The sequence below is a fragment of the Scleropages formosus genome, chromosome 11 (genome assembly GCF_900964775.1).
Source record: "Scleropages formosus chromosome 11, fSclFor1.1, whole genome shotgun sequence".
In the NCBI taxonomy this organism is placed as follows: Eukaryota; Metazoa; Chordata; class Actinopteri; order Osteoglossiformes; family Osteoglossidae; genus Scleropages; species Scleropages formosus.
Genome location: NC_041816.1, coordinates 31,007,711 through 31,079,799, shown reverse-complemented (window position 1 = coordinate 31,079,799; position 72,089 = coordinate 31,007,711). Strand labels below are relative to the sequence as shown.

The 72,089-nt window shown below is 44.9% G+C and overlaps 2 protein-coding genes and 2 non-coding genes across 5 annotated transcripts; 2 read left to right on the top strand and 2 right to left on the bottom strand.

Moving 5' to 3' along the window:
• Nucleotides 1-17,401: 17,401 nt before the first annotated feature.
• Nucleotides 17,402-38,381, bottom strand: gba2 (glucosidase, beta (bile acid) 2). The gene is made up of 17 exons (XM_018735369.2): nt 37,104-38,381; nt 33,401-33,492; nt 33,142-33,257; nt 32,139-32,357; nt 31,285-31,524; nt 30,944-31,046; nt 30,539-30,692; nt 29,322-29,447; nt 28,960-29,144; nt 28,395-28,499; nt 28,039-28,146; nt 25,559-25,710; nt 25,187-25,293; nt 24,576-24,718; nt 21,560-21,675; nt 21,262-21,453; nt 17,402-18,273 (listed from the first exon to the last, which is right to left on the bottom strand). Exons 1-17 carry the CDS (start codon nt 37,304-37,306, stop codon nt 18,034-18,036), a joined length of 2,601 nt encoding a protein of 866 aa, XP_018590885.1. The 5' UTR covers nt 37,307-38,381; the 3' UTR covers nt 17,402-18,033.
• A 372-nt stretch (nt 38,382-38,753) lies between these two features.
• rgp1 (GP1 homolog, RAB6A GEF complex partner 1) lies at nt 38,754-47,370 on the top strand. 2 transcript variants are annotated; one of them, XM_018735381.2, is made up of 9 exons: nt 38,754-39,109; nt 39,358-39,478; nt 40,603-40,736; nt 41,331-41,414; nt 41,595-41,744; nt 42,080-42,226; nt 42,694-42,821; nt 46,624-46,801; nt 46,909-47,370. In XM_018735381.2, exons 2-9 carry the CDS (start codon nt 39,363-39,365, stop codon nt 47,130-47,132), a joined length of 1,161 nt encoding a protein of 386 aa, XP_018590897.2. In that variant the 5' UTR covers nt 38,754-39,109; nt 39,358-39,362; the 3' UTR covers nt 47,133-47,370. The 2 variants fall into 2 exon arrangements, with proteins under 2 accessions (XP_018590897.2, XP_018590898.1); XM_018735382.2 differs by having other exon boundaries at nt 38,755-39,109; nt 39,363-39,478.
• Nucleotides 47,371-49,434: 2,064 nt separating this feature from the next.
• Nucleotides 49,435-49,508, top strand: trnan-guu (transfer RNA asparagine (anticodon GUU)). Its single transcript has one exon. It is a non-coding gene; the product is annotated as a tRNA-Asn (tRNA).
• An 814-nt stretch (nt 49,509-50,322) lies between these two features.
• On the bottom strand, nt 50,323-50,396 carry trnan-guu (transfer RNA asparagine (anticodon GUU)). Its single transcript has one exon. It is a non-coding gene; the product is annotated as a tRNA-Asn (tRNA).
• Nucleotides 50,397-72,089: the final 21,693 nt, after the last annotated feature.

The following is a 72,089-nucleotide window of genomic DNA, read 5'->3' as shown; positions in this document are numbered from 1 at the left end:
CAATAAGCTGAAACCCTTAGCCGGGCTCCAGCACTTGCCCTAGCCCGAACCCTAACCCTAGCTCCGGCCAAAACCCTACCTCCAGCCATAGGCCAGGCTCCGGCCCCGACCCTATCTCCAGCCCTAACCCTAGCTCCCAGCTGAACTCTGGCTGCTGTGCAAGCCACAGCGCCGGCCCCGCAATAAGCTGAAACCCTTAGCCGGGCTCCAGCACTTGCCCTAGCCCGAACCCTAACCCTAGCTCCGGCCAAAACCCTACCTCCAGCCATAGGCCAGGCTCCGGGCCCCGACCCTATCTCCAGCCCTAACCCTAGGCTCCCAGCTGAACTCTGGCTGCTGTGCAAGCCACAGCGCCGGCCCCGCAATAAGCTGAAACCCTTAGCCGGGCTCCAGCACTTGCCCTAGCCCGAACCCTAACCCTAGCTCCGGCCAAAACCCTACCTCCAGCCATAGGCCAGGCTCGGGCCCCGACCCTATCTCCAGCCCTAACCCTAGCTCCCAGCTGAACTCTGGCTGCTGTGCAAGCCACAGCGCCGGCCCCGCAATAAGCTGAAACCCTTAGCCGGGCTCCAGCACTTGCCCTAGCCCGAACCCTAACCCTAGCTCCGGCCAAAACCCTACCTCCAGCCATAGGCCAGGCTCCGGCCCCGACCCTATCTCCAGCCCTAACCCTAGGTCCCAGCTGAACTCTGGCTGCTGTGCAAGCCACAGCGCCGGCCCCGCAATAAGCTGAAACCCTTAGCCGGGCTCCAGCACTTGCCCTAGCCCGAACCCTAACCCTAGCTCCGGCCAAAACCCTACCTCCAGCCATAGGCCAGGCTCGGGCCCCGACCCTATCTCCAGCCCTAACCCTAGCTCCCAGCTGAACTCTGGCTGCTGTGCAAGCCACAGCGCCGGCCCCGCAATAAGCTGAAACCCTTAGCCGGGCTCCAGCACTTGCCCTAGCCCGAACCCTAACCCTAGCTCCGGCCAAAACCCTACCTCCAGCCATAGGCCAGGCTCGGGCCCCGACCCTATCTCCAGCCCTAACCCTAGGCTCCCAGCTGAACTCTGGCTGCTGTGCAAGCCACAGCGCCGGCCCCGCAATAAGCTGAAACCCTTAGCCGGGCTCCAGCACTTGCCCTAGCCCGAACCCTAACCCTAGCTCCGGCCAAAACCCTACCTCCAGCCATAGGCCAGGCTCGGGCCCCGACCCTATCTCCAGCCCTAACCCTAGGCTCCCAGCTGAACTCTGGCTGCTGTGCAAGCCACAGCGCCGGCCCCGCAATAAGCTGAAACCCTTAGCCGGGCTCCAGCACTTGCCCTAGCCCGAACCCTAACCCTAGCTCCGGCCAAAACCCTACCTCCAGCCATAGGCCAGGCTCGGGCCCCGACCCTATCTCCAGCCCTAACCCTAGCTCCCAGCTGAACTCTGGCTGCTGTGCAAGCCACAGCGCCGGCCCCGCAATAAGCTGAAACCCTTAGCCGGGCTCCAGCACTTGCCCTAGCCCGAACCCTAACCCTAGCTCCGGCCAAAACCCTACCTCCAGCCATAGGCCAGGCTCCGGCCCCGACCCTATCTCCAGCCCTAACCCTAGGCTCCCAGCTGAACTCTGGCTGCTGTGCAAGCCACAGCGCCGGCCCCGCAATAAGCTGAAACCCTTAGCCGGGCTCCAGCACTTGCCCTAGCCCGAACCCTAACCCTAGCTCCGGCCAAAACCCTACCTCCAGCCATAGGCCAGGCTCCGGCCCCGACCCTATCTCCAGCCCTAACCCTAGGTCCCAGCTGAACTCTGGCTGCTGTGCAAGCCACAGCGCCGGCCCCGCAATAAGCTGAAACCCTTAGCCGGGCTCCAGCACTTGCCCTAGCCCGAACCCTAACCCTAGCTCCGGCCAAAACCCTACCTCCAGCCATAGGCCAGGCTCCGGCCCCGACCCTATCTCCAGCCCTAACCCTAGCTCCCAGCTGAACTCTGGCTGCTGTGCAAGCCACAGCGCCGGCCCCGCAATAAGCTGAAACCCTTAGCCGGGCTCCAGCACTTGCCCTAGCCCGAACCCTAACCCTAGCTCCGGCCAAAACCCTACCTCCAGCCATAGGCCAGGCTCGGGCCCCGACCCTATCTCCAGCCCTAACCCTAGGTCCCAGCTGAACTCTGGCTGCTGTGCAAGCCACAGCGCCGGCCCCGCAATAAGCTGAAACCCTTAGCCGGGCTCCAGCACTTGCCCTAGCCCGAACCCTAACCCTAGCTCCGGCCAAAACCCTACCTCCAGCCATAGGCCAGGCTCCGGCCCCGACCCTATCTCCAGCCCTAACCCTAGGTCCCAGCTGAACTCTGGCTGCTGTGCAAGCCACAGCGCCGGCCCCGCAATAAGCTGAAACCCTTAGCCGGGCTCCAGCACTTGCCCTAGCCCGAACCCTAACCCTAGCTCCGGCCAAAACCCTACCTCCAGCCATAGGCCAGGCTCGGGCCCCGACCCTATCTCCAGCCCTAACCCTAGGTCCCAGCTGAACTCTGGCTGCTGTGCAAGCCACAGCGCCGGCCCCGCAATAAGCTGAAACCCTTAGCCGGGCTCCAGCACTTGCCCTAGCCCGAACCCTAACCCTAGCTCCGGCCAAAACCCTACCTCCAGCCATAGGCCAGGCTCGGGCCCCGACCCTATCTCCAGCCCTAACCCTAGGTCCCAGCTGAACTCTGGCTGCTGTGCAAGCCACAGCGCCGGCCCCGCAATAAGCTGAAACCCTTAGCCGGGCTCCAGCACTTGCCCTAGCCCGAACCCTAACCCTAGCTCCGGCCAAAACCCTACCTCCAGCCATAGGCCAGGCTCCGGCCCCGACCCTATCTCCAGCCCTAACCCTAGGTCCCAGCTGAACTCTGGCTGCTGTGCAAGCCACAGCGCCGGCCCCGCAATAAGCTGAAACCCTTAGCCGGGCTCCAGCACTTGCCCTAGCCCGAACCCTAACCCTAGCTCCGGCCAAAACCCTACCTCCAGCCATAGGCCAGGCTCCGGCCCCGACCCTATCTCCAGCCCTAACCCTAGGTCCCAGCTGAACTCTGGCTGCTGTGCAAGCCACAGCGCCGGCCCCGCAATAAGCTGAAACCCTTAGCCGGGCTCCAGCACTTGCCCTAGCCCGAACCCTAACCCTAGCTCCGGCCAAAACCCTACCTCCAGCCATAGGCCAGGCTCCGGCCCCGACCCTATCTCCAGCCCTAACCCTAGGTCCCAGCTGAACTCTGGCTGCTGTGCAAGCCACAGCGCCGGCCCCGCAATAAGCTGAAACCCTTAGCCGGGCTCCAGCACTTGCCCTAGCCCGAACCCTAACCCTAGCTCCGGCCAAAACCCTACCTCCAGCCATAGGCCAGGCTCCGGCCCCGACCCTATCTCCAGCCCTAACCCTAGCTCCCAGCTGAACTCTGGCTGCTGTGCAAGCCACAGCGCCGGCCCCGCAATAAGCTGAAACCCTTAGCCGGGCTCCAGCACTTGCCCTAGCCCGAACCCTAACCCTAGCTCCGGCCAAAACCCTACCTCCAGCCATAGGCCAGGCTCCGGCCCCGACCCTATCTCCAGCCCTAACCCTAGGTCCCAGCTGAACTCTGGCTGCTGTGCAAGCCACAGCGCCGGCCCCGCAATAAGCTGAAACCCTTAGCCGGGCTCCAGCACTTGCCCTAGCCCGAACCCTAACCCTAGCTCCGGCCAAAACCCTACCTCCAGCCATAGGCCAGGCTCGGGCCCCGACCCTATCTCCAGCCCTAACCCTAGCTCCCAGCTGAACTCTGGCTGCTGTGCAAGCCACAGCGCCGGCCCCGCAATAAGCTGAAACCCTTAGCCGGGCTCCAGCACTTGCCCTAGCCCGAACCCTAACCCTAGCTCCGGCCTTAACCCTACCTCCAGCCATAGGCCAGGCTCCGGCCCCGACCCTATCTCCAGCCCTAACCCTAGGTCCCAGCTGAACTCTGGCTGCTGTGCAAGCCACAGCGCCGGCCCCGCAAAAAGCTGAAACCCTTAGCCGGGCTCCAGCACTTGCCCTAGCCCGAACCCTAACCCTAGCTCCGGCCAAAAGCCTACCTCCAGCCATAGGCCAGGCTCGGGCCCCGACCCTATCTCCAAGCCCTAACCCTAGGTCCCAGCTGAACTCTGGCTGCTGTGCAAGCCACAGCGCCGGCCCCGCAAAAGCTGAAACCCTTAGCCGGGCTCCAGCACTTGCCCTAGCCCGAACCCTAACCCTAGCTCCGGCCTAACCCTACCTCCAGCCATAGGCCAGGCTCGGGCCCCGACCCTATCTCCAGCCCTAACCCGAGCTCCCAGCTGAACTCTGGCTGCTGTGCAAGCCACAGCGCCGGCCCCGCAATAAGCTGAAACCCTTAGCCGGGCTCCAGCACTTGCCCTAGCCCGAACCCTAACCCTAGCTCCGGCCAAAACCCTACCTCCAGCCATAGGCCAGGCTCCGGCCCCGACCCTATCTCCAGCCCTAACCCTAGGTCCCAGCTGAACTCTGGCTGCTGTGCAAGCCACAGCGCCGGCCCCGCAAAAATCCGAAACCCTTAGCCGGGCTCCAGCACTTGCCCAAGCCCGAACCCTAACCCTAGCTCCGGCCAAAACCCTACCTCCAGCCATACCCCAGGCTCCGGGCCCGACCCCGTCTCCAGCCCTAACCCTAGCTCCCAGCTGAACTCTGGCTGCTGCGCAAGCCACAGCGCCGGCCCCGCAAAAAGCCGAAATCCTTTGTCGGGCTCCAGCACTTGCCCTAGCCCGAGCCCTAACCCCAACCCCTCACCTCTCCTTATCATACCACCCTCCACTTGAGCCCTCCCTACCACCCCCTTCTTCCCCTCACTAATTTTCTCCTAGGCCATTCTGACACCCACCATCAACCTTTTCTTCCCCCTGACCAAAGCCTTGAACCCAAACTACTGCTCCAAAGCACCCACCCCATTCCAGTACTTATCCCTTACACCAACCACTTACCTGGCCACAGCCCTTGCCCAACCACCCTATGTCTATTTTCAACCCTAGACCAAACACAGTAACTCCATTCCTAACTCTAACTCTTAGAACCACTGTTCCCGAACCCAGATATGGGGTTTTAATCCTCACCATATGCTGCAACATCTTTGAATCAGGGATATGGTCCAAAGCCAATCACACACACACACACACACACACACACACACACACACACACACAAACGTCTGTAACTGCATTATTTCTTAAGTGCAATAACTGTTTCTAAGCGTAAACAAATATTTTAGGAAATCATAGAGAAATATACACACACCACAAACTCAGTACAACAAAAGTGAACATTGCTGTGATCGCTAACACACGTTAGAGAGCCTGTGATCTTCTAACTTACGGTAGAACTTTTGCAGACACAAAGACAGAAGAACCCCTGCAATGAACAGAATAACCTTACCACCATTCATAGAGAGAACAATGCACACTCAGAGAGTGTCACACTGTCTCCCCAACTAACTCTGCCATTCTCTTTCATTTGTTCAAACTCACACGTAGCAAGACATGTTTCCGATAGGTATCATTGCTCATTCTTCACTCTGGCCTTTGTCTTATGCCGTACCTGCAGAATAGTGCACTCCCACAGCTGCTTTGACAATCCTACCTTTTGCATTTCCCTCATGAAGCACATAATATACACTAGTTTATGACATAATACCACATTTACACTTTGGAGCCCATGACCCTGTCCTCATCCTCCTACATATCATTACATAAGAAGAAGTGCCATTCACACCAGCCCATAATACATGTAGACATAAACAAAGAAATCATAATTGCAATCATAGCTTCCATACAACAATGCCAGAAAATATTCAGTCCATGAAGTCCCTCCTCATGCGGGTCGGTCCAGAACACGAGTGGCCGATCGCCAAGTTACCGTGCTTAGCTTGGATCGTGTCCCGCATCTGTTTCCCTGGACGACTGTCCCGCCATCCTTGCAGCACGAGGCGATGCTTGAGAGGACAGGTAAGGAGGCACTACTGCGCAATTAAAACCCAGTTGAGTGGGAACATCTCCTTCACTGCACAAACTCTGAAACTTGTGCGGTAGGTAACAGGTGAGTATTTTCTGTCCCCGGTCACCTGTGAGTGTTCTCCGCTGCACGGCTGGACCGCATGTTCCTTTCTAGGGAGGTGAGATAGTGAGTAAATGCATCATCTTCTTCACATTGAAAAGAAAACAATCAAATTTAATGAACATCCACAATCATTCCCACACCAGATAGACCAGACTTGGGGGAACTCCTCAGGGACATCCATTAATGCAACAGAAAATTAAAACTATTAGACTACTTCAATTTCCAACAAAAGAAACAGTTAACCCCATTTACCAAATCTTCTAAATGGGAACCAAATTTGAAACAAGTCAGGCCTAATATTCGGAAATTAATCAAATACAACAATAAAATAATACGATCCATCACACACACACACACACACACAACCAAAAACGTAACTTCAGCCCACCCTTAAGAGCAGCAATACAGACACTAAGGAAAAAAAACACATAGTCATTAAACCGGCAGACAAAGGTTCTGCAGTCGTAATAATGGATGCGCCGCGGTACAAATACAAGGCCACACGACAACTACGTAATACGGAACATTACACTCTGCTCCCGCATCCACTAGGACCGGAAACAAGTCAATGAAATTTTAACAGGGCCCGAAATTTCTACCTCCTCCCAAAAATACACGCAGACCCCGAAACATGGATGATCCCTGGAGAGATCCCCAAAGGAAGACCTACAGTGTCAGACTGCAATAGTGAAACGTACCATATAGTAGAGTACATTGACAGCTACCTGAACCCTCTGTCCCAGCTACATCCCAGCTACCTGAAGGACACATACGACTTCATTAGCAAGCTGGAGAACGTTTCCATTCCAGAGGATGCAATTTTATTCACTATTGACATCAACAGCCTGTACACAAACATTGCCACAGATCTGGGCCTAGAAGCGGTAAGGAGACTCTTCAACAAGTATCCAGACCCGAATAGACTACACACACACACACACACACACACACACATTTTCAGAACCGCTTGTCCCTTACGGGGTCACGGGGAACCGGAGCCTACCCGGCAACACAGGGCGTAAGGCCGGAGAGGGAAGGGGACACACCCAGGACGGGACGCCAGTCCGTCACAAGGCACCCCAAGCGGGACTTGAACCCCAGACCCACCGGAGAGTAGGACTGCGGTCCAACCCACTGCGCCACCGCACCCCCCGACCCGAATAGACTAGATGTGGAAATACTAAAACTACTGGACATAAGCCTAACCAGAAACGACTTTGTATTCGACTCCAAAAGCTACTTACAGATCCAGCGCAAAGCAATGGGCAAGAAATTTGCAGCAGCCTATGCTAACATATATATGGCAGACTGGGAGCAAACATTATTTGACAAATGCCCAATCAAACCACTTCTCTACTACAGATATTTAGATGACATTTTGGGGCATGGGAGAAGAAAAAAAGAAAACATTTGGCATTGCCATCATACAGCTCCATAACGCAAGACCAAGCGGCTTAATTTCCTCTGCCTCTGCCAACCACAGGGTGTCAACATGGCTATTTCACTGAGGTTGACAAGTGATGCATTTGCATTGCATAAGTACTCTGAAAGAGTACACCGAACTGAAAAGAACAATGAAAGCGACAGAAATAAAAAACAAGGATGAGTTAAAAAAAAAAAATTATTTCCACAATTGTACGCAAAAACATTTTGTCCAACAATTCCGCAGTAACAGACCACAACTAGGAAAACTGGCCACTGAAATGTTTACACAATTTTGGTGTAAATTACATTACAGAAAGTAACCAGGAGACAAAAGCTGTAACCATAAAATAACATCAAGGCTTCCCAGCCTGTCAAAACCCTTCCCAGTATGTTTGGGTCTGTGGCCTGGTCCAGCAGGTAGTCAACCTGGGTTTCCACAGGCAGCCCATCATCTGCCTCGCGGGCTCGAACATTGTGCTCCACCTCTCCTTGTGCCACTGCCAACATACCTTTGCAAGCCAGATCCTTCTCAAAGCCCAGCTGTAGCTCTTCACTTTAAATACAAACACAGAACAATGTTCTTCACAATTTTCATCTACTTCAGGTTCAGATTTCCAGTATTTGCACTTTGGTAATACTAGATGGCCAATTTGTATGTCTAGAGTATTCAGTTATGTAAATATGCTAAGGTTAATGTAAAATTAAAACTGATACACTGTATACTAATGTAACCAAATGCAGAAAACCAGCTTAATGTGCCACTGTAGATATTTGGCGCCCTATGAGTTTGGATAATTTGGGATATACAATGTATTCGGTTAACAGCTCTGATCAGAGTATGGTTGTTCTATGAGTGCAGCCTTTCAATTAAATTCATATGTGACACATTTCAATTCTCAAAGAGACTCAGATGACAGACAGCTACATACTTCTGCCTTTGGACCCAAAGGTCGCAGGTTTGATTCCCACCTCCAGTTGTAGTTCCCTTGAGCAAAGTAGTTAACCTGAATTGCTCTAGTAAAATCACGTAGCTGTATAAATGGGTAAATATTGTAAGTCAGTTTGGAGAAAAGTATCACAAACACACACACACACACACATTCTGAACCGCTTGTCCCATACAGGGTTGCGGGAAACTGAAGCCTACCCGGCAACACAGGGCGTAAGGTCGGATGGGGAGGGGATACACCCAGGGCAGGACGCCAGTCCACCGCAAGGCACCCCAAGCAGGACTCAAACCCCAGACCCACCAGAGAGCAGGACCTGGTCCAACCCACTGTGCCACCGTGCCCCCCCAGAAAAGTATCACACACACACACACACACACACACACACACACACACACACACACACACACACACACACACACACACACACACACTTTCAGAACCGCTCGTCCCAGAGAACCAGAGCCTACCCGGTAACACAGGGTGTAAGGCCGGAGGGGGAGGGGACACACCCAGGACAGGACGCCAGTCTGTTGCAAGGCACCCCAAGCAGGACTCGAACCCCAGACCCACCAGAGAGCAGGACCTGGTCCAACCCACTGCGCCACCGTGCCCCCCCAGAAAAGTATCAATTAAATGTAAATTTAAAAATATATATGTGTGTGTATTATTAAGAAAAGCAACATAATACCATGTGCAAGTGTCCCAACTAGTGATTCAAAAAATGGAACATACCATGTTATGACAGCGGGGTTTACACCCTTCAGCTTCCTGCGGGTGAAGCTTACCTTTTGCACAGGGTACCAATTCACGTCTTTTGTGTTCACGCTCTGTGTCCATGTATCCCCTTTTTTCAGCTGTTTCAGCTCAAAGTTCTAGATATTGCAGAGAATCCTAGAGTACATTTTGAAAGATGTGACATCACAAGGACATCACTATAGAAGACTTAACTTGGTATGGTGTACCTTCCAGTCCAAAGAGGTCTCTTTCACAAAGGTGTCCACTGTATTAAGTAGCAGGTCAGGACTGGCCCAGTAGGCTCTGAGACCGTGGAACATGATGCTTTGGATGAAGCTAGACTCTCGCATGGGCTGCATCAAGCTGAGGAACGGCCTGGTAAGGCGGCATGGCATCATCTCTGGCACCGGGAGAAACTGCTCAGGGAAGAAGAGATTTTGCTTTATTAACTGCATGATATAGATCATAAAAACTATCATTTCTGTTTAATGAGATCAATACACTATTCTAACACACAGGTGCTTAGCGTAACTCTCAATGACTGCATTACAGTGCCGTAGGTGAACTTAAATCCTCTACATAATCATATAGCGTAGTCCCCTTGGAACTCCGCCGAGGGATTCCTTCGGGGTCCCCTGCCGGTCCCAAGCCTGGATAAAGGAGTAGGGTTGGGCATGGGGCTAGCGACCCCATCCCGTAAAAAACCCACACCGCTACAGAAACGCCAACAAGTACTCAAGACATCTCGGCCTTGGGCGAAGATGGACTTCCAGCTGGAAGTCTTATGACGCGGAGTGGTGAAAGCCAGAAGCATCTGGAAGCTGCTCAGCCGATCACCATCCTTTCAACCAAGGCCACCCTTAATATCGGGACGTGGAATGTGAGAACCATGTACGAAGCTGGAAAGGCGGCACAGGTGGCCCCAGAAATGAGGGCCTACAGACTCACCATCTTGGGAATCAGCAAGTCACGGTGGACTGGCTCAGGCCAGAAGAGGCTATCATCGGGAGAGATGCTGCTGTTTTCAGGACATGAAGAAGACAACGCCCCCCACACCCAAGGTGTGGCTCTGATGTTAAATAAGACAGCCCAGAGAGCTCTCACCGGATGGGAGGCCCATGGACCACGATCATCATAGCAACCTTTAGAACTAAGATGAGAAGGATTAGCATGAATGTCGTGCAGTGCTACGCCCCAACTAATGACAGCGATAAAGAGCAGAAGGAAGAATTCTACAACAGACTGCAGACCGTCATCCAGAGTTTGCCAGGAAGACACGTCACCATTGTCATGGGAGACCTCAATGCCAAGATTGGTAGCGACAACAGGGGCTATGAGGAGATTATGGGGCAGCAAGGACTAGATGAGATGAATGACAATGGAGAAAGATTTGTCAGTCTATGTGCCACAAGCAACCTGGTCATTGGCGGAAGCATCTTCCCTCATCGAAGGATTCATAAGGCAACCTGGGTTTCACCAGATCTATCTACAGAGAACCAGATAGACCACGTGTGCATCACAAGGAGGTTCCAGAGATCCCTGCAGGACGTACACGCCAAGCGAGGAGCAGATGTTGCCTCAGACCATCATCTCCTTGTGGCTCACCTCAGGCTCAAGCTAAAGAAGACATGGACAGGAGAGACAAACCAGCGCCAGAGATACAACACCGCCCTTCTCAAGGAGGCGACAAAGTTAAAGGAATACAGATTAACCCTCACCAACAAGTTCCAGGCTCTGCAGGAGCTTCTGGATGAGGAGACTATTGATGTGAAATGGAAGGCAGTGAAGGAGGCAATGATAACAACATGCCAGGAAGTACTAGGCCCCAGGAAATACAGCCACAAGGAGTGGATCTCAGTAGAGACCATGAAGAAGATACAGGAAAGGAAGGAAAAGAGGTTAGCTCTTAACAACAGCCGTACACGAGCTGAGCACAGGAAGCATACAGGGAGGCCAACAAAGGTACAAAGAGGAGCATCAAGATTGACAAAAATAAATACTTTGACTTTCTGGCTATTGAGGCTGAAGAAGCAGCTCGACAAGGGAATATGAAAGATCTATACACCACTACAAAAAAGCTGTCTGGAAAGTTTAACAAACTAGGAAGGCCTGTAAAGGACAAGGAGGGAAGGACCATCACTGGAGATGAGGGACAGAAGAAAAGATGGGTAGAGCACTTTGAAGAGCTGCTTAATAGACCAGCCCCTCAGGACCCACCAGACAACCAGCCAGCTGCTGTAGACCTGCCTATCGATTGCAGGGAGCCCACCAGGGAGGAGATCCGTAAGGCTATCAAACTGCTGAAAATTGGCAAGGCAGCAGGACCTGACAACATTCTAGCAGAGGCATTGAAAGCAGACATCGAAACCACAGTAGAGATGCTATACCCCCTTTTCAAGAAAATCTTGGAGGAAGAACTTGTCCCAACAGAATGGAAGGAGGGATACCTCATCAAGCTACCAAAGAAAGGCAACCTCAGCAGCTGCTCCAACTATAGAGGCATAACACTCTTGTCGGTTCCAGGCAAGGTGTTTAATAGGATCCTCCTCAACAGAATGAAGGGCACAGTTGACCAACAGCTCCGAGACCAGCAGGCAGGATTCCAGAAAGAGCGATCCTGCACAGATCAAATAGCCACGCTGCGTATTATATTGGAGCAGTCAATAGAATGGAACTCACCACTCTACATAAACTTCATTGACTATGAGAAAGCCTTTGACAGTGTAGACAGAGACACCCTGTGGAAGCTGATGAGACATTACAGAATACCAGAAAAGTGTACCAACATCATCAGGAACTCCTACGACGGGATGACCTGCAGGGTGGTGCATGGTCAGCAGTTCACTAGCGCTTTCCAGGTGCGAACAGGAGTTAGACAAGGATGTCACCTGTCACCATTTTTGTTGCTGCTAGTGATTGATTGGGTGATGAAGACCTCCACAGCTGAGAAGCGACTTGGGATCCAATGGACACCTTGGGAACAGTTGGATGACTTGGATTTTGCAGATGACCTCGCCCTTCTCTCACATACCCACCAACAAATGCAGGAGAAGATCAGCACTGTGGCAGAGAACTCAGCATGAGTAGGTCTCATCATCCACAGAGGGAAAAGCGAGATACTGAGGGTCAATGCAGGCAAGGACTCTCCAATCATACTTGATGGTGAAGCGTTAGGAGAGGTGGACAGCTTCTCCTACCTAGGCAGCATAATCGACAAGCAGGGTGGGACAGACGTCGACATCAGAGTCAGAATAGGCAAGGCAAGGGCAGCTTTCCTGCAACTAAAGAACGTGTGGGGGTCCAGAGTTCTGAAAGTTAAGATCAAGACCCGAATTTTCAACTCCAACGTAAAGTCAGTCTTACTTTACAGAGCAGAGACCTGGAGGACCACCGTGACCACCACAAAAAAGATACAGACATTCATTAACAACTGTTTGCGACAGATTCTCAGGATCCACTGGCCCGTGATCATCAGCAACCAAGAGCTATGGCAGAGATCAGGACAACAACCAGTTGAAGATGATATCCTGCAAAGACGCTGGCGATGGATCGGCCATACTCTGCGAAAGCCAGCTTCAAACACTACAAGAAGAGCCCTCACGTGGAACCCCCAAGGCAAGAGGAAGCGAGGCCGGCCAAAAAACACATGGCGACGCCACCTGGATACAGAAACCAACAGGATGGGCCACACCTGGGGAAAACTGGAAAAACTGGCCCAGGACAGAGATGCCTGGAGAGCTCTTGTTGACAGCCTATGCCCCAAGAGGGGTAGTAGGCATTAGTAGTAGTAGTAGTAGTCCCCTTGGATATGTTCCAAGACCCCCAGCGGATGCCTGAAACCGTGGATAGTACCAAACCCTATACGTACTAACCGAGATGCTACTGAGTGATGAAATTCCAGGTAGCAGAAACAGCGCGGATACACTGGACAAAGGGATGATACATGTCCCAGGCAGAACGGTGCAAGATTTCATCACGCTACTCAGACCAGTGTGCCATTTTAAATTTATAAATTCTTTATTTCTGGAATTTTCCGTTTAACATTTTCGGACCACAGTTAACCGCAGGTAACTGGGAACCGCTGTACTGTTTCTTAGTGGTCAACAAACTACTGCATGGGTAGCATATTCACTAAGAGAGAAGAGTTATGGGCTGAAGGTAACTCAATAACTCCCCAGTGTGGCAACACCACGGAAGGATTAAGAGCTGTACATGGAACATCGGTCTTTCCAGTTGGGAAAGAACAATCAGAAGCCCTTTCTAAACTCCATAGCAATTAAAGACAGTAACTGTCAAGTTAATCTTCCAATACTTCAACATGGTTCTATGATTGAATGTTAATAATGCCGGCTCATGAACCAGGTCCCTCTGTGAGACTTCTCTGTCAACAATCCAGATGGTCCACTGCTTTAAGAAACCCTTACGCAGCATTCTGCACACAAAAGAAACGAGTTTATCTGTTTTTCCAGATGTTTCACTGCAAGATTCACTGCCTTCTGCGAATCAGAGAGAACAAGAAAAATGTAGTTTTGCAGCCTTGTATAGCAAAGGAATTTGGACAGAAGGGTCTAATCCCTAAACCTTAAAGGAGGATAACATGACCATTCCAGTGGTATGTTGACCAAAATCCATAAAACTAAGGGTGGGGTCGGAAAGAAACTCCAGAGGCTGGCAATGGAGCAATGAAAGACACGTACCAGTGTGTCAGTTCCGAAGGCATGACCAAAGTCAATTCCGATCATTTCTCCTGTCTCCATGTTGATCAAGAAGTTGGACAAATGGCGGTCTCCGATGCCTAAGAGCCAATGACTCACGCACATGAGGGCACGTGATGCCGTGAACTGGGACCTCAAGAAGAGGAAGGCCTCTGGTGATGTGCTTATCTTGATGAAAGCTCTCCTGAACAATGGAGACACTCAAATCAATGGTCAGAGACTTACAGATCATTCCGGTAAAGCCCAACTTCTATTGTGTATAGAGCTGTAACAGTGTGCCTTTGGTTGGTTAACAGAGTTGGGTTTGGCAAATTGGTGAAGACCAGAAAAAAGAAAAAAGTTTATGGGATAATACTGGGTTAGAATTAGGGTTAGGATAATATTAAATGCTCACCTTAGAAGATCTTGTACAAGATTTTCTATTTTCTTGAAATTGGCTGCAGTCTCATCTCGTTTGGCTTTCCTTTGAGATAGAAGATCATTCGATGAGAATCAAAACCATAGTAAAATGAAGAGAAACGCCAAGTATTGCATTCATGTTCTGTTTGCAAAGCGCACAAAATTTCTTACGCAGTTACTGAGCAGGTAGCAAGATGTCTATGTACAAAAGCAACACCTTTATGTTCCACACACACTTTCTGAACCGCTTGCCCCATACGGGGTTGTGGGGAACCGGAGCCTGCCCAGCAACACAGGGCGCAAGACTGGAGGGGGAGGGGACACACCCAGGACGGGACGCCAGTCCACCGCAAGGCACCCCAAGCAGGACTTGAACCCCAGACCCACCAGAGAGCAGGACCTGGTCCAACCCACTGCGCCACCGCACCCCCCTCCTTTCTGCTCCATTTTTTGTTAAATGTGGAGTTTTTTCACAGATCAATATTGACGTACCAAACAAAAGCACCCGGTATCTCAAAGCCATTCCTTATGTCTGTAATCATCTTTTGCTTTAACATAAAACTTTTCAATAAATAGTTAAATCAATACAGCGAAATGTTCTTTACCTACCTTTTCTTGGTGTTTTTTCGTATCACACATAATACATTGTTACATTAAAAAAGTGCAATTCATTAGAAATTATGCAAAAGAAAAATTTATAAACGTACAATTAAAAAAAGTATCAGCTGTACAGTGTGTTAAACTCTATATCAAACTCCACATTTATGTGACATTTCTCTTCAAAGCAGCTTATGCTGATAAGCTGTCCACAACTGTTTACCCATATATACAGGTGGGTAATCTTACTGTAACAATTTACAGTAAGTACCTTGTTAGATGTGGCATTTAAACCTGCAACCTCTGGTTGCAATGGTAAGAGCTTTAACCACTGTACTACCAGCTATCCTTTGCATTTTTGATCTCTGAATGAAGTTCATAATCTGTGAGTCATATGCAATTTGTGCTTAAGATGTGGAAAGCTGTATTTAGGAAATATCATAAGAACATTAATGATTTTGCTCCAGCAAGTGGCTACAGAGATGAACATATGTGAACAAATTTTAATATTCCTAGAGTTTCTTTTCATTCCAGTTATGAATTTAAAACAGACCCAGACAGCTAGTAACTCCAAACTGAGGGAGGGGAAAATATATTCACAGATTAAAGTATTTGTCAGTAGGATCTTCTTTGTCTGCAGCATTAGAATGAGATGAAGAATCCTGGCTCTCATCAAAGCCTTTAGGATTACTAGTGCAGCAACACATCAGTAGGGTAAAGCTACTTTTTTATTTGGAGATGGTCCAGGGATTCCTGCAGCTGCAGTATTCACTTTTGTTGTACTGAGTTTGTGGTGTGTCTAGATTTCTCTTTGTGTCCCTAAAGTATTTATTTTTGCTTAGTCGGGAACAGAGCTATTGTACATGTCAACTAAGAAATAATGCAATTACAGAGAGGTGATGCAACTGGGATTCATGGTTAGTGTGAGGAGGATGTTCAGATGCGTACCTACCTGTAACAGAGGAGCGTAGGCCCCTTTGTCATTGTACACTGCCCCCTTGTGGGGTTGAGTGAAAATATGGAGCAAGTGCATCAGGAGCACATTTAGATATCAATGATTTATGTGCTTTATTCTGGCGCCACCATGTGGTCATTTACATTTAATTAACCACCCATTTAAACCCTTCGTTAGTTGTACTGCAGTTGTTTTGTGTTGGTACATTGCGGGATACAGCAGCTGGAGGTGGGGGCTTGAACCTGCAACTTTCAGGTGGAAAGGCAGCAGCTCTAAAGAAGTAAAAGAGACAGGGGAGGGGGACTGGGCCTGAGTACAGAGCAAAGGGCAAGGAGAGGTGAGGACACATAAGAGGGGGGAGGGACTATGATATAAAGAGTGGGTATGTAGAGGGGGTTAGGGTTAGATCAGTCGAGGCCAGGTGGGCATTCTGCGTGGGAGCCGGAAGGTGACGTCTCTGCTTTTTGCGGATTATGTTGTCTTTTTGGCACCGTCACATGGTTGCCTCCAATACGCACTGGAATGGTTTGCAGCCAGGTATGAAGCAGTCAGGATGAGGATCAGCACCTCAAAGTCTGAATCCATGGTTCTCTCACAGAAAAGGATTGCATGCCCCCTCCAGGTAAGGGGAGAGAATTTGCCCCAGGTGGAGGAGTTTAAGTATCTTGGGGTCTTGTTCACGAGTGAGGGGAGAAGGGAGCATGAGATGGGCTGCAGACTGGAAGCAGCAGCAGCAGTAATGTGGTCGCTGTACTGGACTGTAGTGGTGAAGAGGGAGCTGAGCCATAAGGCGAAGCTCTCCATTTACCAGTCGATTTACGCCCCTACCCTCACCTATGGCCATGAACCTCGGGTAACGACTGAAAGAATAAGATCATGGATACAAGTGGCTGAAATGAGTTTTCGCCACAGGGTGTTGGGACTCACTCTCCGTGACAGGATGAGGAGTTCAGACATTCGGGAAGAACTCAGAGTAGAGCCGCTACTCCTCCACATTGAGAGGAGCCAGTTGAAGTGGTTCGGGCATCCTACGCCTCCCTTTGGAGGTATACCAGGCACGGCCAACTGGGACAAGGCCCCGAGGTCGGCCCAGGACCTGCTGGAGGGATTATATCTCACAGTTGGCCTGCGAACCGCTGGGGATCCCCCCGACTGCGCTATTTCCATTTCTTATTTGGTTACTTTGCTTCTGGATTTTTTTATGGGACAGTCAGAAGTGTTGTAGTTGGGGTTAGCGACTTTAAACCTAGAGGCTGCTAGTCTGAACCCTGATCCTGAGTTACTTTACCCAGCTTGGAGGTGAGGAGGAGCTTGCCCCGTTTAACCCATTTCCCTGGCAGTGAGGGCCCCAAGAGTGACTTACAAAACCCAGAGATTACACACGCAGGCCAACTGCACCACTACTGACAGCAAGCCACAGTTCCCTGAGAACAAGAAACTACCATGTGTCGACACCCCCTTGACTTGACACGATTTCTTTTCATTGGAAATCATGAATTTTATTTCATTTCTTTTCATGAGTAATATTTGAATAAATGTTACAGTTCCCCTTTAACATCAGGGGATTTTCAAGCATTGATGCATTGAAAACTGCAGATTTTGTCTCCTAAAGCTGTAGTTTATTCTGTTATTAATCCAGGTATTAAACAGAACTTCATCTGATGTGGGTACCATGCTAGATTTATCAGAACTGCACACAGTGAATCACTATACATTTAAGACCTAACCTAGAAAACAAACATCTTTTAGAACCACTACATGAAACTGTAACCATAAGTCACTTTCATAGCCATTTATTGTCAGTTATTACATTGATTGTTACAAAGGTTTACCTTTGGACAATGTATTTTATATTTGTGGTACGGTAAATGAAAATTAGGAATCAACATAAAGCCATTCATAATGCATAATCTTTGCAAAATTTTCCAGATGTAATTTTTTAAAAATGTTTACTTTCAGTCTTAAACTCTTCACCTGTAAGTCAGTGCATGTCACAGACATCTATAACTTATAGCAAGGCAGTACATGACAATAGCAAGTCCATGAATTCCTCCAGTTATCACTCTGATGATAAAACTTTCAGTACACAGAGACTTCACTTATAACAACAGTGAAGTGTTGCTAAGTTCTACTTCTTGTGAAACTAAACAGAGTACACCTGGTATCACCCTAAATGCAGGTCTATCAGTGAGCCTCTGGAGGTGAGGCAGCCTCAACAGGTTCACCCTCTGTAACACTACCATTACACCGTCGCGAGTCCAGTGCAAGCTGCATGGCCCAAATACTTAGGGGACGCATGTATGCCAGGGAACGGAAAATGCCTTTTTCACAGTAGGCCTCAGGAGTCTGGAATGCCATCCCAAGCTGCTCCCAAACTGTGCGGTAACAGCCCTCAGCTGTGCGAAAGCCCTCCTCCAGCATACCCTAGAAAAAAGGGGATGGGATTAGAGCAGAATATAGTAAGAGACACAAATAACTAGATGCTTTCAAACACATCTTCAAACTTCCCCAAACAGTTAGCACTCTTCCACTGTTTTTGTGTTACTTGTGGCAAATATAGATCCATATTAAAATTAAAAGACCACATAGGCATTCCAGAAGTCACTGGTTTATCATAAAACACTTATTATTATAAGGTGTTAGGTTGCCCAAGAGGAACAGTCAAAGAGTTTGATGTCGACCACAACTACATTAGGAGTTCTATTTGTATTTGTATTCTAAGCCCCAAAGACAACTTATAGGGAATGGAACAGTATAAAAAAATGTACCGAATAAAATTATCTTAACAGAGCTTTAGATGAGTTTCCGCAATAATTTTAGCCATACATATTTTTCATGTTAATATAGAACGATACTGTACTATTGCTCTAAAACTGCATTATTTTTACTTGCATTTACACTTATTTAGCAGACTTCTCCAAAGTGACATACAAGTCATAGAAAACTAAAGTGCATTTTATAAATAGCCATATGATAAAGTATCTGTCTGATGTTACTGTTCTAAAACAGCATGCATAACATGCACATGTGCACAGAGAGTTTGCCGATGACCTTGCTTTGTTTTTCAGAGACAAAGTCAATGCAATTACGGACAAGTTCTCACCATCATCCTGCCCAATTCGTGCTCGACCTCCTTGTGAAGTCATGCTCTCCAAATTCAAGCCACTGTCAGAAACTGAATGCATACTGAACTACATATTACATGTGTATTGCATATTATCTGTACATTGAGTCCTACATGTATATTGTACATATGGTACAGGTGTTTATTGTGTATATTTGTGGTGTGTATACTTGCAACTTATGCTGCGCACAGCTGCAGAGAATGCACCAAAGATTTTCACCACCTGTACACTTGTGGTTATGGTGAAGCGACTCCTATATTACAACTGCCTGCAGTTCACAGCCCATGTCTGCACCCATGTCCTGTCCACTTTTTTTTTTTTTTTATACTGTCTTATACTCTATGTTGCACCACCATGGTCTCTGGAGAAACATCATTTCGTTCCACTGTATACAAGCTATATAGAGGAATGACGATTAAAAAAAACAATTTAAACGAAGTATGGGGGGCACAGCGGGCTTGGCTGGGTCTCGCTCTCTGGCGGGTCTGGGGTTCGAGTCCTACTTAGGGTGCCTTGCGTTGGAACAGCGTCCCATCCAGGGTCTGTCCCCTCCTCCTCCAGCCTTGCGCCCTGTGTTGCCGGGTGTCGCCGTGACCCCACTTGGGACAAGCGGTTTCTGACAATGTGTGTGTGAACTTGAAGTGACAAAGTGATTTAATTTGATCTTTCTCTCAGCACCTCAAAGCCACAACCCAGACCTGCAGATACATCCTGCATAACAGCCACAGGATCCGTCCTTACCTCACAACTGACTCTGTTCAACTACTTTTCCAGGCCATGATGAAATCCTGTCTGGATACTGTAACTCTCTCCTGTCTGACCTTCTTGCTACTGCCATCAAACCTTTACAGCTGATACAGAATGCTGTTGCCTGAGCTGTGTGTGACTTGCTGAAGTGATCGCATGCATCTCCTCTACTTGTTTCTCTGCACTGGCTTTCTATAGCTATATTAAATCACTTTGTCACTTCAAGTTCACACACACACACACACACACACACACACACACACACACACACACACACAGAGTCAGAAACTGCTTGTCCCAAGTGCCCAGATCAAATTTAAGATCCTGGTCATTGCCTACAAAAGCATCAAAAGAACTGCCCCCAGCTATTTACAAGACTTGATCAACCGCTACACCCCAACAAGACTGCTATGTCTTCATCTGCCTGCTTGGTGGTCCCATGTACGAAAAGTAAGGCATGGAGGTTTTCTGTTCTGGCTCTGTTGTGGTGGAACTATCTCCTCTCACTCAGAACTGCCAAAACTCTGTCCACATTTAAAAAGGGTCTTAAAACTCACCTCTTCCAGACTCACATTGCCCATCATCTGTTAAGTTCAGATATGGTGTAAGTGTTCATGCACTATAACTTTAAGATCATGCCTAGATAAACCTTTACAAAGCTACTCCTGTAATGTAGTGTAACGTAAACGTGTGTGTGTAATATATATTATATATATATATATATCTATCCAAAAAAATTTACTAGGAAGGTGATTTGAAATTATGGATACTTAGATAAAGTTTTATGCAGCTACTCATGTGATGAACATTGGTTGAAAGAAACTGACTTGACTGCAGGAGTGAAAGGAGGAGGTTGCATGAATGTCAGCATGTAAGCAGAAGTCACCCAAAAGCATCAGAGGACTACTGATCACAGGGAAGGAACTCAAGACATCAAGGTCATCCTGGAAACAGCCAGCCACATGATGGAGAATGACCACTAAGAGTGTCACTGAGGCAGTAATGAAGACAAAGGATAACAGCTTAGCAACATGCAGAAAGAGAACAAAATATTCCCACTGGGGAGGGTTGAGCAGGCGTATGCCTCTACATCTACCACAGAGGCAAAGGGTGTGACAGGAGGGGGTGGTGATGAGGACTGCGGGAGTGGCTGCATTTTCACATTTCATTCAAAGCCAAGAGACTGAGTAAGAGGTGGGAGGGTTAGCCAGGATAAAGTCAGCTTTCTTCACAGCAGACTGACAGTTGCAGACACTCATGGAGAAATTGAAATGGGATGAAGGAGTTGAGAAAAGGATACATCAGATTATGACTGCAGCAGAAATGTTTGGGTCTATGATGAGTGATAATGCTATCATTACATAATAGTTTTACAGAGCTATAAGTATGCCTACTGGCCATGGAGGAGAGGAACAAAAACTCCCAACTGAAAATCGAGGGAGGAGAAAAAACACCTCTGGGCATTTCAGGGCCAGTGGCTACCCACCCCTCCTGGGCATTCTAGATTAAATAAGACTTCTGAATGTCAAAGATCACTCACCTCATGAATCATAGTGGCAGCAAGTCCATACACCACCCCTACCCACACTTCATCTGACTGGACACTGGAACGGTCAGGCACACCCTCTGGGCGCATCCCATTGACAGCCCCCATCTGGCCCCTGGCAAAGCCCTGCACATTCAGTTCAAACACTGACTTCAGGGCACGGCGTACCTTGTCTACTGGGAAAGCCTGGTGGGAGAAAGAAGTGAGGTTTTTACATCATGGCATTCTAATATTCTCTGAAAGTCATGCCAGTGAGTGCAAGAAACTTCACTGTCAATTGTTTGGCACAAACCTGATATTCACCCTCTCCAAGGCCAGATGCACGAAGGAGCCATTGACCTGCACATTGGTCAGACATGACGCTGCTGGACAGTTCCCGTCCACTGCTGTCATAATTATAATACTGACCTATCGCAAGAAAAACAGGGCTTTAGAATAAACGAACTTCAAATCAACCATAGCATTAAGGGAGGGGGGAATCTTATACAGGTGGCCCCCGATTTATGATGGTTTGACTTACAATTTTTTTGACTTTACAATGGTGAGCTAGTGATAGACATTCAGTAGTACTTCGAATTTTTTCCCGGACAAGCGATACTCTCTTCCATTCTGCCACGCAGAGGGGTGTATTAAATGCATTTTTGATTTAGGATATTTGACTTATGATGGGTTTTGCGGAACGTAACCCTGTCGTAAATTAAGGCCAACCTGAATTTACTTTTATTCATTTAGCTGATGCTTTTATCCAAAGTGACTTACAATGTTAAGGTTACAATTATCACAACCTTAAAATTATTTACCCATTTATGCAGCTGAATAATTATATTAGAGCAATTTAGCACAAGTACCTTGCTCAAGGGTACTACATCCAGAGGTGGGGATCAAACCTGTGACCTTTAGAGCCAAAGGCAGCAGCTCTAACCACTACGCTACCAGCTGTCCTTATATCATAGCTCCTTATACTTAAAACATAATATACAGGTCTGAACTCTATGGAGCCAACTCTTAGTGGGACTCTACAAAGTGACACAAATTATGAACTTCAAGGGATTTTCTAATAAAAATTCAGGCAACCAATCTCGTAGGTCCTTTATAAACGCATGTTTAATTTTTCAAGAATTTGTTCAATGATGGAAAAGTATTTATACAGCAACTCGTGTAATGTACATTGGTTCATGTGGTGGAAAGTGAAACTGACTATTCTAAAAGCATGTGTCTGCATCCAAATCTCTCCTTCTGTTAATGAAATGAATGAATGAATAAATGTAAATGCACTCAATTGTTCCCTGAGATGTATTTTGCTTTGGAGAAAAGCACCTGGTAAATGAATAAATATAAATGTTAACCAGTAGGCAGTAAAGTGACAAAGTATGCATTTTTCAGCATTAGAAGCGTTTCATAATTATACATCCAAACTGTGTGAACAAACTTTCACTCTCTGAAGGTTTCTCCCCCCTCATAAACATCAAAGCCATGTGCGCAAAAAACATTTTGTAAGCTTAATCTACTCAGCTGGTCATTGTCCAAACCCAGATTCTTTTTCCCAGCAAAGAGAACAAACAAGACGTCTGGAGGGTCTTAAGTCATATGCACAGCATGCAAATTATCTTGCATTTCTCTAGCAAAGCTTTAAAAAGGACACTGGATTTTAAGCGCCAAGGAATTCACAAGAGGCCCAGCAAGTAGCGCTGTTCTTTCACAGTGCTGGAGCGATGCAAGTGGACATGAGTTCAATTCCTGTTCCGTCTATGTGGAGTTTGCAGGGGTCTCCCTTTGAGAACCCTAACCATAAGGGTTTCCTCCTACAGTCCAAAGACACACTTTAAAGTAAATTTGACACTCAGTCGCCCATTGTGTGTGTGTGCGCGCGCGCGAGACTCGTCTATAATATGTCTAGCATTGTAAGTCACCTTGGGTGAAAGGTGTGGGCTAAATACTAGTACTACCTACTCCTAATCCTTTGGACAAAGGCATATTCTAAATGAATAAAGGTAAATTTATTCATTTAGCAGATGCTTCATAATTTATGAGCGGAACGGTGGCACAGGGAGTAGCGTTGCTATCTCACAGAGCCTGGGTGATGCAAGAGGATATAGGTTTGAGCTCGACTTAGTCTTGTGGAGTTTGCACGTACTCTCTGTGTCTGCATGGGTTTCCTCCCACTGTCCAAAGACATGCTATTCAGGCAGATTGGTGACCCTAAGATCACACACTGTATGTGTGTGAGTGAGAGCGATAGAGAGTGAGCGTGACAGAGAAAGTGTTTCACTGGTAAGTGAGCGAGTGTAAGTAGTGTATCTAGCAGTGTAAGTCACCTTGGTGAATAAGGTGTGGGCTGATAACACTACACAAAGTTCATTGGAAGTCGCTTTGGAGAAAAGGGTCTCTGAAATTTAAATTCAATGCAGCAATAAACATGCCTGCTGATTCTACAGAATGTTAAACTTCTGAATTTTCACTCATGGAACATAAAAATATGATTATATGAATTGCTGCATATTTTAAAATTAAACCAAACAAAGGAAAATATCTGCAAATACTCAAGTGGGATTTAAATAATGCATTGAAGGTAATAGTACGAATTATACGATTTTTGGATATTAACCCATTCCTTCTTATTTAGATTTCTCCAAAGTGACACATCTCAGAGAAATACAATTAGTTCATTTCAACAGAAGGAGAGACTTGGATGCAGACATATGACTCTGAAGTACAGTTAAATTGTCACACCCCGCCATTTGAACCAGTATGTGTCGCATGAATGGCTGCATAAAGATTTAGCTATTATTCTACAATTCTAGACAGCTAGCAAGTTGAGTCACAGCAAAATAGAAAAATTGCACATAAAACTTAAGATCTAATTGTACATCCATTCATTATCTATAACGGCTTGTCCTACACAAAGTTGCATTGGCCCCACCCTAGCAGTACCATCATGCTGTGCCAAAGAGTAATTTTTCCAATGAAAGAACTGGTAATAAAGAGTTTGGTATAGTCATAAGTAAAGGAACTGGGTTACACTTAAATCCTAGGAGGGGGTGACTACTGTTAATAACTATGTGAAAGACACATCCTTGTTCTTTGTATAAATATCCAGCTTGGTAAAGATTGGTGGCAAAACAGCATTAGCTAACCAAATTATGTAGGGTGTGCAATAATGGACAGATTTACAAATGGCATTCATATACATTTTAAAGAAATGAATCCATTCCAACAGTATGCAAGTGCAGCACTGCCTTGCCTTTTCTGCCTCAGAACCACCCGTGTCACTCAGTCCTATTAATTTTCAGACCCCCACCCCATCTCACCGTTCCACAGCAAACTGTCAAATGCAGCACTCCCCCTGTCCAAAATGTCTTTGTAGCGATGATAGACGGAGTTATTATCCATCAGCCGTGCCATCTTGCACATCACGCAAACAGAAGCCAACCACAGCCCCCCACAGTATGCACTGTAAGACAGATGGGGCAGGGTCAAAGGGTAGCTCGTTGGGATTCTGAAATCTTTAAATGTGCTCTTTGATGTTATCATTACAAACAGTGTTTCTGCACATAACTTTAGTTATGAAATTCTATTTTATGTAAATTTTAAGAAAAGCATCAAAATATTAGCTGAGAAAGGGTTAAACTGTTTTGAAAGCACACACTAGCAACTGAAAGGCCATGGAAAGATATGAGGTATAAGTGAGAAGGGTGTTAAAATATTTTTCTTCTTGTGACCTTTGGACACTTTTCACATCTCCATCTTAGGATTAGTATTAACCCTTGAGGAAGACCAGAAACTTCCAGAAAAAGCAACCTGGACTCTGAAAGTACAGTACATGAGAATATAGGTTTCCGTTTCCCTTTTCTGCTCAAGTGTAGGAAAGAGGCCTGCTCTTGAGTTTAACAACTGCCTTACTACTCCCCTAACCTCTCACCTGGGTCCTGTAACAGTCCAGCCATCGTAAGTCTGGTCAGCGAAGCCTGAATTTTCAATCAGCCCATCCCCATCTCGGTCAAATTTCATCTCTGAGTCCATCACAACCTATGAGGAGCACATATTGCTCATCACCTTTGTGTGCTAAATAGATCACAGGAAACAAATGCTGGAGCAGTCAACAGGGGACAGTAATGGTTAAGAACTCAAGCTGAAATGAAAGCAATGAGTATGAACCTTTGTAAAAGCCAAAAGGTCCAAAACACTGGTTTTAGGAAAAATATGTCTTTGAATAAGAGCACTGACTTATAAAGGTTAAACTAATGTTTAAAATGGCTGGCAATAAAAGTGAGGGGGGGGTCATGCAACTCACCTGGCAGATAGGCCACATGTCCTCCAAATACTGCTTGTCCTGCGTCAGGTAGAAGTCCCGGTAGACGTGTAACACAAACTTCAGGTTCAGGTCCTTCCAGTTGGCTGTGTCATGAATCAGGTATGCATTGACACGCAGCCAGGGCTCGTCATCTGAGAGGGAGGGCATCCTGCACATCAACCTTGAGCAGCTTCACTCCACTCTTCACCAGTTTACTGTGCTACCTCTAAAATCATGCTCCATCTTTAACATTACTTTTAGATTAAAAGCTATAGACCTGCACTAAAATATTTTGGCACAAGAAAATTTCTCTAGTCACTGATTTTACTGAATGTAGGTAAACCAATGAGAGCATTTAAATTATATGTAAACACTTGTGGCATTGCATAAACCATCCCAGTACATTGCCTTTGGACAAAAAGGCATCAGCTGAATAAATAAAACTTTATTATAGACTATGAAAAATTTTTCATTAATTATAGGTTTGTTTATTCTGGTAAATCAGGCTAGGGTCTGGGGAAACTGTTTTTGCATTTTGAAAGAATAAACAGTATGCCAAGGAGGACAAACAAGTGTACAGAGAGTACTACAACCCCTGGCAAAAATGATGGAATCACTACACTTTGAGCATGTTTACCCAACTTTTTTTTACTTCATAGCAAACAAACAAATCACAGATACAACACAAAACATTTTTTGTTTAATAGCTGGACATTCTGGCTTTGTTGAACATACCTCAAACAAATTAAATTACTTTAATGGTAATTCCCCCCCCCCCCCCAAATCAAGTAGAGGAAAAAATTATGGAATCATCAACAAAACAAAATCAATACTCTGTCGTTCTTCCTTGGGCTTTCACGATGGCCTGGATTCTCTGAGGCATTGACTTCACTAAGGAAAAACAATATTCTTCATCAATCTGGTTCCAACTTTCTCGAATAGCCGTTAACAGATCAGCTTTGCAGGATGGAGCCTTGTCATCGACCAGTTTTCCCCCCCCCCCCAATTTCCACCATAAATTTTCAATCGGATTGAGATCGGGACTGTTTGCTGGCCATGTCATTGAGTTGATATGCCTTTCCTGAAGAAAAGCTTTAACACTCTGCTCTGTGGTAAGATGCATTATCATCCTGAAAAATTACTTCATCACCAAACCTATTTTCTATTCATGCAATAAGAAAAGTGTCCAAAATTTCAATGAACACCTGGGCATTGACTGTTGAGGTCATGATTGCCATCTCACCTGACATGCAACCCCATATCATAAATGACTAGGGAAATTTGTTTTCTTGAGGCAGTCATCTTTATATGTTTCATTAGAACGGCACCAGACAAAAGTTCCAGCATCATCGCCTCGGCCAATGCAGATTTATGATTCATCACTGAATATCACTTTCATCCAGTCATCCACACTCCATGATTGTTTCTCTTCAGCCCACTGTAACCTTGTTTTCCTCTGTTTAGGTGTTAGTGCTGGTTTTCGTTTGGCTTTTCTACATGCGAGTCCCATTTCTTTCAGCCAATTTCTTACAGTTCTGTCACAAACATTGACTCCAGTTTCCGCCCATTTGTTTTGTTGTGCATTTTCTATTTTCAAGGCATATTGCTTTGAGTTTTCTATCCTGACGCTTTGATGTCTTCCTGTATGTTTTCCTTTTATTACCGTCTCATTTTGTTTATACTTGCACTAAATTTTAGACACAGCTGACTGGGAACAACCAACTTCTTTTGCCACACTCCGTGTTGGATTTCCTTCTTGAAGAAGTTTTATCATCTTTTCCATTGTTTCTATTGAGAACAATCTTGTTGGGGCCATGTTTCCTTTCAATTAGTCAAGTCCAACAGCTCGTTAAGCTCAGTAAGCTCTCTCTTTTAACTGCAGACTAATTTGCATTTTTTGACTTGTGTTAAAAATGCAAATACCAAGTGATTCCATAATTTTTTTTTTTACTTAACATTGAGTGATTTCACAATTTTCTCTTCTACTTGATTGGGGGGGGGGGAAATGAAAAATGCCATCAATCACACACACACACACACACACACACACACACACACACACACACACACTTTCTGAATCGCTTGTCCCATACGGGGTCGCGGGGAACCGAAGCCTAACCCAGCAACAGACGGTGCAAGGCTGGAAGGGGAGGGGACACACCCAGGACGGGATGCCAGTCCGTCACAAGGCACAGACCCACTGGAGAGTAGGACCCGGTCCAACCCACTGCGCCACCACTCCACCCTACCATTAAGTAAAATAATTTAGTTTGATGTATGTTTAATGAACCCAGAATATTCAGCTATTAAAAATTGTTTTGTGTTCTCTCTATGATTTGTTTATTTGCTACAATGTAAAAAAAAAAAAAAAAAAAAGCTGTGTGAACATCCTCAAAGTGTGGTGAGTCCATAATTTTTGCCAGGGGTTGTAGTTTCCCCTAGACTGGTGGAAAAAGACAATGGATGAAAATCAGACCTACCAGGGTCCCCAATGTCATGTGGAACCACATTTCGGGTCTTAACTGGGGAATACTGACCACTCATTAGATTAAGTCTCTCTGTAAGGTCTTGCTGAACCACACAGCCAGCTAAGCAGGTGAGAAAGATTCAGAGCCAAAATTTAGAAACAGCTTGAAGTAGTCCACTGTACATTCATTCAACATCATCCGTTTACTAGTATTTCAGGCATTTGTTTCTTTCTTTTAAAAGATCTTCTATAGTTGCTTTCACTCGTTTAGAGCAACAGTCAAAGATGGAGTACATTAGCTAGAAACTATTCATATACAGATCGCAGTACAGTCTCCCAACAGCCTTTGTGTTACATAGAGTTGCTCACCTATGTCATACTGCAAGCTGAGTGCTAGCTTTGGCCACAGCATGATGAGGGCAAAAGAAGCATAGAAGTGCACGTCGTACGTATTGTACATCCTGTATTCCTGGCCTGGAGACAGAGAAACTCGGCTGCTCATTATGGTGATAAGGACTCATGAACACATGCACTCCACACAGAAAGAGACGGAGAGCTCCTCTCACTGACTTACAGCATTTAGAGCCTCCATATTGCACAGATAAACTGAGTTCAAGTTGGTCATGATACCTTTGTGATCATAACTGAATGAACATAATATTCTATTCAACTCATTTTTTGAGAACACTCAATTTCATAGAATACAGTAAGGCATGTGGGAATGGTGGTGAAGAAAAACAAAATCCCAATCACAAAGGGAGAAAAATAAACCCCTGGTAGTCCAAGTACCAATGACTATCCACCGATCCTGGACATTCTATTGTAGTGACAGAGGATAAGTGTGAATACGCCCAATACAAAAAAAAAAAAAAATCATTTTGACAGAGAGACAGATAAACACAAACATAAAAAGGCGACCCAGTGATGCACTCACCTTCCAGATAGGCAAAGCGTCCGTACTCCTTGATGACGGACGGCTGGGCTGGCAGCCCCCCATACTCACAGCTCTGACTCCCAGTGATATCAGCATCCTCAGCAAGCTCTACCCACACGGTGCCACCATCCACCAGGAAATACAATTCATTGAAGAGTGCCGATTTGTACCAAGAAGGCAGGGAGCTGTGAGAGAGAAAACGGTGCCTGTCCAAAACATCCCAGGTTGTAAAGGATATGCATCAGTGTGTCTGTTACTAAGTATGAATTGCTAGAGGGGACAGTAGAGTACATATTTCCTAAGAGGAGTAACTGTGAATGTCTACCAGGAGTGGTACGGGTTGACAGTGAGTCAATGGATACCTGTCTTCCAGTATGGGTGTTTGCCATGCCTCAATCCTTGTTTCCCAGTCTTGGTAGTGAGTGAGGCCATAATGACAGAGAGAGGATGCAGAGTCACCCTGACTTCCAAAGAAACGTGTGTATCTCCTGTAGCACACATATACATACACTGAATACAAACAAAGTTAACCAATGCAAGCCAATTTGAGAATGCTGAACACTGTACAACATAAGCCTTCTGTAAACATGCTAAATACAAAACACCAGTAGAAATACTGCAGATACCTTGATGCCAAAAACACACCAAAAACACCTTTACGAACAATATTGTGAAACAGCAAAATAGTCACAAGCTACTAATATCAAGGAAGCATGTCACTAAAGAGCTCCAAAAGCAAAGTTCTCTCTAGCCATACAAGCTGTAAATGAACCAACTAGTACTCATTCAAATTCTGTAACTGGGTATAATCCTTCTGGAATGAAGGAACACTTCACACAGAGAAGAACCAGTAACTCAGAACATTCCTGAATTTCAAGATTAACAAGTGAGCTACAGTACATACAAAACTGAATGTCATGCATCCGTAAGCCAAGGAAACCATAGTTTTCCTCACTGCCATCTGTCTGTCAGGAATCTCAGGTCAATAACATTGAATTAGAATGAGCCTGAGGCCTAGCAGGCATAAGTAGCAAAGCAGAAACCCTGCACCACAGCATACCATTAAGAGTCGAGTGAGCGGGCATGTTATGTTTGCAGTAAAGAAGCTCTATGCAACCTTTTAGAATAAAAAGGGGGTTAATAAGATCACAGCTTTCAAGACAATGCAGTTCACACTGGTTACACAACTTTGTCTATGGATGAATCAGTTACCAATTTTAAAGATCATTGTATGATATACTGTAATACTGCTACAGATAAACACAATTATCTATGTTGCCGAAACCCATATTACAAAACTTGAAGTGAGCTCCAATTCACCTAAGATACATTACATGCAATGCAGAAAGTCACACAGATGTCAAATTCATCTGTATTACTTAACAGATTTAGTATGTAACATATAAGGTTGTACATATTTACCTTAAAGCTTTCCCTATACCATTATAGTGTGTGTACACACACACACTCTTATACCATTACTGTCACCATCAAAATCTTTCAGCATCATCAATAACAACAGTAATAAAATAACATTAACAAAGCAATAGTAATAATAGCAGAGGAGAAATGTGTATACCTGATGTGTGCTCTCTCACGCGAACCAAAGGTGATTCTGGGCATGTCCCAGGCAAGGCTGAACTCCATGCTGTTGTGTCCCTGGGCAGGGACTAGGCAGCTTACTGCCAATGCTGCTGCCACCTTCTCTCCCTTCTGAGTGGGGGGGCTAGAGCCTGTGGTGTGCCCACATGTTGGAGGTGGGAGTGATTAGAAAAAGCTGTTCTGTCCATTTCATTACTAGATCATCCTATCTGCACAGATCACAAAATCAGATCAACCAAAGTTTTAATAACTGATGAATCAGTGTAAACTACAGCGTAATGAAATGTAAAACAATAAATGCAAAAGTGAATGTACTTACTAACACCATCACCTCTACAGCATGACATTTTCTAAAGAATGAAAAATTTCTTTAAAATCCTACCTGTAGGGGAATCAAGACGTCCATCAGAGATGAGGTCAGACCAGAGCGTCTCACAGGTTCCTTTGGGGAGGAATGCTGTTTGATAGCTAATCTCTCTGTCAGGCTGAGACACACAGAAAAACCAGAACATAAAAGTTCCGCATTCTACTACATTTTATCACACATTTGCCACTGTCATTACAGTAAGTGGCAAGTCTTACAATAATGTTTGTTATTTGGATGGCTCCACATAGCAAATACCTTATAAACCTGAGACTGTATAATTGACTAAACTGACTGTTAGTGGAAACTACAAATTCACTTAATACAGACACCTCAAGTCATGGCTGCCGGTGTCTCACCTGCTCTCGGGCAGCAATGCATAGAGTGTAAGGGTTGATGGGGGTGCAGTGGTGCAGCAGTACACCTGACACAGATTCCCCCTGTTTCTCCAAATGGAATGGTTCGTTCCAGTGGCCCCCACTTTTGTCATCCTTATGGCCCGAGCCATTGGTCATGGTGAACATGATGGACACGTCTAAAGGATAGTCATTCTTGTTCTCAATGTCCCATATCAGAACTGCCACTGGGAGACAAGAGTCCTAGAGGGAAGATCACAGGAATTGAAAAAAAGTGTGCAATTTACATTATTGTAAGGTAAGGCAAAGTGCCATCAAGTCTAAGTCAACTCTGTGACCACTTGTATGGTTTCCATGGAAAGAGGGTATGGACATAGTTTACCATTGCTGTCTTCCATGCTTTCTATGAAGCACCAACATTACATGGTGCACCAATATACATTACCAGGATATTTAGTATTTTCTGTACAAACCATCTGAGCAGGGAAACTTATACTGTTAAATTACAGATAGATAACTCTTAAATTAAGCCACATACCACAAAGTGAGCACAGCAGATATATTAATTTGGCAACTGGTTAAAATGTTCTATTCAGTAAGTCTCAAAAACCATACATGCGTACTAAAACTTCCTTGCAATTTTCAGTAACACAGGTGTCAAACCAAAAGCTAAAAAATGTTGACATCAACAATATCATCTTTGAAATGCACATGACCCATAATGGATCATGTCATTTCCAATCATCCCCACCAGGGTCAACAGAGTCTCTGCCAATCAGTAGAATCCAACAGACGCATCTCTTTAAAGAAGAGAGAGAGAGACCATCGGTGGAGGGATGAAAGATGTGTCAGATTACCTTGTAGTCATGGGGGATGACAGGAGACACCTGTCGGCATGTGAGTGTAACATTCTGGCCTGGCAGATGGTAGACAGTCCAAGCCCGGGGGTAGAGGGCATGGTAAAAGGCATACTCGCCACAGTAGCCCCAATTCCAACCTTGCAGGGTGGATGGCCGCTCCACTGACAGTACTTGCTGGTACACCGTCTGATGTCCTCGCCGCAGACATACAGTGAACTGGGGGATGGGGAAAAGCAGAAAATACATGAGATTAGTGCGGATGAAGTATTAATCCATTCCATTTCAGAAACGTAGAGCCTAGTAAAGGGTCTCAATGACCTGGAGCCAATCTTAGAAAGCCTGGGGTGTAATGTGAACAATGCTCTGGATGGAATACCAATCCATCAAAAGGAACTCACCAAGGCACATACCAAAGATAATTTTGGATTTGTCAATTCAAATGAAACATGTCTTTGCACTGAAGGAGAAACCTGAGTCACCTGAAGGAAGCTTGTGAACAGGAAGAGAAAATGCTAACAGGCAAAGCTGGGGCTGGATTCAAACCCACAGCCCAAGAGCTGTGAGCTAACACTGCTATTTACTACTCCACAATACCAAATGTAGCAAAAGGGCACTGAACTTGTCAAGTACCCTCCTCCTCCAGCAAACAGCATTCTATTCTACAGTGCCAACCTTCCACACACAGTCACGGTCCCCACATTTTAAAAAAAAAAAAAAACACACACATAATTTTTGGCTCTGCATAATTCAGTGGAGGTATGGATAATGGATGAGGTCAGTCCCAGCCATCAGGTAACCTCAGCCAGCTCAGTCTCAAAAAGAGATCACATTTGTTTGTGAGGACCTATAAAAGTGGTTATCAGTGATATGAGCAATGTCTATGTATCGCAAAAGTGGCCAAAATTAGCATATCCATTCATGACACAGGAAATCAAGGAAGAAAATTTCCGCAAGAATTTATTGAGTGCACACAGTTCCACAGCATCGCTCAGATACATACCTGGTTGGCAATGACAGTTTCATAATGGTACATTCCAGGGTTTAATTGCCACCTACAGAACTCCCCTCTCCATCCACGTGTGATGGTACCTCCCCCAATTCCACCTAAAGGTGCACCTAAGTGAGAATTTTATTCTGAGTCAAGATTCTTTCATGGACACATAGCTCTGATCTCAATGGAAGCTCAGAAATGTTTGAGATATTTCAGTGTTATTCACAGACAAATCTACAGTATAAACAAGTACACAAAATGTCCATACCATAGATCTGCCGAAGAGGTAAGGCACGGAACATGTCAATGAAAGGGGCCTTCTTCTCCACCTGGGTCTTCCTGTACCACCATTTCAGATACCTGCAATTACACAGACCAGGAATGGAGAAGGTTGGTTTACATGGTTAGTCAAGTGAAAAACAGGAAAGGTGGAAAATACATGTGCATTAGCTACTGATTTCATTCACTAATTCACCATTTGTCCAATTCAGGGTCACGGTGGTGTGGAACCTATAATAGAAACATAGGGTAAGAGACAGGGTACACTCTGAACGGGACACCAGTCCATCGACAATGAAAATTTGTGGAAACAATGTATTTTTATGTTCAGTCTTTTCAAACCTGTTTTAATAACTTAAAATGTTTTTAAATGGCTTCACATGTTTGTTTATTACAGTTATATCCTTTTATAATTAAACAGAACCTAACCCACAAATAAATGAATTAAGGTTTTACTGACTGTGCAATGATGAAATTGGCCAGAAACTGACAAACATTGCACATCCTTGCTGGATGAATTTGTCAGCAAAAAGCACTAAGACTGCAGAGACATTTGTTATATTTTCAGTAATTTTAAAATAGTTGTAATGTATTTGAAGTTAAATAAAAACTATAACAAGGGTGTAAATTTTAAATTATGGTTTCTACAGAATCCAGCATGTGAATAAATTCACCTGTACTATGTAGCTTTGATTGTGACTTGTTAAAGTGACTTTGCAGCTACCAAAAATAAAGGTACAAACACACTTCCAGCTACAATTGTGTTCATAAAGTGAGAAGCCAGCAAATTTTGTTATTAAAACAGTTTTGTAGTTGCAGTGACTCAGTCAATGCAGAGTACTGTCCACACTGTCTCTTTCAAACACAGGACACATTCTTCCATAGCTTCAGTAACTGCTGTTTGGATAGGCCCCACCGCTCAACATTGCCCCAGTCGCCATCAAAAGCCAAATCATGTGAACAAAATGAAGAACACAAAAGAGCCTGATCAACAGGGTGAGCAGGAGAGATTAACAGCCAAGTCTAAACCGGAATCACACAATAAAGCCTGGAATTGTCTCCAGCTCAGCTGAGTGACAAACCCCAATTTGGGGGTTAAATAACATTCATTACGAGGTCAACTCATACTTAGAGATAAAAATCATTCTGGGCAGAGTTAACACTATCACTATAAAGTGTTGTAATGTATTTAGTGACACCCTGGTCTTCACGATGTCAAACTTTCTGGACTAAGCTAGCCACAACTATTTACCCCTATACACAGTTGGGTAATTTTTGCTGCAGTAATTCAGGGGAAGTGTCTCACTCAAGCATATTACAGTGGAAATAGGAATTTGAACTTGGGACCTTTAATTACAGAATGACAATTCTAAACACTACATCACCTGCAGTATGACGACAGGTTTAGAGTTTCTGCAGGAGTCAGGAATGGGTTAAAAATAGACATACGCAGAGAAATGCAAACACAGGTGTAGGCAGGCACAGAAAAACATTTCTCTGAAGTACTGCCAGAAACTTCACATCTAGATGCACAGAATAATACTAGAGGCATTGCCAGAAAAACTGAGAGGGCCTCCCCACTTGCCTAAATATCACAAGCTGCAATTTCTTCTTCACACCATGTTAAAAACTCAGCTTAGTCAGTTACCAGAACCACCATGTACTTCATTAGGCGCTATCGCAGGAAATGCATAGAAATTTTACTGGTAGTAGAACTGGTAATATCATGGATATTCTGATAAAGTTTTATACAGCTGCTTGTGTGAACATTGGTTCATATGGTGAAAACAAAACTGCACTTTCGAATCATGCATCTGCAGCTATGTGTCTCTTTCTGCTAATGTAATGAACACATTGTATTCTCTCTGAGATGTACGTCACATTGGAGAAAAGCATCTGCTAAATGAATAGAACGTAAATGTTTTTTCCCTAAAGGCCAAGGGGAGGCCACCATTGCTGCACATGCTCAGGCAGCTCTGTGACCTCCTGCACATGGAAGGCTATGCCAACAGCACCTGTCAACACATCCCACCTTTGCTTTCAGAAACTTATGTTAAACCCCCAATCAAAGCATGTGGCTTAATATTTGCATTTGGTAATTTATATATGTACTTCAGACAGTCACTGGAGTCCTCTGCAAACTCAGATGCATTTGAGGAGCAGAGCAGTTAACTCAGTTCTTTCTCATGTCAAGGTCCACACCTACATACTGTTTAAAGAGGTGGTGACAGCAAGGAGGACTGATCTTTCCATATATTGGTCCAGTAAACTAGTAGACTTTGAACTTTACAAACATTATAACATTGAGTGTTCAAATTAAATAAAAAAAATCATTAAAACAATCTTACAATCACTACTGAGGTGCAAATTTGTGCAGAAAATTTTCTGAAACAAGTCTGTTTACCCCAACAGACATTTAATAATGTGGCTCAGTACAATTAGAAACAAAGTGTTTGTTTTCTTTAAATACAACCCGCTACACTAACAGGTTTCCTTGCACCATTGAACCTGTACACAGAAAGCTGAGTATAAATAATGGGGCTATAACCAAGTGCTCAGGATGTCTAGATATCTTCAAGGGTGGTCTTGATGTTGCAGAAATGTGTCTTCTGGCTGGGTTGAAACAAAGTGTTCCTGGTTACCCAGAGCTGTATGAAAGCTAGGAGTTATGTTGGTGTCACTTCTATTGTTTCTTCAAAGAATTGCTTGCCAACAAAGTCACATTCATTCTGGTGTACATTGGGCACTACGTAAAAGTATTCTTTAACGTTCAGGACTACAATACGATTAACCCCTCGAGGCCCCAACAGAGCAGCTCATTGTACTACGCAGCCAGAAAAGCACAAACACTAAAGATGTTAGTGGCAACAGAACAGGCTGTGCATGAATTACAGCAGCAAACTGAGTATGAAGCAAATAAGCACCAGCAATTCTGTGCTCAACATATTTTATGATGTTGCCCCACCCACCTCAATCAGAAAGTACAAAGATTAAATGGATACATACCTAGTAATCTACATGTTTTCACAGTCAACAGATCTTTTTGCTTTATTTTGTACACGTCTGCATGTATGTTATATTGCTCCGGGGTGGATACATAAAGGTGAAGGATTTCAGGGAGTTTAGTGCAATACTTTCAACATTGTACATGGCTTTGGAGAAAAGCATCTGCTAAACAAGCAAATGAAATGTTTCATTTCAACAGTACAAAATCATGCATCCCTTTGCATTTAATCAGCTCAATGTAAAACGCTTCTTGCATGTACACTGTGCTTCTCGACAACAGGAGTTGGGCAGGTTTTAGTCAAAGCATTAGTACCTGGTTTACCAGGTGGAGTGACACATAACCCAGTGAACCCCCTGCAAACCAGCAGGTGCCAGTCGAGAACATAAGACGGGAAGTCATAGTGTGTGAGCCCAGAGGAGTAGAATTCGGCACCTCTAAAAGCTGCATCTCGCAAATAAAATCATGATCAGCAGCACCGAAAACTTAGCAAAGGTAAATAAAATGAGATGCCCTTAAGATTCACACTGCGAGTGTGCAAAATGCAAAAACATTCCCTGCGAAACAACATTGTCGTCACGCTACACGTGGACCACAGCGCGTCCAGCAGCGCGATCGCGAGCCAGTCACAGCTGATGTGATGTGATGTGATCTGCCGGCGGGTGGGTCGCGCGCAATAAGCGCTCACCTCACTCCTAGGCCGATGTGCTTCTTCACGTTGGACAGGGACACGTCTCTGGCCTGGAACGGCTTTCTCTTCTCCTTGAACTCATGCGCCAGGCAGATTCGCCAGCCCTCCCGGGGGACCCGGTAGCCGCGCTCCGCCGACACGTAGCGGCTCATGAGCTCCGCCGTGGAAGCGGGCTCTCCGGCGTCAGTGGGCTTCGTCATCCCTGAGCCCGCCCGCCTAGGAGCCCGAGGCCGAGGCCGAGCTGTGGGCTCCGCCGCCGCCGCCGCCGCTCCGCGTCACCACACGGGCGAAGAGGGCGAGCTGACCTCCGGATCAAACTCGTCCACCACCACTCTCACCCAATCAAATGTACCTATTATAAACCTATTCAGCCAAGGCAATTCTGCACTGCGCAGCATTTAAACCGCTCGCACACTTTTGCTCTTGCTTTTACACGGGACTCCACGTTGCCGAGCCCGTCACGTCAGTTGTAATCTGTTACGAGCGCCCCGTGGATGAAGAGCGTGTGGAACCCGCCGGCAAACGAACAAGTACAATCATGAGGAAGAGACAGCTGTGAGGAGTGTCGTGTCGTGTAATGTAACGTCACGCCTCGCCCCGCCTTTTAGTCGAACCCGACTCCCCGCTTTCGTTCTCCGCTCCGGCCCTTCGCGAGCGCGCAGCTGTCCGTCCGTCCGTCTCAGACAGCAGAAGCACCTGGCCGGTTGGTAGTCGCACGCCGCGCTATCGGATGTTGTTCACCTGCACATTCCTTTAACGCCCCCCCTCGTCAGCGGTCGAACGTCGCCCCGGAACGTGCAGAACGCGCGAGCCAGGTGCTCGAGACGTCGAATGTGCAGGTGTGGTGAGGTGGCAGCAGTAACTGAATGCCGCTTCGCTTGGACTGCCTGCACCGGCGGCGGTGTCTCTTCAGATGACTGCGGCTCCTCACGTGCCTATGACTTTCAAAGCCTACAGTACGTTAATTTCTTAATTAGAGACTACAGCTGCTTGTTTATTAATAATATTATATTTCCACTGGACCTTAGGCTTAGCTCAATTAGGTGTACAATCATGTCACTGGTCGTTTCATCACAAGTTTACTATTTCCTAGCTATAGCATGATTGCTAACTATTTTTTTTTTAAACACAAAAACCTTTAAGAGTAGAGCAGAACTGATAAGCTGCTGCAGACCACTGTAGAGCCAGCTTCCCAATAATATTCGGATAGAATGATCACGCATACAGCTAAGCCCTGCAGGAAAAGCAACTTGCCGGCTAAATGCACCGTCTGACGAGCTGTGTCAGTTTGCGCAGGGCTCTTCAACTACTTCTACTCGTCTGGGTTTACACCAAAACGAACCTGTGGGGATGTAAGGACACAGCACTTCGTTTCATATCCTCTATTGTTCATCTTTTTTTATTATTTACATTACAATAATAAATGACACCGTTTTGTGTCCAAACAAGACTTTTGGACTAAATTAGGAAAAAGCGATATTTTCCCATTTTGTATATTTACAATAACCGGTTCCACATATCACATTTGGTAAATCCCGACAGTCGCTGACGTCACAGGTGCCACGGGTCAGTCCCGGGCGGCCGATAGTAATGTTAACCAGAGTTTTTTTTTTTTTTTTTTTCCCATTATTACGAAATAATGGCACCGGTAACGCATTAGCTATTTAGTGTAATGGAACACACGCTCGTTTCTCTTATAAATGTGGTACAACAAGATTTTAACATATTTTAATCACTGATGAGTATTTAGATTCTTGTGTTACTGGGGAAACAATGCTTGCTATGTCTCAGTACGGTTTTAGTAATTGTAGCTTTCGCGTTGTTTGATTATCCAGGGAAAGGGACTGGTCGTGCAGCTTTTCTGACTGACGGGCGTTTGTTTATGTTATCGGTCTGTCGGCGAAGACTTCGAGTCATTAGACAAGTTTTCAGATTTTTGAAGCACATCTCACTCTGACGGGGAGTACTCATACCGAGGAGCGATAGCTGCACTCGACGTCGGGGTAGGCAGAATGTCAAAGAGTTGCGACATGACATGATGAGAAACGAGCACTCGAGTCTCGCCGCGGTCGCATTTCATCATCATCATGTCACGTCATGTGTGATGACTGGATTAGAATAAGATTCTTCATCTCCACAGTGCATAATAAGAAACAACAAAGATATTTCGGTCGAATCGAACGAATGTGTTGTACACGACCTAAACGATCATGTGGTGCGACCCGGCCGGCGGGTGTTTGTTTCTGCTCAGATCAGATGATTGAAGTGGTGGCGTCGGTGGCGCGAGGCCCGGTCTTCCTGGCGGGAGAACTTCTGGAGTGTCTGATCACCTTCACCAACCCCATGTCCCATTTGTCGACCTCCGCCAGCAGGTACACCCACACCACACCACACCACACCACACGTTTTAAGAGCTTGAAATCTTATACTAAGGATTAAATTAAAGATTGCATCACTACACAAGTCCCAGCAGAGCAGCCAATCGCGTTACTGACGAAGTAGCCAAATAATAAAGTCTTTGAATATTTAAATCACATTCCTGGTTTCACTTTCTGTTTCTCTGGCTTCCTTAAGCTCCTCACTTCTCCCTCTCCTCTCTCTGCATGTCCAAAATGAGCAGAGAGCCTTACAGAGCACTGAGTGCTGTATTCTAAGTGACCCACAGCTGTACATCTGCACAGTCAGTATACATAATATATATGTATGGTATATATTGTACTTATTATTATATAATAATGTAGGGGTTGGTGTTTCCCAATTCTGTTACCAAACATAGTCATAGAGGTGCGAACGTCAGCAGCCATATAAACAGAAAAAAGTTGCAGAGAGACTTTATGATAGTATTGAGCCCAAAAAATGCTTAATGTTCTTGGATGTTCATTTATATTTATTTGTTTAGCAGATGCTGTTCTCCAAAGCGATGTACATCTCATAGAAAATACAATGTGTCCATTACATTAGCAGGAAGAGACATTTAAATACAGATGTGTGATTCTTAAGTGCAGTTAGTTTACTTTCCATGGTATGAACCAATGTACATCACATGAGTAGCTGTATAAAAGTTTATCCAACTAATTGACAATTCCTAATCACATTCCTGATTTTTATTTTTTTTTAACATTTACACTACATGACTCGTAGCTATGTGAAAGTTTATTCTATCTCAAAATTATAGAGCGTAAACATGTACACATTACATGAACTTAAGAGATCGTGGGAGAGGTGAGTTTTAAGACCCCTCTTAAATGTAGACAGGGATTCAGCAGTTATGAGTGAGAGGAGGAAGTCATTCCACCACATGAGAGCCTGATATTTGTAATATTTGCTCATATTCATGGACAAATTTCCTGTTGTCAGCAGCATGTAGAGCCCATCAGGGTGGTGAAGTGGTCATTATTTCCACAGAGAATACTCATTACACATCTCCATTTTCAGAGTGGAGATTTTGGCAGCGATTGTCTCTTTTTTTCTAAATCCGCTTCTCTTTTTGTCACAGTGAAATGCTGGCCTGGGCAAGCGCTCAGATCCACTGTCAGTTCCATGCCAGCGAGAGCAGGGTGGCGCTGCCAACCCAAGGCAACAAGCAGGATGTTCAGGCGGAGAGTGATACTGTCCTAATCCCCAGCAGGGGTTAGTGAGGGAGGCCTGGGGATTTCGAATTCCTCAATGCACCTTACTGTAGGATCTGACAACAGTTACTGGAGAGTCACATGTATGCTGCTCTTCATTCAAAGACATTCATGTGTCTTAATATTTTCAGTGTAGTAATATTTGTGTAAAGTGAGCATGCAAATGTTCTGTGGTACTTACCAAGTTAGATTTGGAACATAATCATATTAGGTAATCAGGGAGAAGGCATTAAGGGAAAACCCTCCTGACACATGATCTTCCAGGGCTTGACTCTAAGCACCATTTGTTATGGCATGAAGGTTGGGCTATTATGATTCTGCGAGGAAGCAGTCAGTGTTGTTCATTAAATGATGTGAATTGTTTTTTCACAGAAAACTTGTTTTTGTGTCATCATCTATTTTTTCATTATGACTTTTTCATAGTGGAAATCCATAAGTCACGGGGCCCTGTAAATTAAATTTTTATTTGTCACAATCTTAGCTCTTTTAAATCTTTTCCTTAATAAAGTACTGGAACAAAGGACACAGAACTCTTACATTTCTCAATTCAAATGACACCCCTTTCCCTGATTCTTTTCTCTTTTAATTCTTCAAGGAGAGCGTGGTCAGTGCATGTTGGACACGCCCCCAAAAATCCTGTTCTGTGACCTGCGGCTCGACCCAGGAGAGAGCAAAACTTGTAAGGCTTCATCAGTCTCTTTTACAATAGCAGGCTACAGTTTTAATAATGCACAGCTTCAGTGTGTCCATTTTGCTCTCACAATAATGCTGAGTTTGGTCCCAGTATGAGTCATTGTTTCTGCTCATGCTGGCAGCCATCTGAGCCCTGGTTGGTATACGTTCTCTCACTCCCTTCTAGACTCATATAGTGAGGTGGTGCCAACCGATGGGCCTCCTAGCTTTCGCGGCCAGGCAGTGAAGTATGTTTACAAACTCACCATTGGCTGTCAGCGTGTCAACTCGCCCATCAAACTGCTGCGTGTGCCCTTCCGCGTGTTGGTCCTACACGGTACGTCACTCTCTTCGCGACTGTTTCAAAGCACATGAGTGATACACAGAAACATAGTTTTTTTTTCTGAATTGTCATTCACAGTGGTGTTGTGATCTTAACTCCTGTACTGTTGGCTGAAATGTGACCCATGATCTCAGTTAAATGTGCATGTTCTCATCTGACCCTGTCTGATTAAATGAAAGTTTAAAAAATGTGCATATTTTTGGTGTAGGAATGTATTAGAAATGTAGAAATGTGAATCGTGTGTATGCAGTTTAGAACAATTTACAAACCAAACAGATACATTTTTTTTAATGGGAATCAGCCAAATTAGTGTCACTGACCTACCACAGGTATGCCTGAGCCACCTTTCCCCCAGGATGAGGAGGTGGCCCCCTCCAACCCCTTTTTAGATGATGAGCAAGTGGGCAGGAGGGACACACAGCCACTGGAGAAAGCTCTGGATGTGCTCATGATCAGTACCTCACGAAGGTGTCCCTGTAAGTAGTATGTGCAAGCATGTGTGCGTGCACACAATTACATTAACTTGCCCATGGTCATAGCTGCCTTAAACTAATTTGGTATTATGTTTGTCCTTCCATGTGTTTACTTGGCACCAGATGTAGTAAAGGTAGCATGTTTGTTATTTTATTATTTGTATTTATTTTATTGTAGAAGGAAAATGGCTGAAGAGCTGTATGTAGTATGAGGTGTATGCGGGACAGCTGGTTGCATAGTGGTTACAGCTGCTGCCTTTGAACCCAAAGGTCACACGTTAGAATGCAACCTCTAGCTGTAGTAACCTAGAACAAGGTACTTACCTTGAATTGCTCCAGGAAAATTACTCAGCTGTACAGATGGGTAAATTATTGTAGGTTGATTAACTTTGTAAGTTGCTTTGGAGAAAAGCATCTGTCAAATGAATAATTGAAATGTTGATGACTTTTACCTTCTTGCTCTGACACAGACCTCTTCAACATAACCAATATGCGGGGGAAAGTGGCCAAGTTCTGCATCTTTAAAACTGTGTACAGGCTGGGGGAGGACATCATTGGAACATTTAACTTCTCTGAAGGAGATATACCCTGTCTGCAGGTATGTTGTGAGTTTTCTGAGTCAGGCTGCTAGCATGCCGCACTTATGGTCTTACCTGTATTGACAAGAATACACTGTACACCAACACAGATGTGTACCTAGGTATACATATATACAGTTCTTTGAAAAGCATGTATCTCTTTCCAGTTTTCTATGTTTTTGCTGATTTTTGACATTAAGTTTGACTGGATAAGTATATGAATGGCTCCCAAGACAAAAAAGTTACACTGGTGTTGATATTTCTTTGGTGTGGACAATAATAAAATGTGTAGTCATAGGAGTGAATAAGTAATTACTTACCTACTTTAAACAAACATGTTAACATAATTAGGATCAACTGTTTGAACATACTTGGGCCTGAATTGAGTCTACCCTGGCAATAAAAGTACTTACACCTTTACCAGCAAAAGTCAACTTGACAGAGCAAAGATTTGACGAGGCACATCATGCCACACTCAAAGGAAATGTCCAAAGACCTCTAGCTAAATCCTATCAGTGTGGACAGGGTTACACAATCGTTTCTAATGCTTTGAATCTCAATAAAACCACAGTCAGGTCCTTATTCATCAAATACAGAATGTTTGAAACAGTGATGTGTATGATTTGTTTGGAGCAGTAGAACAGGAGTGGTGATTGTGCCAAAATTTCTTCACAAATGAGTAAAATTAGGTACCAGCTCAAAATTAACCCTTTAGTAGTTACTAATACTGAATAATATTAACTACAGGACTCACACTCTCACACACACACACACACACACACACACACACATTAACTGAAGCCACTTGTCCCAAGCGGGGTTGCGGCAAGCCGGAGCCTAACCCGGCAACACAGGGCATAAGGCTGGAGGGGGAGAGGGGACACCCAGGATGGGGCACAGTCCATCACAGGGCACCCCAAGCAGGACTTGAACCCCAGACCCACCACAGAGCAGGCACAGGTCAAACCCGCTGCACCACCATACCCCCTACTATAGAACTGTACAGTATATATTGGCTTTTTTTGTATTTCTCATTTACTGATATAGGTAGCCCAAGGGGGGGTCAGTCAGTGCAGTGGCATGGCAGCGTGGCAGTTCAGCCAGTGCCCACTGTGTGGCAGTTGTGGGGTTCGAGCCCTGCTTGGGGTGCCTTGCAGCGGACTGGCGTCCCGTCCAGGGTGTTTCCTCTTCCCCTTCGGCCTTGCACCCTGTGTTGCCGGGTAAGGCTCTGGCTCGCCACAACCCCGTTCGGGACAAGTGGCTGTAGACGTTGGTTGGTTGGATATAGGTAGCAGTTATTGTTAACTTGTAGGATAAGCCAGCAGCAACAGAGTAGAGGAGACAAAAAAAACTCCTAACTGTGATGAAGGGAAATAAAAACCCCTTTGGGGGTGTAAGTACCAGTGGCTGTGCATTCTACTGTGGTGATAGGGGACCTGTATATATATATATGTTTAGTACAAAAAACCAGTATGTGTGTCTAGACAGAGCTATAGTCTGTGGCTGCTAAAGTCCTTGTCCAAGCCCTTGGTTACCGATCCTGTTGGACGCTGTAGGCAGTTGTCGGTTCCCGACCACAGAACCCAGTGGTTGTGGTGTACGGTTGTTGGTCTCTGCCAGTAAATGACCTACCCAGGGGCAGCAGTATATTAGTGCCTCAGTGGGTCTTGCTGGAGGCTGGTGTTCCCAGGGCATCATAACACTTCAGGAAAAGGGGGAAAAATAAAAAGGAAAATGCTTATGAATATGTCAGTTAGGATCCATCCATCGTCAAAAACCACTTGTCCGGAGTGGGGTTGCGTCGAGTCAGAGCCTAACCTGACAACACAAGGCTGAAGGGGGAGGGGACACACCCAGGACGGGATGCCTGTCCGTCGCAAGGCATCCCAAACACGGCTCGAACCCCAGACCTGCCACACAGCGGGCACCGGCTGAACCCACCACGCCTCCACACCTCAGTTAGGATCAGCTCCTGAAATTTATGATTAAAGAAGTGGGATTTGAGTCTAACTTTAGAGATAGTGGTGGAGGTGGTGTCTGTCAAAGTAGTAAGTAGAGCATCCTAGAATTTTGGGTCCCTACGGCCAAATGCTGTGCCACTCACTGTCTTCATACAATCTCAGGACATATGAAGAAATCAGGGTCTTGTGAATGTAGAATGTTGTTTGAAGTTAGTGACAGCTGTCACATAGTGCTTAGAGCTGCTGCCTTTGGACCTGCAGGGTGTCAGTTCAAATATCACCTACTGCTGTAGTACCCTAAATTACTCCAGTAAAATTACCCAGCTATATAAATGGGCAAATAATTTGTAAGTAGTTTTAATGTTTTAATTCCCTTTTGGAGAAAAGCATCAGCTAAATGAATAAATATAAAATGTAAATGTGAACAGATGGACAGTGTAAAGTGGTGAGAGACCCTTCAGTGCTTTGTAAGTTTATAGCATTATCTTGAAGTCGCATCTATATGTGAAGGGTACCCAGAGAACAGATCGAAGAATTGGAGTGATGTGCATTTACATTTATGCATTTTCCACACGCTTTTCTCCAAAGCAACATACATCTTAGAGAAAAATACAATGAACCCATTACATCATGTGCATTATGATGTGGCAGTATTTCCGGGAGCCAGTGACAGCAGTCCTGACTGCACCGTTCTGGGCAAGTCGAAGGGGGGCAGATAACATAAGCAGGGCAGCCAGACAGCAGGGAGTTGCAGTAGTTGAAACTGCTGGATTTAAAACCACAAACTAATTTTTCAGCATTCAGTTGCAAAAGGAATGCTTTAATTTAGAGATGTTGTTAATTTGCAGGAAACAAGTCTTTGTAGCTGAGTTGATACAAGGTCTGTAAGACAGGTCTGGGTCAGGGAGAATACAAAGATTCCTGTAGATGAGTACTGAAATTTAGGCCCCTGAGTTTCAGCTGGGAGAGTTTTCTAACTGGAGTTTTTGGTCTCTGGACCAAGATGTATTTATCTGAACAAGTTCAAGGGAAAATAGTTGCCATCCTACCGGGACTTTATGCCATCTAGTCGGCAGGATAGGTGCGCGGTAGCAAGCATGTCTGAATGCTTGATGAACAGGTAGAGCTGTGTATCAACACAGGGGTGGAAATTTATTTTTACGTTGATCTGGCTTATATAATGTGGCAGCAACATAACCAGAAAAGCAACGGTCCCAGCCCAAAACCCTGAGGTATTCCTTATCAGACAGGAGATGGACAGAACAGAGAGGAGCTTTCATAAACATAGATGTACTGAAATGTAGTTTTAATATTACAGTTATACCACTTGAGCGTAGTACCAGGGAGGCCTAGGAATAACTCCAGGCAGCAGGATCATTAGTAGTTATCCAGCAGATCAATTTGAATAAGAAATGAGGGTTGCTGCTGTTCTCGATAATTTCAGTAATATGTCAACTGAGCTACAAAAAAAGCTATCCTGTAAGAGATGTTACACCACACACTGATATGCATACAACATGCTATGTCCTGCTAAATGTAAAATGCCCTGTCAGTCCCGTAGTCCCGAAATTGACAGCACTGTAAATACTGTATATGTGTAGTGCTTGTTTAATATGAATTATACACTGACAGTGTTTAATAGCTGTTTGTTCACAGAATGTTTACTTTGTGCAAATGTACATATCATTGCTCTTCTGTATTTATTGCATATATACATTGTACAATAAATATTGTCAAAGGAAAAGCATGTATTTTAATACTTCAACTTGTGACCAGAGAGAGTGCTATTGTTTCTGTCATTGGCTGAAAACATCTCCTGAGCAGCTGAACAGATGTTTAATCATATCTTCAATCTCTGCAGTACACTGTCTGTCTGCAGAGTGAGGAGGAGGTCCTACCACAGTTCCAGCGCCGACCCTGCCAGTCAGTTACTGTCATGAGCCACAGCCGTCATTTGGAGTCTTGCCTGCACACTGCTTCCAGCCATTTCTCTCTGCCTGTACCCCTCAACGTTACCCCAGGATTCAGTACAGATATTGGTCAGTACCCTTAACTGTTAGCTCTACTCTCTCTTTATCTTTCCATCTCCATATTTAAAGCAAAGTAGTGCAGCTCACAGCATTGTTTGCGTCTTGCTTTGTTCCAGTGTGTCTTCGATGGCTCCTGCACTTTGAGTTTGTGACAGCCCGGGAGCCAATGGAGCCACCCACTGTCCTTCAGAACCAATCAGAAGTCACGGTATGGACAGGAGCAGGCCAGGTGGATGTGGACACCTTCAGCTGGGACTTGCCCATCAAAGTCCTGCCCACCAATCCTGCCCTGGCATCATATGTCTCCCAGTTCTCAGGGACCAACAGCATTAAAATTTAAGTCGACTGTGTGTGTGTGTGTGTGTGTGTGTGTGTGTGTGTGTGTGTGTGTAGAGGGCTAAAAGATAAAGGATTTGTTAAGGGATGTGACTGAAGAAGAATGTAGCAAAATGGGATGATACTAAAAAGTAAATAAATGTGTTATTTTTATATTTTATGTTTAGCATCACAGACTCTTTAGTATGTATACATTTGATTTTGCTGACAGCTAAATAAAACAGTGCTCTATCTGGCTTTCCTCCAGGAAAATTCTATGCAGTATTATTTCTCAGTTTAAAATTGCACATGCTCAAGATTTGGTTATTTTGCTTAAAATAATATTAGAAACCTTTCACTGTTTCATTTTCATTCAGACCTATTCAGTTTATTTTTATAGAACAATCTTCTCCCCAAAATGACACAGTACTGAACAATTTTACTGGGAATGATCCAATATTACTGGGCATTATACTGTAGAAACAAGGGACGTGTGTGGATATGTCCATCCATCCATCCATTTTCTTGGCCGCTTAGTCCTTCTAGGGTCACGGTGGCGATAGGGAGAGCAGAGAAGCCTAGACGTCCCTGTCCCTCGCAACTTCCTCCAGCACAACCCAGGGGATCCCCAGCTGCTGTCAGGCCAACTGGGAGATGTAATCTCTCCAGCTGGTCCTTGGCCAACCTCGGGGCCTCGTCCCAGCTGGCCGTGCCTGGTATACCTCCAAAGGGAGGCGCCCAGGGGGTATCCTTACCAGGCGCCTGAACGACCTCATCTGGCTGCTCTGAACGTGGAGGAGTAGCAACTCTGCTCTGAGTTCCACCCGGATGGCTGAACTCCTCACTCTGTTACTGAGAGTGAGTGTGTGGATATGTCTGATACAGAAAGGCAGCACAACTGTCAAGACTAAGCTACAACTGCATAAGCTTTAATTCATTGTGCAAGCTCTAGGTTGCAGGTCATGTCCGACATATTATACTGCTGAAGGTATCCGGCAGTGAACTACATCAGGCATCCTGGGTTTGTGGTGGTTCTTGTGCCACTGCAAGGTACTAGTAAAAGAAAAAAGTAGCAACTAACAACGTATAACAGATGCCAAGTAGTTACACTGGTAAACAACAAACAAGAGTGCACAAGCAGCTATACAAAGGAAAAACTAAGCCTGAATCTTGAGGTCTTAAGCCTGGACTTAAAAACTAAGGCTGAAGGAGCATTTCTGATACTACCTGGTATATTGTTCCAGAGTTTAGGTTAGGTTATAGGTAGGCCATGCCTTATTACATAGTATAGGTTTAGGTTATAGCTGAAATTTTGTTTCTCATGGATTTTTTAAGATATCCTACATCTAGGATGATGATTTAATCATCATGATCATGAATTAATGATGTTTTAGGGATCATTTAATCAGCAGTAGTTTTGGAAACAATGTAGCTGCCAATAAACATTTCAGTTTTTTGGTATAATTTGAAAGTTTTCACCTAGGGCTTCCATTGATAACAGCTGAAGTGCAGTGACACATTGAGATGGCCAGTGCTGCCCATCATGAGAGCTGCTGTGACACAGTGCTGCTGGAATTACAGTTACTCATAAAATGTGGATCAGTGTTGTACCAGCCTCACCTTGTCAGGGTCCAAGTACACACCATTCACATGCACTCGCAACATCACCTCTCTGGCATTTCCGTGCTACCGAGTGGGATGGTATGGTACGGTACGGTTGGCGGGAGAAAGGAGGGTCTAGATTAATGTTCCCTCATGCATCGCTGCCTGTCTCACGGACATCTCTGCTTCGATGTCTGATCACCACCTACAACTCAACGCTGTCCAAAACAGAGATCCTTCACCTCCCAACTCAGCAACTGGTCTGTCCTCCTGTCAAGAACTCTGTCAAACTGGATAACTCACACATTTCACCTACTTAACTACCAGCACATGAGTCCCAGTCAACTCAATTCTGTCTTTCCCTCAACATATTGAAACCACAAGCCAGTCCTGCAGATAGATTGTGCTTATAATATCCACAGGATCCACTCTTATCTCAGCACAAGCTCTACACAACTCCTGCCCGGTCCAACCAGGTCATTGATATCGTTATCATGTGGATTAGGACAAGTCTCTCCTGTCTCAGCCTTCCAGCATTTGCAGACCTCTCCAGTCTGCAACAGAACGAGATCAGATCGCAATAAAGGGATTCCCCAATGAGACTTTCAGGCATGAAATTCGTTATTCAGTTGGATAAGTACTGGTTAATCCCCATCTCTTGCCCCGCTTGCAAGTCTGTCCCCTTTCGCTTTTAATTTTAATTTTAGACGAAGCTCTTCCTGCCTGTCTCTGTGGCGCAATCGGTTAGCGCGTTCGGCTGTTAACCGAAAGGTTGGTGGTTCGAGCCCACCCAGGGACGTGGGTATTCTTTTTAACATTATTGGACCCAATGGAGAACTTCACCGAATAAACGCGCACTGGACAGCAAACCACTCCTTTCATTGAAAAAATACAACTTCTGAAGAAGTAGATGAATTAAAAATAAAACTATAACATAATAATGTACAAAGGACTGGACGCAAGTAAGTTTGTGGATCCAATTGCGGGTTGGACTTTAATCTCATAGGACAGGTTCAAGGGACAAGGCAAGGTCAGAGTCAGAAACAGGCGTGGGTCAATCCAGGGACGAACGTGGCAACAGGCAATCCAAAACTCGGTGGTCAGCCAGAGCAGGCAAGGACCGGATGCTAAGAAGCAGCGACAGCACAGCGCAATTGCAAGAATCTGCGCCCGGGTGTGGGCACAGAGCCTCTTTTATCCCTGATCTTGAGTGGGCGCAGGTGTCTCTGCTTTGCTCGTTCCAGGGCGTGACAATTACACATTTTGTTTAGCACAAAGCATTTTACAAGACAGTTATTAGGCTGTAAACGCTTATCGTCATTTTCGCTTTTTTAACTCAAAATTACCCCACTCGTACACCATCAGTCCACTTCACTGGTTGTATCGCACTATTTGGCGAACGCAACAACTTAACAGTTCCGAGTGTGAAAAAGAAAGAGTTGGTGCAAGAGTTACAAAAAGTTGTACATTACTATTATGTTATAGTTTTATTTTTAATTCATCTACTTCTTCAGAAGTTGTATTTTTTCAATGAAAGGGGTGGTTTGCTGTCCAGTGCGCGTTTATTCGGTGAAGTTCTCCATTGGGTCCAATAATGTTAAAAAGAATACCCACGTCCCTGGGTGGGCTCGAACCACCAACCTTTCGGTTAACAGCCGAACGCGCTAACCGATTGCGCCACAGAGACAGAGGCGTTTCCGTTTGCTTCAGAACTCTCTTTCTACTGTCATTTACAACGTAACTTTGTAGCCACCTTTATTGACAAGAAAATCTATAAATTCTTTGAATTAAAATTTCTTTATGTAACTGTGTTTTGTCGACGACACTGGGACCTTGTTCCGGTCTCCGTCTTCAGCGCAACGAGCGGAGGGTCCTCATAGCGGCAGCAGGTTATTGTAAATAGCTGCGAGTATCGGAATTGTGGGAAATGGGATGGTTGTGAAACAGCGCTAGGGGCTCACTAAGAGTAGAATGTGGTGAGTGCCAGTTGGACCGTACTGTGATTGTCAATAAGAATGGCTTGAGGTGCAGTTACTCAAGGTGTCCGCGGGGCGAGAGCATTTATTTTCTCGCTTGTGTTCTCACCGATACCCCTCGCTGGGTGTCGGTGCACCAGTGAATCATTTATAAATGTGCATAAACAGCGTCTTCTTTGCGTCCTTCTCCACCCTGGACTGGGAGCCCTAGGCTAGGCTAGGCTAGGCTAAGCTAAGCTAAGCTAAGCGCGCTACAATACAGAATAAATACAATTGAAGGAATCCAAACTAAACCCACTGCGAATGCAACAGCCACACACTGACGTCCAGTGCAGACCTTCCTAGCCTTGCAATCTGTGTTTCCTAGAAAGACTCTGCTGAAAAGGAACGCTAACAACTAAGTAACCGCGACTCAGAAAACCTTTTTATACTACGTGTGTAATGACATGACTTCCGGGGCAAGTACAAGTAATAAACCGGAACAACTACCAAACTCGGAAACTTCCCCCATTTCTAGCAGGCGACTCAAATATAATTAGAAACTTTAACTAGTAATAAATGAATGCACAGAGTTAACAAATAAACATTAATTTCTCTCTTTATTCTTAGTGACGGTGAAGCAGTTAATGGTGATGTTACAGAATCATTGTTTTTTTGGTGAGTGAGTGTGTCCATGTCATATGACCAGACTCCGTTGCCTGGCTGCAGAGCTGCCTGTGCCGCGAGAGGCAGGTGAGTGATGTGCTGTAGCGGTCTGGCTCAGACCCTCTGGACAAGGTGCTGCAACCTGTTAGCATGTCATTTGTTGGAGGTGGTGTCGTGTTTGACCTTGAACTGTCCTGCAACCGACAAATCTACATGATTATGTGTCTGTACAACGATCCATCTGTCTGCCGCACACAGGCTCACAGGCCCTTCATTTCTACCGAGGTGCAGTTTCCAAAAAGAGACATTTGTATCAGTCAGTACGTGAGTATTGTGATCATCATGCTAGGTTTGGATTTAACATCTATAGAAGTCTTAATGCTGTAGTTTAATTTGCAATTTGTTAAACAGAACCCCAACTCCACTTCGTGGACCAGGCTGAGTATTTTGAGATTGATGGGGAAAAAAAATCTGCTCATTGCTCACCTTGGCAGCCGGTATTTCTGCTTCAGCAGCTCAAGGAGACTCCACTGATTACATACGGCTGTGGCGGGCAACAATGTTTTCAGTTGTCAAGACCGCTGTCTATGCTTTCTGTGAGTGTTTTCCTCCAGTGCAGAACAGCTTTCCATACCATTGCGCTGTGCCCTTTTCCACAAATTCTTTACCGTTTTCACAGCTGATCCAACTTTGTCAATGGCTTGGGATGCTGTAGTGATGGCAAGATATGCTGAAAACCCCATTCTCTGGCAAACACGTAGCATGATGCAGACTCCATACCACGCTGAGAGAATCTGGTGTAGGCTGGAACCAATTAGTAGGCTCCGGTTCCCCGCGACCCTGTATGGGACAAGCGGTTCAGAAAGTGTGTGTGTGTGTGTGTGTGTGTGTGTGTGTGTGTGTACGTGTGTACACAGAAGCTCCACACTTGTCTTTCCATTGACAAAGTTTTTGAGATCAGCTTTGGGTTTTTTCTTGTTCCAGATAAATCTAGCAACCAGGGTGTGTAATTTAAAAGAAATGGAAAAGCATCAGGTTATATTTTACATTGCATTTATTTATTCAGCAGACACTTTTCTCCAAAGCAACTTCCAATGAACTCTGTGTAGTGTTATCAGCCCACACACCTTATTCACCAGGGTAACTTGTACTGCTAGATACACTGGGTCACTCATCCATACATCAGTGGAACAGACACACACACACTTTCTCTGTCACTCACACACTATGGGGGAACCTGAACAACATGTCTTCAGCCTGTGGGAGGAAACCAGAGCACCTGGAGGAAACCCACACAGACACAAGAAGAACATGCGAACTCCACACAGACTGAGCGGGGATCAAACCCACATCCTCTCCCACCACCCAGGCACTGTGAGACAGCAGCACCACTCGATGTGCTGCCATGCTCCCCTATATTTTGGAGTAAGTATATCAGAAAGGGAAATACGCTCACCAGGACAACAGTAAGTCTCCTTAAATTCTGAATAATGCTGTAAGAGTGTTCAATACACACTAATGTGCAATATCAACAATAATATTGGATTTTACACTGCCACTTTTTGCAAGTAGAATTTGCGCTTATCCCTCCAAGCACATTACTTGCATTGTCACTAAGTTTCTGAACCACTTGTCCCATACGGGGTCACGGGGAACCAGAGCTTACCCAGCAACACAGGGCGTAAGGCCGGAGGGGGAGGGGACACACCCAGGACGGGACGCCAGTCCGTCGCAAGGCACCCCAAGCGGGACTCGAACCCCAGACCCACCGGAGAGCAGGACCCGGTCCAACCCGCTGCACCACCGCACCCCCCTTGTCACTAAGTATTCTGGCTATTTATTGTTATTGGCATTATTTATTGCTTTGTGTGTGTGTATAACACTATCTATTGTGTTGTCTATAGTCTGTGGAGAAGCATTCAAGCAAGGATTTCATAGTACTTTGCATATGGTACTTTATGACAATAAACCTTAAACCTGAGGTAAAGAGGTCCACGAGGCCAGATCCTCTGTAATATTCTTTATTAGTTATGACTAATTAATATGTAGCCCAAGATGCCCATGGTCAGGACTAACAAAAATTCCTAGGTATCTAAGACCAGAGTTTGCTAGTTTAAAAGGGAAAGACCAATTGAAATTAGGATGAGTATTCAGCTGCTTGGCCAGAGAATTAGAGATTGTTTTTGTACCCTGAAAGTGTACTTTTAAAATAAATTTGTCACCTTGTACTTATTCAGCAGATGCTTTTTTCCAAAGTGACTTCCAGTGAACACTATGTAGTGTTATCAGCCCACACACCTTATTCATCACAGTGGCTTACCTTGCTAGATACACTATTTAGAATGGGTCACTCATATATCAGTGGAGCACACACACACAATAGGGGACCTGAACAGCATGCCTTTGTATTGTGGGAGGAAATCCATGCAAACTCCATACAGACTGATTGGGGATCGAACCCAGGTGCTGTGAGACAGCAGTGCAACTCACTGTGCCACCATGCTGCTCTTTAAAAGAGTGTGGACTGATTTTCTAAGATTTTTCTGGCACAGCATCGCAACATCAGCATACAGAGAAATATGATGGTCCTCCTCCCCTACTCTTATACCAAATATGTGCTTATTGCTCCTAATAGCTGCTATGTAAGGTGTAATCATTAGTGTCAATGGTGGGGGGGGTGGTGGTTTGACAGACTTGCCCGCACCCTCTTCCAACGGAGACTTTTTTTTTTTTTTTTTTTTTTTTTTTTTTTTTTTAAATCAATCGGCCTCCAAAACATGTCATTGTGATGCGCGAATTCCAACAGAGGGCGATAAAGGCCCAGAGCTACAGTCTCTACAAACACTTATTTCAGTCATGGAGGGTTATACTGAGTGCCTGTAACTTCATAAGTGCTTTTTCACGCGCTAATAAACTGACTGACTTTCACTAAGCACTTGTTCTTGTCAGGGTTGTATCTGTCCAGAGTCTATCCTGGAATCTCCACGTGCTACATTTCAGAATCACAAGTTTTATTGGCCACGTATGTGCTGAAGCACACAAGAATCTTGCTGTGGTTCTAGATGCTTCCAGTATTTACAGACACTAACATTTATTCATTTAGATGATACTGTAATCACCCGAATGAGTACGGAACCACACTAGGGGTCATTCCAAAAGGCATGGGGTTCATTAAGGTTCTGATCAATATGACAGACTGCTGTCTCATCCACAACCAACGACATGAACACTTTAAGGAGCAACTCTAAGAGACCAAGAGCGCACTTCCAACCCACACAGCTCCTCTCTCCTAGTCTCCCACACACGCGCACTCGCAGCCCTCTTAAGTCACAAGCATTCTCTCAACCCCACCCTAATGTAAAGATCAGTGAACAATTGAACTAACAGGAAATAACAGAATACTGTAAAAGACATGAACGCAACAACAAACCCACTTAAATAACAAACAGTATCGCAGAGTATTACAAGACTTTTCTGCAAAGTAACTTACAATGTTCAACTACTTGCAATTATTTGCCCATTTATACAGCTGGGCAATTGTACTGGAGCAATTTTTAGGGTTAGTACCTTACTCAAGGGAACCACGGCTGGAGATTGGATTCAAACCTATGACCCTTGGGTTCAAAGACACCAACTCAAAAGCATTACACTCCCAACCGCTAACCTTGGAGGGTTACACCCTGGATGGCACTGTTGTACCACTGTCCAATAATTAATAGAAATAAATACATGGTATAAAATGCCTGCTTGCAGACTTGCCTTTGTGAATTTCCAGAAGAAAATGCCTGATTTAATTAGGAAAATTCCAGTTATCACATACTGTGCTCCTCCTGTTTTGAATTACAAGTTGTTTGAAGATATTAACATTTTCTGATTTATTTTTGATTGTGTGTGTGTGTGTGTGTGTATTTTTATCATTGCTGTAGTTTCTAAAATTTCTGTTTTCCATCACAACAGCAATCAATTTCTTGCTGATAGTAAGCAACAAACACACACAGACAAGAAACAGACTTGCTTATATCCGGTATTTGAAAGTGTCTGTGATCAGTAACAAGGTGATAGATACTTCATATGTTTATTTGTTCGTTAACAATCTGCTTTGGGCATTGAAATGTGTTTTTATATTATCACAACTTTAATGTTGCTTGAAAATAATAAAAATGTTAAAATGCAAATTCATACAAAGTATTTAATCTAGCTTTACTGAAGATTTCTACATTGTTACCAGATATAAACTGAGAACTACTTCACTTTTACTGACACCATATAAAAAGTTAAAATGAGCCGGAAGTTCTGAAACAGTGCACACGCTTAACTGACTAATTGATCAGCAACTGCTGTTGGACAGTAGCTTTTAAAACAAAAAATATCGAAAGTGATACACTCCTGGCATCCTGTCCAGGATTTATTCTGCTTCACACCTAATGCTTGTGAGATAGTCCCTGGACCACCGTGGCCCTTCGTTAGACATGTGTCCATTAGTAATGCATGAATAGATAGAAGTAGTACAGAGTATTTTTTTATTCATTACAACATTATCAGAGATTTTTTCATGTACTCAAAGGACCCAGGTCTGAATCCCACCTCCTGCAATTGTTCCCTTGAGAAAGGTATTTACTCGGAATTGCTACAGTAAAAATAAAAAAAAAATGTACTAATGTGTATATAATTGTGAGCAGCATACCATAAGTGACTTTGAAGAAGAGCATTAACTAAATGAATTACTTACACACATACACATACACATACACACACACAATGTTTACAACCCTCTTTCCCTGTGAACCAGAGCCTAACCCAGCAACACAGGGCACAAGGCTGAAGGGAGAGGAGACACCCTGGACAGGATGCCAATCTATTGCAAGGCACCCCAAGCAGGACTCAAACCCCAGACCCACCACAGAGTAGACCCCGGCCAAACCTTGCTGTGCCACCTCTAAATACATTAATAAATGGTCAATAACATTATTATTATTATTATGAATCAGCAGTTTCAACTGTGATTTTAGATTGAGATTAATCAATTGTTGATTGGTTAAGACTAACAATATAACTGGATGTTGTTCCGCCATGTTGTCTTCTAATAAGCATATGTTTCTGTACTTATTTACATTTACATTTACTCATTTAGCAACCGCTTTTCTCCAAAGTGCCGTACATCTCATAGAAAATACAATGTGTTCATTACATTAGCAGGAAGAGACACTTAGATACAGACACGTGCTTCTAAAGGACAGTTTACTTTCCACCATAGGAACCAATGTACATCACACAAGTAGCTGCATAAAGGTTTATCCAAATAATCAATGATTCATAATCACAATTTAAAATATATTATTATTATTATTATTATTATTATTATTATTATTATTATTATTATATTTACATTACAATACACAATGAGCTACATGAAACTTTATTAATTATTCAGCAGTTCTGAGTGAGAGGGGGAGGTTGTTCCACCACAACAGATCCAGAACCAAAACACCTTTGTGCTTTTGCTTTTGGTCCTTTTGTATGTGGGACCACCAAGCGGGTAGAGGTGGGCAATGTAGCAGATGATTAGGTCTTGTAGATTTCTAGGAGCAGTTCTACTGATGTTTTGAGGTAGATATTGATATACAGTAAAAGGGAAATTGAGAGTGACTTAACTGGCAACTTGTCAATGTTAATGCTATATTTTGTATCTCCTTTCAATGTGTCTATTTATAATGTATATTTTACACCATGCAATTTTCAATTCTATAACGGTGTCTTCAGTAAAAGCAAAGATGCTGGAAGGCACTTCTGGATTTCCTCCTTCAAAAACCGCATGTTCTTACTGTGTTCTACAGCAAAGTGCCGCCGAGGCTGTTTCCATTGCAACACCATTCTGTAAAGAGAAGCGCCGCAGGTTTTGTGTTACCCGCAGAGACTTAAGTGCGACGTTGAGAGGCGCGTTCACGCAACATGGTAACACGTGTCCCAGGTGAGCTCCCACAAACACGTCATCACAGCCGTCCAGCCCCCAGAGCTCACCCCCTCGCGGCTTTCATGTGGCCTCTGCTGTTTTGTTCACATAATTAATTGCCTGAAAACGGAGAATGTGCCGGACAGGCTGCGGGACTCTGACGGAGGTCAAAAGTTCACTGCTCCATGAGGCCCTGTACAGGCTGTGCCTGTCGTGCCCGATCATCACTCATCGCATCGCCTTCCTTGTCACAGACCGTACAGATGAGGCCTTCCGCGCGCTCGCATCGTGATCTTACCACGCCAATGTGCTCTTTTCTAGTTTCTAGTTTTTTCCTCTGGATACAGTCAAAGCAGGATTGTAGCAAATTCCACACATCTAAACATACTGAACATGCTTGTCACAGCTTCATGGATCGCTTGGTTTCGCCATCAAAATATTGCTACACCCCTCAGTAATAATTTAGGGCCAAATTCAAAATAATAATAAAGAAGAAAACTATACAAAGTGGGGGGTGTGGTGGTGCAGTGGGTTTGGCCAGGTCCTGCTGTCCACCGGATCTGGGGCTCGAGTCCTGCTTGGGATACCCTGCAATGGACTGGTGTCCCATCCTGGGTGTCTCCCCCCCCCCCCCCCCCCCCCCCCCCCCCCCAGTTTTGCGCCCTGTGTTGCTAAGTTAGGGCTCCAGTTTGCCACAGTCTCGCTCGAGACAAGTGGCTTCAGACTGTGTGTGTGTGAGTATATAAATTCTGTATGAAAAATGCCAGATGCAGAGGTTGTCAAACTTTCGTTTTGCAACTTGTCATTATTGTTCGGACAAGTTAGTGACTTTGTGAAAAGAAAAGGGTGACACAAATGTAAGTTTTAACATAGACATAACAATGTTTGTGTAAATTCCCATTGAGCATTATTGTTAAAATGTTTCTGATCCCTCAATATCTGGTAACTTGTTATACCACAGGTTTTAAGTAGAGCAACTATTTACCGAAAGCGCTGTAGATGTGGGAGAAGGGAAACCTGGTAAAGAAATGTATGGTACTGTAAGTTTTTTCTAATTTTGATCAGAGAAAATGGAGTAGCTCTTCATGTTTACATGTTTTGACAGATTTTGCATGTGTTTTGCAATTGTTTATGCATTTATTGATAGTTATTATTTGATAGAAAAATGTATGTGTGCAAGATAAAAGTAAAATACAAAAAGAATGGATGTTTGGCTGGGGAGAATACAGGGGTAATTTTGTGTTTGTGTTTTGTACATCAGACATGGAACCATCACTTAAACATGAACATGGCAGGATGCACCTACAGCCTTTGTTTAAAGTTTATTTGACAGCCTTAAAGAATCACAGGAAAGATGATGCCCGAAGACTGGAAAGTATTAAAATGAGTTATCTCAGTTACAGCAATGAAAATTTGATTGTGTATGTATGAGGAAGGGAACATAAAATGAGAGAGGCTCATGTTTGTATAGTTAAGTAAGTCATTATTTCAGGGATGAAACCCCCCAACTGAGTGAAGTGTTACACCCATTTTCATTAGCTTGTCTTTGTCAGGGTTGCAGCCTGTTGAGTGAACCTTTTCTTGGCTTTGTAAATATACACACACACACTTTCAGAACCGCTTGTCCCATACGAGGTCACGGGGAACCAGAGCCTACCCAGCAACACAGGGCGCAAGGCCAGAGGGGGAGGGGACACACCCAGGACGGGACGCCAGTCCGTCGCAAGGCACCCCAAGCGGGACCCAAACCCCAGACCCACCGGAGAGCAGGACTGTGGTTCAACCCACTGCGCCACCGCACCCCCTGCGCTTTGTAAATATTTTTTACAAAATAGGTTAACAGCTCTTACTCTCTGGAGAATTTATCACATTTTTACTGTAAAATGGTTAACAACAGTGTTGGTCATGTCCCAGCTCCTTTCATCTGGAAGTGCATGTCATATGCATCTAATCGTTAGCTTGTAGAATGTTCGTGCCAGAGTTTATACTTGTGTTTATTTTTCTCATCAAATTTTTGCCTTTATTTAAAATAAATAGGAAATTGAAAAAGCAGGGTTCCAAGCAAACTAACAAGAGGGCAGAGAAGGTTCTTCTTCAAAATGTTTTTTCAAAAAGGAAAATGATGAAGTTGTAGCATGACCATTCCATTCCATTTAAGGGGTTCTGCACCTTACTGTAACAGCTGCTAATTTATCATTATTAATTACAAATTTAGACAAACGAGGAGGCCTAATCTTGTTTAATCTTCAGTCCTCTGTAAGTCGAACGAGTATTTTGAAGCCTGTCCTATAGCACTCTAATAGGGATGGATGGATATGTCTTTCCTCTTCTGATTGTTCTTATGTTTCTCAAGTGATAAAAGTTTGGTATTCACTCTAGTACAGAAGGGAGCATAGATGTATACCTATGTGACATTGTGTAATTAGAAAGCCTAGGTCTGCTTTGATTTCCTGCTGTGCTGTGGGCCAGTCTGTCGCAAGGCACCCTAATCGGGACTCAAACCCTAGACCTACCGGAGAGCAGGACCCGGTCCAACCTACTGCGCTACTGCGCCACTGCATCCCCCTCTAAGCTGTCTAATCACATTATAATACTAATATAGAGAGATACGCCTCAATTAAAAAGCACCAATTACACCATTACTGTGATTATAATTCTTTAGGCATGCCAAATGGTTAGTTTTAAAATCAGACTGATTCTGAAATTCATCCTAATGGTACTGTATGTTATCAAAGATAGTGGAGACAGATGCAGGTGCTGTTTTATTCACATGAAAAAGCAGACATGTATTTTTTATATTGAGGAAGATGTTATATTTCATGGTTAAGTGGTTCTTTCTGGAAACAACCAAAAAATGGACATGGTTGTTTTTACCCTTGCATAGCTTAGCATGTAGTATAAAACCAACATGATGATGTATGACTCACAAATGACAATAAGCAAGAATGGAAAAGATGGAATACAGTTTGCAAAACTATATCTGTTACAGCCTTATTTTTTACATGTGAGGTCAGGAGTTCACATCACAAAGACATTCCCTATTTGCTGCTGTTGCCATGGTAACTGTTTCATCAGGAAAGGAACTTTTTTTTTTTGCTCTCAGTGCAGGTAATCTACTGTGCCTGGAGCCTGCTTGGCTTCCTAACCATTTTGGGAATAGTTTTTAAATGCTTTGAAGCACTTTTTACTTGTTCATTGGTTTTTGGAGGGGCGCAGTGGGTTGGACCGGGTCCTGCTCTCCAGTGGGTCTGGGGTTCGAATCCTGCTTGGGGTGCCTTGCGACGGACTGGCGTCCTGTCCTGGGTGTGTCCCCTCCCCCTCCAGCCTTACACCCTGTGTTGCCGGGTTAGGCTCCGGGTCCCCTCGACCCCGTATGAGACTAGCGGTTCAGATAACGTGGTTTTTGGAAAAAAAAAATACATGCTTTTTGCAGATTGCATGCGGTACCGTGGTTTTTATGATCAAAAATCAATGCAGACTAGCAAAATGGTGTTGACATTCACTGCTACACAAACATGTAATGAATTGAATAAAATTATGTGATGTTGGTACTGAAATTCCAGTAGACTTCTTTCATCCATTCTTAGTGAACATGAATTTGTCCTCCTCTTTTTATTTTATATTGCTTTCAAAATAAATTTGTAGCAGTCTTCATAATTAACAGAGTTTTTTTTCTTATGCCTAATAAAATCCTGGTAAGGTTAATTTCATTCTCAAAATAATATCATACAAAATATATTTTTTGTCTCAGGTGCGACTGGAAGAGCCTCATGCAGTAAAGACACAAAAGTTCATGTTCCCATTTGAACTTACGATGACCTAAATATATTGTTCTGTCCGACCACGTGCCAACCTCTCTGTCACCCCTAGGTTATTTTAGGCAATCCAAATGAAAGTTCCGTAGGCTGCTTAAGGGAGAAATCACACCACTGCATGCTCACTGATTCACAGTCTTGCCATATTATATTTTTGGTCCAGAGCGCTATACTTCATCTCTAGCAACTCAGTCACATTGATACTTTTGCTGATAATTGTGCACATGTAACTCAACATTTGAAAGACCTGGTACATTCATTGACACTATGTAAGTGCAAATCACTGAGTGCAAATAAACATTATTGTAACTGTTACTGCATAAGAATTATTAAACCAGTAAAGTAGTGCTTGTACACAGATAATCCTTTTTAGCCAGTATTTTTCTAGTTAAAATACTGCCACTGAATTTGTATACATTTTGCTAGTTTTCCTATTTCCTAATTCTGTTCACTTCCCTTCATCATACTTTATAAGTCATTTATTAGGTGACACATTACATGAAATCGAGGGAGGGGCTCTAGCTCATTTGCTGGAATTTGTAGTAACAGCATAAGTGTGAAAGGAACCCAGGACAAGAGACAGAGAAGATAAATCATTACATGAACAAAATATAGCTAAAATGTCCAATATTAAATATGTTTTAAAATTACTTATTCTAAAATACTTCACCTATTTTACATTTTTATTGAATAAAGTTAATTGTACATGTGAACTGCCCCGTTAATAAAAATTGCATAAAAAACGATTCCTTTACCTATTTTAAATAAATATAAATATTTGCGTGAACTGATTTTATGTCTTTCAGTCTTGCTTAAGAAATACTCTCTCACTTTTGTTAACTGTTTGTCCTGGTCAGGGTTGTGGAAGTCCAGAGCCAATCAGGGAATCACTGAGTGAGTGGCTGTGGGAAGTACACCCTGGATGGGACACAGGTCTATCACAGGGGAGGTTACACACACATGCACTAAGTACCGTGTAGTGTTGCTAATTCACATGAACTGCATGTTTCTAGACTGTGAGAAGAAACCAGAGTAACCCGAGGAAACTCATGATGAAGCCTTGCAAACTCTACATAGACTGAGCAAGGTTTGAACCTACAGCTGAACAGCTCAGGTGCTGTAAGGCAGCAGGACTACCTGCTGTGCCACTGTACCATTCTTCACAAACACCTGTCTTAAGTATGGCAAAAAAAAAAACGTTTCAGTTGTGACAGGTACCAGTTCTTCATACACTCACTGAAATAAAATGTTGACTGAACACTATTGGTTTTTATTGATTGTACATATTAATTAAATTCCACAAATCCATTTGCATTTAGGACCCAGGCGAGCTCAGATGGAACATGTCAGCCTCCTCCCAGTGCTCTGTGGATTCACAGTTCATGGAGTCCGTTATACTAATGGCGAGTGACAGGAGAACCTTTAGAGGAACAAACGGGAGTATAATATCAGGGAAGGCTGACCGAACTGTGAACCGGAGCTCAAACACAGAGCAAATTATCATCAACGCAAATAGCAGTAAGGTTTCAGATTGCTTACGTGCGAAGCGGCTGATGCAGGCCGTGGTGTCAGCTCCCGTTAGGGTGGGGATGCATAGCAAATGGATACAACTTGGGTGGGCAAGATATCCATCACCAAGTACACTTGCATATACGCAGATAATCTTGACCTATCCCCCCTTAAGCAAGTGGTAAATAAACTATAGGAATAAATTTCAGTATTTTTCTCTAATTTTCCAAGTTCAAAAACAAGTGCTGAAAGTCTTTTTGACCTGGACTACCAACTGTCTTCAAGAAAGTTCAGTTTTTTTAAATATTTTTTGAGCCCATTAGTTTAAAAAATCCAGAAGTCTCTAGAGTTCCTTCCCATCTGTGCCTGGTAAAACTGTTGTTCCTCGCTTGAAGAAAAGCTTAAAATTATTAATCGGGACTCTGTGCAAGTGCAAGATTTACTATCCTTTACGTTATAATTCTGTTGTGTTATTTATTGTTATTGCAATGTAACAACTTTGACTGAACAGAACACACCGTTTGTGCAAAGACTCAACCAGGACCATTTACTGTTGGTATTAGGAGTAAGGGTCCTTGCAGTGTTCCCAAAAGATTTACTTTCCCCAGTATTCGTGTATAACATGATTTGAGTGTGTCACTCGGAGACGGAGGTACGGGGGCGGCTGGACCCAAGTGCAGGATCAATCGTCAGGAACCAAGGGATCAGGCAAGTTCTCGCATCGGGGATGGACAAAGAGTCGGTTGATCGGCAGTCAGAGTGAGGATCCATGGGCGTGGTCAGGGAATGAGGCAAGGGGTCAGAAGCCGGGGAACGGAGACAGGAAGCATGGGACGAGGAAGACCAGGACATGGTGCAGATGGGATGGTTGACTCAGCGAGTGTCTGCAAGGGAATGGGAGCTGAGGAGGGTTTTTTAAGGGTGCGTGTACTGATTGGTGTCTGGTGCTTGATTGGTGCCAGGTGCTCTTGATTGTGATGTGGGCATGGACATGACAGAGTGGTTTTCTTTAGGGCTAATTTAGGGGAAAGCTCTGATATAAGATGTGTCCTCATTTTCTGTCCTAGGAAAACCTTGCCCCCTGTCTGAACTACTCCACAACATCTTGATGAAGTTTGAAGGCACCTGGCATTGATGGTATTCCCATCTAATGACTGCAGGAGTCAGACGCAGCTGGTTAAATACTAAAAAAACTCTGTTAAGAAATCTGGAATATAATGCAGTGGCCAACACATTGGAAAAGATCTGTGTTCATACCAATATTAAAGAGGGATGGGAATTATCGCACGATTGCCTTGATCCCACAGGCCAGCAAAATATTCCTCAAGATTCGTCAGTGGAGATTGCAACCGTACTTGGAGCAAGAACTGCCTATAGAGTAAGCAGGATTCAGGAAAGGGCGAGGGACAAGGGATATCATCACAAATATGAGATGGATTCTTGAAAAGGCTAAAGAACATCAAAAGGATATCTACATGTGCTTCATCGACTACAGCAAGGCGTTTGATTGTGTGAATCATCAATACCTCTGGACCTTGCTACGAAGCATGGGTATACCAGAACACTTGGTTGTTCTCATGCGCAACCTTTACAACGACCAAGAAGCAACAGTTTGAACAAGACAAGGGGAAACAGAATCGTTCAAAATTGGTAGGGGCGTAAGACAAGGCTGCATACTCTCTACGTATCTGTTCAATTTACAGTATATGCGGAAAAGATCATCAGGGAAGCAGGGCTCTATGAAAAGAAACTGGGCGTGAAAATCAGCAGAATCTTCGCTATGCTGATGATATGACCATACTAGCTGAAAGTGAGGATGATTTGACACATCTGCTCACCAAGATCAAAGAACATCGTTTGACAATGGACTTGCATCTCAACGTGAAGAAGACGAAGTTCTTCACTGCTAGCAAACTGGAAAACTTCACACTTGATGGAGAAGACATAGAAATAGTACATAACTTCAGTCTACTCGGATTAATAATCTATAAAGAAGTGACAAGCAACCAAGAAATCCGACAACGATTTGCTGTGGGAAAAACCGCCATGAAGAGCTTGGACAAAATTCTCAAGTGGATGTGACTCTGTACACAAAAGTTCAACTAGTTCAAGCCATGGTCTTCTCTGTCACGTCATGCGAATGCAAGAATTGGACAGTGAAGAAGATGGACAGGAAGAAAATTGAGGCCTTCGAACTATGGTACTGGCAAAGAATCCTGCATTTACCCTGGATGGCCCAGAAAACAAATGTGTGGGTTTGCAGCAGATAAACGAAAGACGTCATTGGAAGCTCAGACGACATGGCTTTGACTCTCTTACTTCGGACACATTGTGTGGATAGAACAGTCAATGGAAAAGGATGTCACGCTGGGCAAAGTGGAAGGTCAATGTAGAGCTACGTGGTAGATCGACACAATCACCACATCCATGGATGCCCCACTTTCGAGTCTTAGCTGGTTGGCGGAAGACTGGATGCTTTTCAGGACAACTATCCACAGAGTTGCCATGAGTTAACTTCGACTCAACGACACCTAACAACAACGTGATTAGAGGAAAGGGGAGGTGGAGATGGGGTGTTATCCAATCTGTGTGTGTGTTTGTGTGTGTGTGAGGGGTGTAAAATGGATCCATAATGAAGCTGAAGGGTCATGCCCAAGAGGGGCTGACCCATTATTTTTTTTAGTCAGTACTAATTTTAAAATTGAGGCATCTAACAGCTGATATTAAGTAAATGATGGACATGTCACAAATTTGCCACACACCCCCTCACATTCAAAGCATGAATTATGAAACAAACTCATGTGTCATTGTAGCACGTAGAGGCTGCCCAGGGAGGGGGCGGAGACGGAATTAAAGCAGCCACAGCTGGGGCTGATTTCATCCCCGATTTCATCCCCTATTTCTTCCCCGGTGCCCGGCAGTAGAGAGAAGAGACCAAGGAGGAGAACCAGACCGAGACGACCGCCGACCCGATCCCTGACACGAAGCCCTCGTCCCGATCGACCCTACTCTCCCAGCCTGCACGAAACCCTTCCCTACCTGTTCCCTGCTTCCCCTTTCCCATCTCCGTCCTTCTCCGCTGTCTAGCAAATAAAAGCCCACAGCTACGGGCGACTGCATCTCCTGTCTCCTGCCTCGTCTCTTACAGTCATGAAATGTGCACTAAACTAGAAGTTGAGCTAGTTGAAATAATAAAGAATACACACACACACATTTTCAGAACCGCTTGTCCCTTACGGGGTCACGGGGAACCGGAGCCTACCTGGCAACACAGGGCGTAAGGCCGGAGGGGGAAGGGGACGCACCCAGGACGGGACGCCAGTCCGTCACAAGGCACCCCAAGCGGGACTCGAACCCCAGACCCACCGGAGAGTAGGACTGCGGTCCAACCCACTGCGCCACCGCACCCCCTACTAATAATAAAGAATAATTAATGATTTTTATTGTTATTTACAATATTGCTTCTTAGAAACTTTCTTTTGAACTTTATTGGGATCAGCAGGTATACCTGTGGCCTTATTTATGAAATAGCTGCATCTGAACAAAAATTCTTCAAGTTTCACCTTGTGCACAACTGTTCTGCAATGAAACTTATAAAAGTTGAAACCGACGAGACAAGTCCTATGTAACAACTAGCTTTAGCCTGTATTTGTACAATCCATTTTCCAGTAACCTTGCGCAGGGTAAGAATGAGGTAATTGCTGTCAAATTGAAGTCAACTTTAATGCCTTACCATAAACTTCTTCCACATAAGTGGATAGAATGAATGGTACAATGGGCTCCCACTGTCCATTAGAACTGCTGAATCCTTGTCAACATTCAAGTAGGATCTCAAAATGCATCTCTTTCGGACCCACTGCTCTCTTGATCTTCTTACTGCTTCATAAACTTACATTGCATGACGTATCACGTTCCCCTTTGTATTTCCTATCAGTTCTATCTCCAGCTACTAATGTAGTGTGCACTGGTAGAAACCTTGGTATCGGGCAAACTGACAGAGCTACGAGAATTGCATGTCTGCATTTATAACTCTTGGACTGTTCTGAAATGTACTTCTGTTTAGGAGATTGTTTTTGAGAGAAGTGCTAAATGAATAACTGTAAATGTAATGCATGTTTTTGGAGTGCATGAGGAAACCTGCATAAACTTGGGAAGAACATTCAAACTCTTCACAGGTAGAGCCAGATTCGAGCCCAGATACAAAACCCATCCATCCATCCATCTTCCTCCGCTTATCCTGGACCGGGTCGCGGGGACAGTAGTCCAAGCAGAGCTCCCCAGACTTCCCTCTCCCCGCACACCTCCTCCAGCTCCTCTGGGGGAACCCCAAGGCGTTCCCAGGCCAGCTGGGAGACGTAGTCTCTCCAAAGTGTCCTGGGTCTGCCCCGAGGCCTCCTCCCAGTGGGACATGCCCGGAACACCTCCCCAGGGAGGCGTCCAGGAGGCATCCGGAACAGATGCCCGAGCCACCTCAACTGGCTCCTCTCGATGTGGAGGAGCAGCGGCTCTACTCCGAACTCCTCCCAGGTGACTGAGCTCCTCACCCTATCCCTAAGGGTGCACCCAGCCACCCTGCGGAGGAAACTCATTTCTGCTGCTTGTATCCGCGATCTCATTCTTTCAGTCATGATCCAGAGTTCGTGACCATAGGTGAGGGTAGGAACGTAGATCGACTGGTAAATTGAGAGCTTCTTCACCACCACAGACCGGTACAATGACCGCATTATTGCGGACGCTGCACCGATCCGTCTGTCAACCTGCCGCTCCATTTTTCCCTCACTCGTGAACAAGATCTCGAGATACTGAAACTCCTCCACTTGAGGGAGCAACTCCCCCCTAACCCGGAGGGGGCAATCCACCTTTTTCCGACTGAGAACCACGGCCTCGGATTTGGAGGTGCTGATTCTCATCCCCGCCGCTTCACACTCGGCTGCAAACCTCTCCAGTGAACGCTGTAAGTCTTGATTCGATGAAGCCAACAGGACCACATCGTCCGCAAAAAGCAGAGACGAGATTCTGCGGCCACCAAAACAGACACCCTCCGTTCCCTGGCTGCGCCTAGAAATTCTGTCCATGAAGATAATGAACAGAATCGGTGACAAAGGGCAGCCCTGGCGGAGTCCAACATGCACCGGGAACAGGTCTGACTTACTGCTGGCAAGGCAAACCAAGCTCCTACTCTGGTCATACAGGGAACGAACAGCCCGTAGCAGCAAGCCCTGAACCCCATAATTTCGAAGTACCTCCCACAGGATGCCACGAGGGACACGGTCAAATGCCTTCTCCAGGCCCACAAAACACATATGGACTGGTTGGGCAAACTCCCATGAGCCCTCCAACACCCTAGTGAGGGTATAGAGCTGGTCCAGTGTTCCACGGCCAGGGTGAAAACCGCATTGCTCCTCCAGGATCCGAGGTTCGACTATCGGTCGGATTCTCCTCTCCAGTACCCCGGCATAGACTTTCCCAGGGAGGCTAAGGAGTGTGATCCCCCTATAGTTGGAACACAATCTCCAGTCCCCCTTCTTAAAAAGAGGGACCACCACCCCGGTCTGCCAGTCCAGAGGCACCGTCCCCGAACTCCACGCAATGCTGCAGAGGCATGCCAGCCAAGACAGCCCCACAACATCCAGTGACTTGAGAAACTCGGGGCGGATCTCATCCACCCCCGGAGCCTTGCCACCGAGAAGTTTTTTGACTACCTCAGCAACTTCAGCCAGGGTAATGGACAAGTCCCCCTCCGAGTCCCCGGCCTCAGCTTCCTCTACGGAAGGCGTGTCGGAGGGATTGAGGAGATCCTCAAAGTACTCCTTCCACCGCCTGAGGACGTCCTCAGTTGAGGTCAGCAGTGCACCACTTTCACTGTAAACAGTGTTGGCGGAACACTGCTTCCCCCTTCTGAGTCGCCGGAAGGTTTGCCAGAATCTCTTTGAGGCCGACCGAAAGTCTTCCTCCATGGCCTCACCGAACTCCTCCCAGGCCAGAGTTTTTGCCGTGGCGACTGCCAGAGCCACGTTCCATTTGGCCCACCGGTACCCATCAGCTGCTTCAGGAGTCCCATGAGCCAGCCAGGCCTGATAGAACTCCTTCTTCAGCTTGACGACATCCCTTACCTCCGGTGTCCACCACCGTGTTTGGGGATTGCCGCCGCGACAGGCGCTGGAGACTTTATGGCCGCAGCTCCGAACCGCCGGCCCGACAATGGAGGTGTGGAACATGGTCCATTCGGACTCAATGTCCCCAGTCTCCCTCGGGACCTGGTTGAAGCTCTGTCGGAGGTGGGAGTTGAAGACCTCTCTGACAGGGGCCTCCGCCAAACGTTCCCAACAGACTCTGACTATGCGTTTGGGCCTGCCAGGTCTGTCCAGCTTTTTCCCCCACCATTGAATCCAACTCACCACCAGGTGGTGATCAGTTGACAGCTCAGCCCCTCTCTTCACCTGAGTGTCCAAGACATATGGCCGAAGATCAGAAGAAACGACTACAAAGTCGATCACCGATCTCCGACCTAGGGTGTCCTGGTGCCAAGTGCACTGATGGACACCCTTATGCATGAACATGGTGTTCGTTATGGACAAACCGTGACTAGCACAGAAATCCAATAACAACTCACCACTCCGGTTCAGATCAGGGAGGCCGTTCCTCCCAATCACGCCCCTCCAGGTATCACTGTCGCTGCCCACGTGGGCGTTAAAGTCCCCCACTAGAACAACAGAGTTCCCAGTGGGAGCGCTTTCCAGCACGCCCCCCAGGGACTCTAAAAAGGCCGGGTACTCTACACTGCCGCTAGGCGCATAAGCACAAACGACAGTGAGAGACCGTTCCCTGACCCGAAGGCGTAAGGAGACGACCCTCTCATTCACCGGGGTAGACTCCAACACATGGCGGCTGAGCTGGGGGGCTATTAATAAGCCCACACCAGCCCGCCGCCTCTCACCCTGGGCAACACCAGAATAGTGGAGAGTCCACCCTTGGTCGAGAAGAGTGGTTCCAGAACCCAAGCTCTGAGTGGAAGTGAGCCCGACTATATCTAGACGGTATCTCTCAACCTCCTGCACTAGCTCAGGCTCCTTCCCCGCCAGTGAGGTGACATTCCAAGTCCCAAAAGCCAGAGTTGGCGCCCGAGGTTTGGGTCGGCCGGGCACTCGGCCCCGACCACCGCTCAAATCACAACGCACCGGCCCCTTATGTCCTCTCCGGCAGGTGGTGAGCCCACCGAAGAGCGGCTCCACGTCTTGGCTTCGGGCTGAGCTCGACCAGGCCCCGTGGGCATAGACCTGGCCACCAGGCACTCGCATGCGAGCCCCCCCCCCCCCAGGCCTGGCTCCAGGGTGGGGCCCCGGTGACCCTACCGGGCAGGGTGAACGAGATCCTTGATTTAATAGTCATAACGGGATTTTGAACCATGCTTTGTCTCGTCTGTCACCCAGGACCTGTTTGCCTTGGGAGACCCTACCAGGGGCATATAGCCCCAGGCAACATAGCTCCTGAGATCATTCAGGCACTCAAACCCCTCCACTACGTTAAGGTGGCGGTTCGCGGAGGGGAGGGGTGGGCAGCCACCAGCACTTGGACCGTCAGATATTTTTTTTCTCCCTTGCATTTCAGTTGAGAGTTTTTTTGTTACTTTTCATCTGTGGCCAGTAGGCTTACTTACAGCTTTAATAACTGCATAGTTATTGTGGTAATTTAATGTATAGCCAGCTTTTCCTTTGTATTATGCCTCTGATCCTTTTATCAGTGCTCTGTGTCACTATGTGAGAAGAATGCTCGATGAAAATAAATTGAATTTAATTGGAAATGATGAAAATGCATGTATGTACTATATTAATACAACTGCATGCACAAGTGCCAATTATGTCCAGCTCTCTTATGATATCAGCAATTAACCAATTCTCAGTTTAGTACACAGTCAGTGACTCCACTTAGAACCGCACTCACAGTGACACAGCGCATACTTTTTGGGAGTAATTTCAGATCATTTTTTCTTCAAATAAGGACAGAGTTTGGTTACTAATCTCATTTACAATGACTGTCAAATATTTTCATATCACATATTTTGATGCTTGACAAACCAGTGCTTAGGATACCAAAAAGATGTTGATCATAGGTTGCAACTGTCACAAGCACCTGTATTTCACTCTGACATTTTTTCTTTTGTAGTCCTTGCTTGCTATTTTCCATTTAGTGTAAGTCTTCAGCCACTGATTTACAAAAATTTTGTATGCAGAATAAAGACCTTCCTTGCAAAATTTAATGAGAATGTTCCCTAAGATGAGTTGATAAGCTTGTCCATGTGCATACAATTTCATGCTCAGTTTTGGTTTGTAAATTAAGTATGCATTCTGATGATTTACATAGATTTATTAGAGCAAATACACATCTTAGGAATTGTCTTTACTTGTTGTTTTATGATATGCCTGTATGCTTACATTTAGTATTGCATCTAAGCAAATTTCTTTGTACATTCTTTTCTTTGTATGGCAGGAGAATCAAGAGGACTCCACTGCTGAGAAAGAGACATAATAAAGCCCAACTACAGTTTGCCCAGAACACACCTACACATGCCAAAACCCTGCTGGAAGAAGGTCCTGTAGACACATGAGGCCAAATTAGAGCTTTTTGGTAAAGTACACCACCTCTAATAAAATAAAATGAAGCTGTCTCCTGATTCTGATACAGTTCAGCACCCTGTGCCACTGTGTGAGAAGAGTGCTTTATAAACTGAATTGTATGGAACTGAATTGAACTGAATTGAAGCCTTCAAAAAAAAGATGTTCTCTACAGTGAAACATTAAGGAGGTTCATTGATGTTTTGGAGTTGCTTTGCTGTGCATAGCACGATATAATAAATATACCAAAACATTTTTGAGCACAGTGTTACCCAGTGCCAGAAAGGTGGGTCTCTGTTCAATGTCATAGGTTTTTCAGAATGACAAGAGGTCTTCCAACATGACAATGACCCCAAACACTATTGAAACATTACCAAGGAATGGTTTAAGAGGCAAAACCTTGAACTGGCCAGACATAAATTCAGATCTAAATTCAGTTGAAAATGTGAAACTGTATGAAAACATCAGTTGGGAGAAGGTACCTTTCAAATCCTGGAGACCTGGAGCAATCTGTACAAGAAGAGTGGGCCAAATGCCAGTACAGAGATGCATGAAGTTCATGGCTGGCTATAAGAAACAAAAGGTTGCTATTTTTTTAACTTATTTTTCATTATTTGCAAAAAGTACAAGGGTACCAATATTTTTGGCCACAACTGTATTTATGAGGCCCCAGATTTACAGTCCTTTAATACTTTCAACAGTATTGTAAAACATTGTCTCTGGATTTTTTTTTAAGTGAACTGACACATAAAAGAGGGGGGTGCGGTGGCGCAGTGGGTTGGACCACAGTCCTGCTCTCCAGTGGGTCTGGGGTTCAAGTCCCGCTTGGGGTGCCTTGCGATGGACTGGCGTCCCGTCCTGGGTGTGTCCCCT

Excerpts from the sequence above, each read along its gene's own strand:
- gba2 (XM_018735369.2), bottom strand. The coding sequence starts at position 37,306 with ATGACGAAGCCCACTGACGCCGGAGAGCCCGCTTCCACGGCGGAGCTC. Across the intron at positions 33,493-37,103 it reads CACATCGGCCTAGGAGTGAG|GTATCTGAAATGGTGGTACA; the intron begins GTGAGCGCTTAT and ends GTGTAATTGCAG. Across the intron at positions 24,719-25,186 it reads TGGACTGTTACAGGACCCAG|TGCATACTGTGGGGGGCTGT; the intron begins GTGAGAGGTTAG and ends TCTGTCTTACAG.
- rgp1 (XM_018735381.2), top strand. The coding sequence starts at position 39,363 with ATGATTGAAGTGGTGGCGTCGGTGGCGCGAGGCCCGGTCTTCCTGGCG. Across the intron at positions 41,415-41,594 it reads CCCAGGAGAGAGCAAAACTT|ACTCATATAGTGAGGTGGTG; the intron begins GTAAGGCTTCAT and ends ACTCCCTTCTAG. Across the intron at positions 41,745-42,079 it reads CCGCGTGTTGGTCCTACACG|GTATGCCTGAGCCACCTTTC; the intron begins GTACGTCACTCT and ends GACCTACCACAG.